Source organism: Xenopus laevis, chromosome 9_10L (genome assembly GCF_017654675.1).
Source record: "Xenopus laevis strain J_2021 chromosome 9_10L, Xenopus_laevis_v10.1, whole genome shotgun sequence".
Lineage (NCBI taxonomy): Eukaryota > Metazoa > Chordata > Amphibia > Anura > Pipidae > Xenopus > Xenopus laevis.
The window spans coordinates 40,361,062-40,433,150 of record NC_054387.1 but is presented as its reverse complement, the minus strand read 5'-3'; the positions used below and the strand labels follow the sequence as shown (position 1 = coordinate 40,433,150).

General features: G+C 41.1%; 1 long non-coding RNA gene across 1 annotated transcript; it reads right to left on the bottom strand.

Annotated features, from left to right (window-relative positions):
* Window positions 1-26,953: 26,953 nt before the first annotated feature.
* On the bottom strand, window positions 26,954-41,155 carry LOC121397924. Its single transcript, XR_005964045.1, has 4 exons — window positions 40,993-41,155; window positions 39,239-39,418; window positions 30,034-30,245; window positions 26,954-28,183 (listed from the first exon to the last, which is right to left on the bottom strand). It is a non-coding gene; the product is annotated as an uncharacterized LOC121397924 (long non-coding RNA).
* Window positions 41,156-72,089: the final 30,934 nt, after the last annotated feature.

Here is a 72,089-nt window from a genome sequence, read left to right as displayed (position 1 = left end):
TGTAACAGTGCCCGATGGATCTGAAGAAGTTGCAGCCTGGAGTAAGAGTGGCCAATGGAACAGGGGAAATTGCAGCCTGGAGTAAGGGTGACCGATGGATCAGTGGAAGTCGCCTCCTGGGAAAAGAGCACAGCGTAGATCAAAGGAGGAATAGGGAGGGACGATGGCACGATGGCCAAGGTGGAGGTGACCTGCCTGGGATGGAAAGAGGGGGTCTTGCTGAAAAAAATGGTGGTCGGCAGGTGCTCTTGCTGAATGAAACTGTATTTGGCTGGCTTTCTTCTAATAAAGGTTTCCTTTTTAACCCACTAAGGTATCTGCCTTGGGTGGGTTCCCCATCTGGCTTCCTATCCACTAAAAGGGGTTGTTCCCCTTTGAGTTAGATTTTAGTATGCTGTAGAGAGTGATATTTTGAGACAATTTGCAATTTGTTTTATTTATTTTTCAAATCTTTTTTATTCAGCAGCTCTCCAGTATGTGGTTTCCACAATCTGGTTGCTCTGGTCCATATTACCTTAGCCACCATGCATTGATTTGAATAAGAGACTGGAAAATGAATAGGAGAGGACCTGAATAGAAAGAGAAGTCATAAAAAGTAGCAGTAACAGTAAATGTATAGCCTTGCAGAGCACTTCTTTTTAGATGGGGTCAATGACCCCCATTTGAAAGCTGGAAAGAGTCAGAAGAAAAAGGCAAATAATTCAGAAACTATAAAAATAATGTAGACCAATTGAAAAGTTGCTTAGAATTGGCCATTCTATACCATACAAAAAAGTTAACGTAGAGGTGAACCACTCCTTTAAACTACCCATGCATCTGCTTCTGGTCATGGGTTCCCATTTAACACATTGCCCATACCTTGTGCTTACCTTGCCCATACCTTGACCTTTCTTTGACCTTACCTTGCCCATGCCTTGCCATCACATCGATTTGGGGGAATCCCCATATAGCAAACACCTCCCCTGCTGCCCTCTTTTGGGGTTTGCATAGCTTCAGCCCACGGCTATCCTTGAAAATTGCTTATTCATAGTAGTGTTCTGTACAGAACTTGAAAAAATATCGGGTTATCTGTGTTTAGTTATGCTGTGTTAAACACACAAACCAAAGTGACGTCGTCTGTATATACCCAGCCATATTGTTACACTGAACTGTTGCTTTAATGTAGCCAAATGGAAAAAAAACACATAACCCGGTGTGGAACAGACTAGCCCCAAGTGGGACTCAAATTTCAGCCTATGTGGGGTGAAAGACATCTAAAGACATGCAATTTGAAAAGGAAATCTAAAGCATGCCTCTAAGGTTTCCAAAGGTCACCAGCCGGGATTTGAACTCAGGACTGCTCGGCCATTTAACAGGCACCTTAGCCGGTGAGCCACAGCAGCCAAGTGTTTCAGGTATAGTTCCGGATGACCATTAGCATTAACCGGCAAATGCAGATTGAAGAAAAGGGAATCTTAAGCATGCCTCCAAGCTTTGCAAAGGATACCTGTCGGGATTCGAACTCGGGACTCCCGGCCATTAAGCACGCACCGTAACCGGTGCGCCACAGTGTCCAGGCCTTCCTGGAGTGGTAACAGATGACCATTAGCATTTACTGGCTAATGCAGCTTGAAGAAAAGGGAATCTTAAGCATGCCTCCAAAAGATACCACCTAGGAATCGAACTCGGGTCTCCCCGGCCATTCAAGAGGCGCCTTAGCCGGTGCGCCACAGTGGCCCAGTGTACCAGCAACGGTTTTGGATGACCATTAGCATTAACTGGCTAATACTGCTTGAAGAAAAGGGCATCTTAAGCATGCCTCCACGGTTTGCAAAAGGAACCTCCCGGGATTCGAACTGGGGACTCCCCGGTCATTTAACAGGCGCCTAAGCCAGGGCGCCACACTAGCCATGCCTTCCAGGAGGGGTTCCAGGTGTCCATTACAACCGAACGTCCCATGGTGTCTCTTCATATAACAGGTAGTGCCGGCAGGCTATTTTCTGCCTAATAGAGTCAATACGCTCCCTGGAGGCCCTTATAAGGGAGACCTTCTCGATAGCCAAGTGGTTAAGGCATCCGCCCCCGCTGCACAAGGTCGTGAGTTCGATTCCCGCCCCCGGCAGAAACTCGTCATCGTCTGAACAGGTCATTGGGTCGAAGAAGGGGATCAGATGGTGCGTTGATCAGTGGAAGTTACTGGCTGGTGTAACAGTGCCCGATGGATCTGAAGAAGTTGCAGCCTGGAGTAAGAGTGGCCAATGGAACAGGGGAAATTGCAGCCTGGAGTAAGGGTGACCGATGGATCAGTGGAAGTCGCCTCCTGGGGAAAGAGCACAGCGTAGATCAAAGGAGGAATAGGGAGGGACGATGGCACGATGGCCAAGGTGGAGGTGACCTGCCTGGGATGGAAAGAGGGGGTCTTGCTGAAAAAAATGGTGGTCGGCAGGTGCTCTTGCTGAATGAAACTGTATTTGGCTGGCTTTCTTCTAATAAAGGTTTCCTTTTTAACCCACTAAGGTATCTGCCTTGGGTGGGTTCCCCATCTGGCTTCCTATCCACTAAAAGGGGTTGTTCCCCTTTGAGTTAGCTTTTAGTATGCTGTAGAGAGTGATATTTTGAGACAATTTGCAATTTGTTTTATTTATTTTTCAAATCTTTTTTATTCAGCAGCTCTCCAGTATGTGGTTTCCACAATCTGGTTGCTCTGGTCCATATTACCTTAGCCACCATGCATTGATTTGAATAAGAGACTGGAAAATGAATAGGAGAGGACCTGAATAGAAAGAGAAGTCATAAAAAGTAGCAGTAACAGTAAATGTATAGCCTTGCAGAGCACTTCTTTTTAGATGGGGTCAGTGACCCCATTTGAAAGCTGGAAAGAGTCAGAAGAAAAAGGCAAATAATTCAGAAACTATAAAAAAAAATAATGTAGACCAATTGAAAAGTTGCTTAGAATTGGCCATTCTATACCATACAAAAAAGTTAACGTAGAGGTGAACCACTCCTTTAAACTACCCATGCATCTGCTTCTGGTCATGGGTTCCCATTTAACACATTGCCCATACCTTGTGCTTACCTTGCCCATACCTTGACCTTTCTTTGACCTTACATTGCCCATGCCTTGCCATCACATCGATTTGGGGGAATCCCCATATAGCAAACACCTCCCCTGCTGCCCTCTTTTGGGGTTTGCATAGCTTCAGCCCACGGCTAACCTTGAAAATTGCTTATTCAGAGTAGTGTTCTGTACAGAATTTGAAAAAATATCGGGTTATCTGGGTTTAGTTATGCTGTGTTAAACACACAAACCAAAGTGACGTCGGCTGTATATACCCAGCCATATTGTTACACTGAACTGTTGCTTTAATGTAGCCAAATGGAAAAAAAACACATACCCCGGTGTGGAACAGACTAGCCCCAAGTGGGACTCAAATTTCAGCCTCTGTGGGGTGAAAGACATGTAAAGACATGCAATTTGAAAAGGAAATCTAAAGCATGCCTCCAAGGTTTGCCAAAGATACCTCTCGGGTTTTAAACTCGGGACTCCCCGGCCATTTAACAGACAACATAGCTGGCGCGCCACAGTGGCCAGGCCTTCCCGGTGTGGTTCCGGATGAACATTAGCATTAACTGGCTAATGCAGCTTGAAGAAAAGGAAATCTTAAGCATGCCTCCAAGCTTTGCAAAGGATACCTGTCGGGATTTGAACTCAGGACTGCCGGCCATTAAGCAGGCACCGTAGCCGGTGCGCCACAGTGGTAACAGATGGACTGGTAACAGATGACCATTAGCATTTACTGGCTAATGCAGCTTGAAGAAAAGGGAATCTTAAGCATGCCTCCAAGGTTTCCAAAAGATACCACCTGGGAATCGAACTCGGGTCTCCCCGGCCATTCAAGAGGCGCCTTAGCCGGTGCGCCACAGTGGCCCAGTGTACCAGCAGTGGTTTTGGATTACCATTAGCATTAACTGGCAAATGCAGATTGAAGAAAAGGTAACCTTAAGCATGCCTCCAAGCTTTGCAAAGGATACCTGTCGGGATTCGAACTCGGGACTCCCGGCCATTAAGCAGGCACGATAGCCGGTGCGCCACAGTGTCCAGGCCTTCCTGGAGTGGTAACAGATGACCATTAGCATTTACTGGCTAATGCAGCTTGAAGAAAAGGGAATCTTAAGCATGCCTCCAAGGTTTCCAAAAGATACCACCTGGGAATCGAACTCGGGTCTCCCCGGCCATTCAAGAGGCGCCTTAGACGGTGCGCCACAGTGGCCCAGTGTACCAGCAACGGTTTTGGATGACCATTAGCATTAACTGGATAATGCTGCTTGAAGAAAAGGGCATCTTAAGCATGCCTCCACGGTTTGCAAAAGGAACCTCCCGGGATTCGAACTGGGGACTCCCCGGTCATTTAACAGGCGCCTAAGCCAGGGCGCCACACTAGCCATGCCTTCCAGGAGGGGTTCCAGGTGTCCATTACAACCGAACGTCCCATGGTGTCTCTTCATATAACAGGTAGTGCCGGCAGGCTATTTTCTGCCTAATAGAGTCAATACGCTCCCTGGAGGCCCTTATAAGGGAGACCTTCTCGATAGCCAAGTGGTTAAGGCATCCGCCCCCTGTGCACAAGGTCGTGAGTTCGATTCCCGCCCCCGGCAGAAACTCGTCATCGTCTGAACAGGTCATTGGGTCGAAGAAGGGGATCAGATGGTGCGTTGATCAGTGGAAGTTACTGGCTGGTGTAACAGTGCCCGATGGATCTGAAGAAGTTGCAGCCTGGAGTAAGAGTGGCCAATGGAACAGGGGAAATTGCAGCCTGGAGTAAGGGTGACCGATGGATCAGTGGAAGTCGCCTCCTGGGAAAAGAGCACAGCGTAGATCAAAGGAGGAATAGGGAGGGACGATGGCACGATGGCCAAGGTGGAGGTGACCTGCCTGGGATGGAAAGAGGGGGTCTTGCTGAAAAAAATGGTGGTCGGCAGGTGCTCTTGCTGAATGAAACTGTATTTGGCTGGCTTTCTTCTAATAAAGGTTTCCTTTTTAACCCACTAAGGTATCTGCCTTGGGTGGGTTCCCCATCTGGCTTCCTATCCACTAAAAGGGGTTGTTCCCCTTTGAGTTAGATTTTAGTATGCTGTAGAGAGTGATATTTTGAGACAATTTGCAATTTGTTTTATTTATTTTTCAAATCTTTTTTATTCAGCAGCTCTCCAGTATGTGGTTTCCACAATCTGGTTGCTCTGGTCCATATTACCTTAGCCACCATGCATTGATTTGAATAAGAGACTGGAAAATGAATAGGAGAGGACCTGAATAGAAAGAGAAGTCATAAAAAGTAGCAGTAACAGTAAATGTATAGCCTTGCAGAGCACTTCTTTTTAGATGGGGTCAGTGACCCCCATTTGAAAGCTGGAAAGAGTCAGAAGAAAAAGGCAAATAATTCAGAAACTATAAAAATAATGTAGACCAATTGAAAAGTTGCTTAGAATTGGCCATTCTATACCATACAAAAAAGTTAACGTAGAGGTGAACCACTCCTTTAAACTACCCATGCATCTGCTTCTGGTCATGGGTTCCCATTTAACACATTGCCCATACCTTGTGCTTACCTTGCCCATACCTTGACCTTTCTTTGACCTTACCTTGCCCATGCCTTGCCATCACATCGATTTGGGGGAATCCCCATATAGCAAACACCTCCCCTGCTGCCCTCTTTTGGGGTTTGCATAGCTTCAGCCCACGGCTATCCTTGAAAATTGCTTATTCATAGTAGTGTTCTGTACAGAACTTGAAAAAATATCGGGTTATCTGTGTTTAGTTATGCTGTGTTAAACACACAAACCAAAGTGACGTCGTCTGTATATACCCAGCCATATTGTTACACTGAACTGTTGCTTTAATGTAGCCAAATGGAAAAAAAACACATAACCCGGTGTGGAACAGACTAGCCCCAAGTGGGACTCAAATTTCAGCCTATGTGGGGTGAAAGACATCTAAAGACATGCAATTTGAAAAGGAAATCTAAAGCATGCCTCTAAGGTTTCCAAAGGTCACCAGCCGGGATTTGAACTCAGGACTGCTCGGCCATTTAACAGGCACCTTAGCCGGTGAGCCACAGCAGCCAAGTGTTTCAGGTATAGTTCCGGATGACCATTAGCATTAACCGGCAAATGCAGATTGAAGAAAAGGGAATCTTAAGCATGCCTCCAAGCTTTGCAAAGGATACCTGTCGGGATTCGAACTCGGGACTCCCGGCCATTAAGCACGCACCGTAACCGGTGCGCCACAGTGTCCAGGCCTTCCTGGAGTGGTAACAGATGACCATTAGCATTTACTGGCTAATGCAGCTTGAAGAAAAGGGAATCTTAAGCATGCCTCCAAAAGATACCACCTAGGAATCGAACTCGGGTCTCCCCGGCCATTCAAGAGGCGCCTTAGCCGGTGCGCCACAGTGGCCCAGTGTACCAGCAACGGTTTTGGATGACCATTAGCATTAACTGGCTAATACTGCTTGAAGAAAAGGGCATCTTAAGCATGCCTCCACGGTTTGCAAAAGGAACCTCCCGGGATTCGAACTGGGGACTCCCCGGTCATTTAACAGGCGCCTAAGCCAGGGCGCCACACTAGCCATGCCTTCCAGGAGGGGTTCCAGGTGTCCATTACAACCGAACGTCCCATGGTGTCTCTTCATATAACAGGTAGTGCCGGCAGGCTATTTTCTGCCTAATAGAGTCAATACGCTCCCTGGAGGCCCTTATAAGGGAGACCTTCTCGATAGCCAAGTGGTTAAGGCATCCGCCCCCGCTGCACAAGGTCGTGAGTTCGATTCCCGCCCCCGGCAGAAACTCGTCATCGTCTGAACAGGTCATTGGGTCGAAGAAGGGGATCAGATGGTGCGTTGATCAGTGGAAGTTACTGGCTGGTGTAACAGTGCCCGATGGATCTGAAGAAGTTGCAGCCTGGAGTAAGAGTGGCCAATGGAACAGGGGAAATTGCAGCCTGGAGTAAGGGTGACCGATGGATCAGTGGAAGTCGCCTCCTGGGGAAAGAGCACAGCATAGATCAAAGGAGGAATAGGGAGGGACGATGGCACGATGGCCAAGGTGGAGGTGACCTGCCTGGGATGGAAAGAGGGGGTCTTGCTGAAAAAAATGGTGGTCGGCAGGTGCTCTTGCTGAATGAAACTGTATTTGGCTGGCTTTCTTCTAATAAAGGTTTCCTTTTTAACCCACTAAGGTATCTGCCTTGGGTGGGTTCCCCATCTGGCTTCCTATCCACTAAAAGGGGTTGTTCCCCTTTGAGTTAGCTTTTAGTATGCTGTAGAGAGTGATATTTTGAGACAATTTGCAATTTGTTTTATTTATTTTTCAAATCTTTTTTATTCAGCAGCTCTCCAGTATGTGGTTTCCACAATCTGGTTGCTCTGGTCCATATTACCTTAGCCACCATGTATTGATTTGAATAAGAGACTGGAAAATGAATAGGAGAGGACCTGAATAGAAAGAGAAGTCATAAAAAGTAGCAGTAACAGTAAATGTATAGCCTTGCAGAGCACTTCTTTTTAGATGGGGTCAGTGACCCCCATTTGAAAGCTGGAAAGAGTCAGAAGAAAAAGGCAAATAATTCAGAAACTATAAAAAAAAAATAATGTAGACCAATTGAAAAGTTGCTTAGAATTGGCCATTCTATACCATACAAAAAAGTTAACATAGAGGTGAACCACTCCTTTAAACTACCCATGCATCTGCTTCTGGTCATGGGTTCCCATTTAACACATTGCCCATACCTTGTGCTTACCTTGCCCATACCTTGACCTTTCTTTGACCTTACATTGCCCATGCCTTGCCATCACATCGATTTGGGGGAATCCCCATATAGCAAACACCTCCCCTGCTGCCCTCTTTTGGGGTTTGCATAGCTTCAGCCCACGGCTAACCTTGAAAATTGCTTATTCAGAGTAGTGTTCTGTACAGAACTTGAAAAAATATCGGGTTATCTGGGTTTAGTTATGCTGTGTTAAACACACAAACCAAAGTGACGTCGGCTGTATATACCCAGCCATATTGTTGCACTGAACTGTTGCTTTAATGTAGCCAAATGGAAAAAAAACACATACCCCGGTGTGGAACAGACTAGCCCCAAGTGGGACTCAAATTTCAGCCTCTGTGGGGTGAAAGACATGTAAAGACATGCAATTTGAAAAGGAAATCTAAAGCATGCCTCCAAGGTTTGCCAAAGATACCTCTCAGGTTTTGAACTCGGGACTCCCCGGCCATTTAACAGACAACATAGCTGGCGCGCCACAGTGGCCAGGCCTTCATGGCTTGGTTCCGGATGACCATTAGCATTAACTGGCTAATGCAGCTTGAAGAAAAGGCAATCTTAAGCATGCCTCCAAGCTTTGCAAAGGATACCTGTCGGGATTCGAACTCGGGACTCCCGGCCATTAAGCAGGCACCGTAGCCGGTGCGCCACAGTGGTAACAGATGGACTGGTAACAGATGACCATTAGCATTTACTGGCTAATGCAGCTTGAAGAAAAGGGAATCTTAAGCATGCCTCCAAGGTTTCCAAAAGATACCACCTGGGAATCGAACTCGGGTCTCCCCGGCCATTCAAGAGGCGCCTTAGCCGGTGCGCCACAGTGGCCCAGTGTACCAGCAATGGTTTTGGATTACCATTAGCATTAACTGGCAAATGCAGATTGAAGAAAAGGTAACCTTAAGCATGCCTCGAAGCTTTGCAAAGGATACCTGTCGGGATTCGAACTCGGGACTCCCGGCCATTAAGCAGGCACGATAGCCGGTGCGCCACAGTGTCCAGGCCTTCCTGGAGTTGTAACAGATGACCATTAGCATTTACTGGCTAATGCAGCTTGAAGAAAAGGGAATCTTAAGCATGCCTCCAAGGTTTCCAAAAGATACCACCTGGGAATCGAACTCGGGTCGCCCCGGCCATTCAAGAGGCGCCTTAGACGGTGCGCCACAGTGGCCCAGTGTACCAGCAACGGTTTGGATGACCATTAGCATTAACTGGATAATGCTGCTTGAAGAAAAGGGCATCTTAAGCATGCCTCCACGGTTTGCAAAAGGAACCTCCCGGGATTCGAACTGGGGACTCCCCGGTCATTTAACAGGCGCCTAAGCCAGGGCGCCACACTAGCCATGCCTTCCAGGAGGGGTTCCAGGTGTCCATTACAACCGAACGTCCCATGGTGTCTCTTCATATAACAGGTAGTGCCGGCAGGCTATTTTCTGCCTAATAGAGTCAATACGCTCCCTGGAGGCCCTTATAAGGGAGACCTTCTCGATAGCCAAGTGGTTAAGGCATCCGCCCCCTGTGCACAAGGTCGTGAGTTCGATTCCCGCCCCCGGCAGAAACTCGTCATCGTCTGAACAGGTCATTGGGTCGAAGAAGGGGATCAGATGGTGCGTTGATCAGTGGAAGTTACTGGCTGGTGTAACAGTGCCCGATGGATCTGAAGAAGTTGCAGCCTGGAGTAAGAGTGGCCAATGGAACAGGGGAAATTGCAGCCTGGAGTAAGGGTGACCAATGGATCAGTGGAAGTCGCCTCCTGGGAAAAGAGCACAGCGTAGATCAAAGGAGGAATAGGGAGGGACGATGGCACGATGGCCAAGGTGGAGGTGACCTGCCTGGGATGGAAAGAGGGGGTCTTGCTGAAAAAAATGGTGGTCGGCAGGTGCTCTTGCTGAATGAAACTGTATTTGGCTGGCTTTCTTCTAATAAAGGTTTCCTTTTTAACCCACTAAGGTATCTGCCTTGGGTGGGTTCCCCATCTGGCTTCCTATCCACTAAAAGGGGTTGTTCCCCTTTGAGTTAGATTTTAGTATGCTGTAGAGAGTGATATTTTGAGACAATTTGCAATTTGTTTTATTTATTTTTCAAATCTTTTTTATTCAGCAGCTCTCCAGTATGTGGTTTCCACAATCTGGTTGCTCTGGTCCATATTACCTTAGCCACCATGCATTGATTTGAATAAGAGACTGGAAAATGAATAGGAGAGGACCTGAATAGAAAGAGAAGTCATAAAAAGTAGCAGTAACAGTAAATGTATAGCCTTGCAGAGCACTTCTTTTTAGATGGTGTCAATGACCCCCATTTGAAAGCTGGAAAGAGTCAGAAGAAAAAGGCAAATAATTCAGAAACTATAAAAATAATGTAGACCAATTGAAAAGTTGCTTAGAATTGGCCATTCTATACCATACAAAAAAGTTAACGTAGAGGTGAACCACTCCTTTAAACTACCCATGCATCTGCTTCTGGTCATGGGTTCCCATTTAACACATTGCCCATACCTTGTGCTTACCTTGCCCATACCTTGACCTTTCTTTGACCTTACCTTGCCCATGCCTTGCCATCACATCGATTTGGGGGAATCCCCATATAGCAAACACCTCCCCTGCTGCCCTCTTTTGGGGTTTGCATAGCTTCAGCCCACGGCTATCCTTGAAAATTGCTTATTCATAGTAGTGTTCTGTACAGAACTTGAAAAAATATCGGGTTATCTGTGTTTAGTTATGCTGTGTTAAACACACAAACCAAAGTGACGTCGTCTGTATATACCCAGCCATATTGTTACACTGAACTGTTGCTTAATGTAGCCAAATGGAAAAAAAACACATAACCCGGTGTGGAACAGACTAGCCCCAAGTGGGACTCAAATTTCAGCCTATGTGGGGTGAAAGACATCTAAAGACATGCAATTTGAAAAGGAAATCTAAAGCATGCCTCTAAGGTTTCCAAAGGTCACCAGCCGGGATTTGAACTCAGGACTGCTCGGCCATTTAACAGGCACCTTAGCCGGTGAGCCACAGCAGCCAAGTGTTTCAGGTATAGTTCCGGATGACCATTAGCATTAACCGGCAAATGCAGATTGAAGAAAAGGGAATCTTAAGCATGCCTCCAAGCTTTGCAAAGGATACCTGTCGGGATTCGAACTCGGGACTCCCGGCCATTAAGCACGCACCGTAACCAGTGCGCCACAGTGTCCAGGCCTTCCTGGAGTGGTAACAGATGACCATTAGCATTTACTGGCTAATGCAGCTTGAAGAAAAGGGAATCTTAAGCATGCCTCCAAAAGATACCACCTAGGAATCGAACTCGGGTCTCCCCGGCCATTCAAGAGGCGCCTTAGCCGGTGCGCCACAGTGGCCCAGTGTACCAGCAACGGTTTTGGATGACCATTAGCATTAACTGGCTAATACTGCTTGAAGAAAAGGGCATCTTAAGCATGCCTCCACGGTTTGCAAAAGGAACCTCCCGGGATTCGAACTGGGGACTCCCCGGTCATTTAACAGGCGCCTAAGCCAGGGCGCCACACTAGCCATGCCTTCCAGGAGGGGTTCCAGGTGTCCATTACAACCGAACGTCCCATGGTGTCTCTTCATATAACAGGTAGTGCCGGCAGGCTATTTTCTGCCTAATAGAGTCAATACGCTCCCTGGAGGCCCTTATAAGGTAGACCTTCTCGATAGCCAAGTGGTTAAGGCATCCGCCCCCGCTGCACAAGGTCGTGAGTTCGATTCCCGCCCCCGGCAGAAACTCGTCATCGTCTGAACAGGTCATTGGGTCGAAGAAGGGGATCAGATGGTGCGTTGATCAGTGGAAGTTACTGGCTGGTGTAACAGTGCCCATCAGACTTTATCTGATCCAACATTACATTACAGTTGTGGGGGATCGGCGTTCGTAGAAAAATCTTGTGCTGTTGGCAAGATCAGATCTGACCCAAAAATCTGAATCTCCCGTGGAGTTTAAACTAGAAGGTTTCTACCCTTAGCATAATGGCACACAGTATGTGTTGCCACCAGTGATTTATCTACAGCCGGCAACAAAACTTCCCTTGTTTTCTCTCCACTGACTAACATGCCAAATGCCAGTGGGGAAACTTAAGTGATTCTGTGTAAGAGCCCTTAACATGAAGTGCTGCAAGTTGCAATTTTTGTTGTTTTGCCGCCTTCTGTAATTTATAAAGATATTTGAAGTCACTGAGGGAGTTTTATGACCAAATAAAGGCACAAGGCTGCAGGTTGGGTTCAACAGGTATCTCCGAGTATCACTCATGTATTATAAGGGGTAATGTACCCCCTACTGTAACTATGAGGCTATTACAAGTAGCTGAAGAGTGTTGTGACTTCATAAAGGCATAATGTCTTTATACAGGGCTAAGGCTATTAGAAGTCACTGATGGGTTCTGTGACCATATAAAGGCACAAGGCCTACAGGTATCTCTGAGTATTAATTGTGTATTAAAAGGGATAATGTACCCCCCTACTATAAATTATAAAGTTATATATATTTGAAGTAACCAAGGAGTTCTGTGACCATAAAAAGGCACAAGGCTGCAGGCTGAATTAAAAAGGTAACTCTGAGTATAAATGTATTATAAGAGATAATATACCCCTACAGTAAATGATAAGGATATTAGAAGTAACTGATGAGTTATGTGACCATATAAAGGCTCAAGGCTGAGTTATACAGGTAACTCTGAGTATAAATTGTGTTTTAAAGGTATAATGTAACCCCTACTGTCAATTATAAGGTTATTCGGATTAACTGAGGAGTTATGTGACCATATAAACGCACACTGCTGCAGGCTAATTTATATTAACCATTTATTATAATGGTGGTGGCACAATTGGAGATTAGTCGGCTGCAGTAAATTTGAACATTTCTTTCCACCAGCATTAATGTAAATTGCCAATGAGAAAGTATATGCTCCGCACAGTAGCTTCTGCAACTTCAGGCTACTATGCAAAGCACAGGTAACTTGTATAACACTGGCGATTTACAGTAATGCCGATGGGAAAGCATTTTCAGGAGATTAGTTGCCCACTGTAGTAATCTTAAAATGTGCCATAGCCGTAATGAATGATATATAATGTGAAAAAAGCCTATGATTAAGTGTCCCCATCCTTTTAGATGTAATGTAAAATAAAGTATTATATATTTTTTTATACTCAATTTTTGACTCTTGGATTCTACTTTTGTTGGATGTTCCGGATTGGTGCCTGCCTAATGCTGTTTTGTTGTGAATAACTCCCCTATGCTGAAGGTCTGGGGCATGAGCACCCAGACCCAAGCGGTAAGCTTATCCTAATGATTCGATAGATTTATGCTTTTCGTGATAATTTGGTTTATTGCATATAAAGGCCAGCCATAGGTCAAGTGGCAGTTATAAAGAGTATACTTTTTACAGATAATTCATTGCTCTTGTTAACTCTTATTATAGTGATACTACACATAGAAAATAATATACATAAATATCAAAAATGATTCTGTCTATCTAAATGCAGATAACCTGTTGTGTTAAAGAGCGATTGGCATGTACGTTCAGTTTCACGCCTGTGGGACCATCTATGTATGTAAAGCTTAAGCTTTATCCTGCCATCCAGCTCGCGGATGTTATTTTTGTCCCTAAAGCTTTTGTTTGCAGACTGACATTTATACCCAAGAGACAGACAAAGGGGAGCACACTGACATCTTCCATTATGCCTGTTACTGTTTAGCTGCTCCTGAACTAATAGTATGGCACCAAGTTAGAATTTTTTTTACCATCTGAAGGCAATGAAGTCTAAGGGTGTGCTAATGAAGGAGAAAGGTGCATTCAACATAGAGCCACGATAGTCACAATAGTCAGACAGCTGTTTACAGTGTAGTGTATTATCACACTTATAAAAAGCAAAATACCCTTTAATATCTTCCTTTGAGTTTGAGATCTTGACAGATCAAAAACAGAGGCTCTCTGTTTTTATGGACTGGCACAGGGAAGAACCACAGCTACCTCCTGGTACCTGAAACTGCACAATCATGAATCTTTGGGGCAAATGGTTAAAGCCTTTTTGCAGTAATAAAAACAGTGATGAAAACACCTTCCCCTATAAATAAAAGGCTCAATGTTTGCCCAAGTGCAGTAACCCATAGCACAGTAAGATGCCTGTATTTACATAGGTGGTGACTGAATGCTACCTACTGACTACTGGTTGCTACAGGTGACTGGGTATGTAGTGAACTTTGCACATTTTATTACATGATCCCCACTTGTGGTATAGTAGCCATTGGCAGATGAAAAACCAATAGTAGTTTTCTACTATTTCAAGCTGATGCTCCAGGCTAGGGATGAATGATTGTTGATGAAAAACTGGCAAGTTTTCTCAGGGCTGAAAACATATTGGGTATTTGCATATACTGTAGTTAGATAAATTGCTGGTGTGGCTCAAGGATATGCCAGTAATTGTATATGGATGATAGTGTAATCGTACACAACAACCAGGACATAGCAAAACAGCCCCACCCAGCTAGTTTAGGGGCAGTGCCAGTGACTAACTGTGACTGGCATAGGGAATGAGTACAGCATGGCAGGACGCCATCACCATGAACTGAGATGAATCACGTTACACTGGGAAAGTAGCTCCAACTTTGACAGGAAGAGCGGAAGCCTGTGGGTTTACATACACGGTGCCAGTAAGGGTGTGAGAGTGTTGGCAGTGCATGGAGGGGTCACTGAGGGGTTTATGAATTGCAAGCTCTGGACCTTGAAATGCTGGTTTTGTACTACAGCTTTGCAATTACTTCTATAATTTACTGATGGTTGCTTACAAGTACACTGTAAGCCTGTTTACCTGTAATATGTGATTTTTGTGATTCTTTTTTCACTCTGTGCCAATTTTGAGTTCCTGAATGGGAAAGTCTAGGGCCCAACATAAGTAACTAACTCTCTCCATCACTGTACAAAGTGCAAACTCATTGTGATGTAGCCAGTTAATTCCTGATTAACTAAAATGCTGCAGGGGTGTGGGTGGAAACCCTATTCTTAGACATTGGTGCACTTTGTCTTGGGATCTTATTACCAGGCCCGAATTTCTACTTGAGCCACCACTAGACCAGAGGACCCCCCTCACAAGCGCCCGTAGCACTGGTGATTCGGTGCGTAGTAGTGCATCCCCCAGTGCTTCCGATAATATAGCCGGGCGGCATACAACCCCCAAAATCTTGCTGCCCTAGGGCCGGGCCTTGCCACAAAACCAGGCCTGCATATTACTAGGGTCAAGTAAGGCAAGGAGGCAGTCATCACTGTGATGTTACTGTCACCATGAATGAGTAAAAACCACTGCAGAATAATCAATGTTAAGCTAATACATCATGCAGATAGATAACGCATGATGTCTCAATGATAATACCCCACTATAATCCATCTAACACTGTCAGTAAAGGTGGCAACCCTATGCTGGGTAGGTCCATAACTGAACATGCACTATAGTTGCTTGTGTTTCACTTGGGAAGCCATTTTTTTCTACTCATAACACTTACATCCCATACATGTACGAGTAAAACAAACTATTATCAAACTTAATAACCCTATATTTACTTTACAAAGTAGTGTTCTTAATATGGTCCATCACCTTTCTAACCCAGTAGGATTGGACCCCCTGACACCGCTATGGTACAATGCCAGGCTAGCCCCTTTGGACAGAGTAAATCCCCCTCAGGCCGGGTTAGATGCAGGGGTCTATATATTGGATCAGGTCTGGGACAAACAAGGAATGGTTTCGTTTGCTAATCTTGTAGAAACATTTGCTATCCCCCCTACGCAAAGGCTGATATATCATAAGGTGAGAGGTTCAGTGAGGAAAGCGCTTAGGACCTGTGATTATACCCTGTCTAGTACACTTGTAGCAGAGGTGTTCAGACAAGATCAACCCAGCCATTAGATCTTCTCCTTTTACAAAGCTTTACAAAACACTAATATACTAAAAGTCCCACTGAAATCCAGGGAGCGTTGGGAATCTGATCTGAGGCTTTTCTCAGATGACAGTGGCATCAGGCACTTCACATACCCCTACTGATCTCTCCCATCTACAAATACAGAATATTACAACTTTACCTACTGCATAGGGCGTACTACTCACGTTCACTGCTGCATAAGCTAAATCCAGAAATACCATCCACTTGCTTGAGGTGTGACACGGAGGAGGGAACAATACTTCATACCTTATGGTCGTGCTCCAAATTAAATCCCTATTGGGTGAGCAGACAGGCTCGTATTACCAAGATGCTGGGGTTTGAGATACCATTGGATCCCCAATGGTTCTTACTAGGTATGGACCCCCCAACTCCACTTACCAAATCCGCCCGATTGATGCTTCAAAAATTACTATTCCTGGCCAGAAAGATTATTACGCAGAACTGGAAATTGTCTGAACCCCCACATACCAAGTATGGCTTAAGGCAGTCCAAGACTTGCAAAAAATGGAGGACCTCATAGCTAGGCGGAAGGGTTCCTCTAACCTTAATATGAAAATATGGCAGTTGTGGATTTTGGAAAATGAATAAGAGTTCAATGGCTGATCTCCCGAATCAATGCTGGGATGGGAACAGCTAGAAAGGGTAATCCCGATCACTGACCATAAGTTGATGCAGGTTATTACGAATAGGGTCACGTGTACACAAAGGTTAACTACACCCTTTTGAATAAAGTACAATAAAGCTGATGGGTAGATTGAAAAGACAGAAATATTGTAACATGCTTGTACAAGATTCAAATCATTTGTCGTTTTTTATGTAATCACTGGATGCACTTGAATAGTTGTATTTACTATGATACATTACTGCTCTGACGCTGTTGAATATATGTTGATGCCAATCTGCGCATTGGCGAACTGTCTGAGTATGCTGAAATGTTCACTGTCTTGTGTCTTGTTTCAATAAACCTCACTTGAACCAAAAAAAAATATTATCAAGTTTCTTTTAAAAAATGCTCTCCCTCTGCTGTGCTTCACCCATCGTGTTCTCTATTTAAGACAAATTGTAAAGCAATTAAAACAATTTAATTATGTTTAATTGTAGTGGTATGTGGAACTGTCATATATGTATGGGGAATAATGTACCTTTTTTGTGGATGAACTCTAGATGGGACTTTTTCCCTTAGGCAAAAGATGTGTATCTTTTTTCAAACTCATTTACATGTGACTATAAGTATTTTTAAATGTAATGATTATTGAAAGCAATGCTCTGTGATTGCCAGACCAGTAGAGTAGGAGAATCCTAGAACTGTGCAAGGTATTGTGGGACTGACTGGAGGAGATCTAGCTACTGCTAATTTATTTTAATGGTTCTTGCACTCAGAACCAGCAGTGTGGGCAATAGCAAAGGAACAGGCAAATACTGCTTTCAATAGCTTTAATAAAAAAACAGAAGTGTGAAGCACAAGATTTTATAAGTGTAAAGATAACACCAGGTGCATACACAGCAGGTAAAGCACTTAAGATTATAAACAATAAAGGTAGACTTGGGGTGCTCAGCCTTTCGTTTATGCTTGTCTGCTTGACTATAATATTGTGTCTCAGTATCAATATATATTTATTTAAACACTTTGTAAGGTTTGGGGTTAATTTGCAATTTACATCTCCTCCGTGGTGTCATCCTATACAGTGAAGTAAATGGTGGGGGAGGTTTGGGACTTTTTAATGCTTAGACTCTTATAGAATATTCATGGCGGATGTGGCCACTGGACGTACAGGCACCCCCACACACAAATATGCTCTTGTTTCATCCCTGAGGGAGGTGGAGTAGTATAAATGGGGGAGGTTTTGCAGAAAGTGCTTCATGTTTGTTCACAATAGACTTTAGAATGTCATCCATGGGTGACAATGTCACATGTAAACATTAATTTGTTTGCATCACAGACATCATAACTGAACCTCTTTGCCGTTATAGTGTTTAGTGTAGTGTGCTCTGATGAGCTCCAACCTGTATCTGCAAGTTGCATGTGAGTTGTGCGGTACATGGGTTGGCGCTGTAGCATTGCTCGAGTTCCTCAAACATAACAGCTGGATGCTGTGCCTCAGTCAGGATGTGAGGGCCAAGCATTGCCTGCAAACCTTTTCCCTCCACAGAATAAACCCACAATATTTTTGGTTAAAGAAATGCAAGACATTATTTCCATGATAAAGTGTTCATTTTGCATGAGTCACGGACAGCATTATGTTTCTTTGCACTTAGCACTTTTAGTTTTGAAGAGGCTCAACTTTATGAGTCATTTGTTTCCAATCCCTTTAGATTGTAAAATATCTGTTGCACTTCTTTGTTAATTTCCCGTTTATCAAAACATTATTGTAGTGGGCTTTTGTAACTTGCTGGTGCAATATCAATTAGCAATGCTGATGATATAAAGGAAACCTGTATAGCATGGCTTCCTTATCTTTTTGAGGCAATCTAGATACCCTTGAACCCAACAAAACACCCCCACAAGCTGTGATTAGACCAGACCCGATGCATACACTCGACAGACTTTTGCTAAAACTAACACACACTTGAAAACGCAACTAAAACATTTGGATTAGGTGGATTTGTACAGAGACAGCAGCCCTTTGACAATATTAGTCATGTTTTCCTGTTTTGTTCACACACTGTAGATCGTGGGTGCCCAAAATGTTTCCCTGTGAGCAGTGTCGGACTGGCCCGGCGGGACACCGGGAAAATCCCCGGTGGGCCCCGACCCTCGTGGGCCCCCGCCGGGCCAGACCCCCTCTCCGATATTTAAATTTTTGGGGGAAAAACGTTTTCGGCGCTGCAGAGCACAGTCTGCACATGCGCGCCGAGCGACGCTGCTCGCGCATGCGCATGGCGCCATTCATGTATGGGCACAGAGCGGTGCCTTCACACAGTCGGCACATCACAGTAGGGGGCCGGGGGGCTGGAGGGGGGCCCTGAACCAGCAGTTCCGGTGGGCCCCGGGCCCCCCAGTCCGACCCTGCCTGTGAGACACATTCAATTTTAAAAAGACTTGGGGAGCAACACAAGCATGAGAAAAGTTCCAGGGGGCAAATAAGGGCTGAAATTGGCAATTTGGCAGCCCCTATGTGGACTAGCAGTCTCAAGGGGGCTCTGGCAGTAAACCTGGTTTTTATGCAGCCAAAACTTGCCTTCAAGTCTGGAATTAAAAAATAAGCATCTGCTTTAAGGCTACATCCAAGGGGTTGGAGAGCAACATGTTGCTCACAAGGCACTGGTTGGGGATCACTGCTGTAGATGCTAAGTGATTGGAATGTTGCTGTTAGATAATCTTGGTGACATATTTGATTCCATTTTCATGTACTACACACAGATTTCTCAGATGAGAATGTAAAATTATAAAAATAAAGACTGTTCTGCAGTTTAGTGTGGCAAAGAGATCAGATGATTTTATAATGGTTGGAAAATATTTACATAGACATAAATCATAAAATAAATAAAAGGTCTAAAACAACAAAATCACAATAAGAATATAAACAAGTAAAACCAATACACCAAATGTATGCTAGAAAGACACACTCTAACTTAGATAGACACACTAATAATGTGTATAGTAGGAATAAACAGCATCAAGGCAGTGTTTTCAAAACTGCAAGTGTTTCATTTATTAGCAGTGTCAACACACACTACATGTTTTGGGTGTAACCCTTATTCAAGTGTATTGGAGTGCAAGGTATCATGGGATTTAAATACCCTCCTCCACCATAGAAACCTCCGCCCAATCCTATCATTAAGTACATTCCAATAGATCAAGCAAAGCAGTGTACGACATTAACCATTTACAGTCCATAGTCCTTTAGAAGATCAAATCCGGTGTGCTGAAGTGTTCATTCCCCTGTGCAAGTGATGTGCGAATATCCAAAAAAAGGGGTCTTTCACAGAAAGGTCCATAACAGGGAAATTGCAATCTCAGCCTATCCCTGGTAGTGATACAAAATCATAAGTACTGCATGAAAATGCCTACTAAAGGGTCACTAGAAGCATATATGAATCAATTTATGTATCAATTACATTAGTTAAATATGCCAGCACCAGCATAGTAAGAAACATAGCTCCTGTATCGGTATAATGTATATGTATCCAATTGTTACAATATTCACAAAATTGTTATTACTTACACGGCAGGAGTTCCGTGACAATTCTACGGCTAGCTGGTTCTTAATACCTGGGAGAGAAAAAAAAAACATAGTCAGATAAACAATTTTGCTGACGGATGATAAATTAAAATTATTTTAGGAAGCATTTGAGGCTATTGTGGTCATTCATGCCCTTTGGTTTTATACTCTCTAATTTCATTATCCATCAAGCTTCACATTGGAGCAAGAGTCTATCCCAGTCTCCTCCTCTTGCGGGTCTCTTAACCACTTCAAGTACCTTCCATTTCAGCTGGCTAACATTGTGTTTAGCCTCAAAAAAGTGCCTGGATACCAAAGTGTCAGTATACTGTATGTATCTGGTTCAAAATTACGGATAGAATTTTTATTTTCCTTAATTCGGGTATTTACAGTTCTAATGGTTTTGCCCTCATACAGCATACCACATGGGCATTTAAGCACATAAACCACATGAGTGCTGGTACAGGTAGCAAATGTTCTCAGAATAATTTCAGTGCCTCTCGTAGGGTGGTGGATGTTAGGGCCTTTGATTATAGCTGTACAACAATTACAGTTGTGGCAGGGAAAGGTTCCTGTCTTGCAGTTAGTCTTTTGGCATTCTTGTCTCGGCTCGGTGGGACTTAATAAATCCTTCAGTGTGGAGCCTCTCTTATATGAAAATTGTGGGGAATCTTAAAAGAGATGACCACTCCAATCTCATTGGGCGGCCTTTAATTTTGTAAGAATCATTGATTTCGTAGATCCGCTAAGGCACAGGCTGTATACATATCAGGAACTTGCTCGTAGATGTAAGTGGAGTTCGGGGAAGGAGATGGAATTCCTCCAGATTAAGCATTTCATTACCACTCTCTTTGGACAACAAGCTATTATTAGGCTATCCCCCGTTGAGCAAATTTTAGGTAGCCTGTTCCCGTTTAAGGGTCTAATCTCGCGTTTATACAGCTCTTTGAACGCCCTCCCAGAAGACCCCTTCCCTAAACACTCCTACATGCTGTACTGGGAATCTGTGTGGGAACCAGGCATAACCCTCGCCCAATGGGGCAAAATATGGGAAAATGCCCGCAAAATGACGACTTGTGTTCAACAAAAAGAGAGTATCTATAAAACACTGATGAAATGGTACCTCACCCCAGATAGGCTTTCCAAGATGTTTCCACAGAGTAGCCCTCTGTGTTGGAGGGGGTGTCACCAGAAGGGCACGCTTCATCATATTTTATGGGCCTGTCCTAAACTGACTGAGTTCTGGCAGGAGATTGTTAATTTAATAACAGTAGTCCTCAGAACTCCTTTGAATATCGTCATGCCCCACTTACTTTTAGCCCTCCCGATTTCGGGTTTGAAGGGTGCGTCTCAAAAGTGGGTCAACCAGGTGACTACTGTGGCCAGATTGGCAATAACTTCCAAATGGAAATCCCCCGCCATCCCTTCCGCACAGGAAATAATCCTTAGGCTTGAAAATAACAAACGATTTGAGGAAATGACTGCCCGTATTAACAATTCCTTGCAATTGCATAATAATATTTGGGGCAACTGGGATTATTATCTAATTTCTAGGGATGACCGATCCTGATTTCCCTCTTGCTTTCAACACAGCTCGGAATATGTAATGTCTCTACTGGCTGCTTCTTCCCCTTCCTACGATATCTCTTGTGTTGGTTGCTTTCTTCTCTCCCTCTTCTTACTTTCCAAACTTTTTTATTATTTTGACTGTTGCTTTTTCATTACGGTTGTGCTGTTTTGATACTTTTCTGTAATTCAAACTTCAGTCTGTACTGTAATTTAGATACCTTTGCATGGAACAGAACTGATTGTTATAGATGATGACATGAGTCTTTTGTTGTGGACTATGTAAGTTTATTGTGAAACTCAATAAAATCTTAGTTACAAAAAAAAAGAGATGACCACATTCCTTGTCCATCTGTAGTAATGGCCAAAATTGTTTTACAATAGTTTCAATTTCTTGACTCTGATTTCTATATTTGCTAACAAATGTTAGTCTCTGTGAGTCAAGATGTCTGTTTCTGGGTTAGTAAATCTTCCCGTGGGATAGCCCTAAGTCCTCCAGTATCTTGTTAAGTTTTTTGTTAGAATAACCTCTTTTGCTAAAGCGTTTTGTAAGATCGCTTGCAGCTTGTTCAAATAGTAAATCGTTAGAGGCTATTTTTCTGGCTCTTAAGTACTGGCCTTTGGATATGGCTTTGATGATTCTGGGGTTATGGAAACTCCCAGTATGTAACAGGTTGTTGCGAGCCATGGGTTTACGGTATAGGTTTGTGATGAGACTGCCTTCACTAATCTTCACATTCACATCCAAAAAATTAAGTTCACTTTTTGAATGTTCTGTTGTGAACTTTATTGTCTTGTGGGATGTGTTTGCTACTGTTACCATTGATTCGAATAATTCAATAGGCCCGTCCCAAATTATAAAGATATCATCCACAAAACGATTGTTTAATGTGTTGTGTATATGGTTGTTTCAAGAACAGGTTAATCTCAATTTGATGCATAAAAATATTAGCAAAAGAAGGGGCTACTGCAGACCACATGGATGTCCCTGGGGTCTGCCAATAAAATTTGTAATTAAGTAGTTTTTCTTTAGTATAATTTCCAGGCAGTCAATCAAAAAGTAAACCAGGCTGTTAGGCAAGGTGGTATTTAACAAAGCTTCTTCAACATACATTACACCCTCATCTTGTGGTATGGATGTGTATAAACATTGGACATCAATGCTACACAAGGAAACATTGTCATTGAGTGTATCAATGTCATTAAGACGATTAAGGAAATCTGTGGTGTCTTTCAAGCATGTGGGTATATCAATAACTAATTTTTGCAAATGCTGATCAACAAATTTAGCCAGTGGTTCTACTGGCCCACCCCTGAAACAATCGGTCTACCCGGGGGGTCGATTAATGTTTTATGTATCTTGGGTAGAATATATAATACTGGTGTCCTGGGAAATTCATTAATCAGGAAATCATGAGTATATTTGTCGATTGTGCCATTATGTTAAGCATCCGTTACCATGGTGTGAATAAGTCGCTTGATGTCCCAGACTGGGTCATGTGTAATTAAAGTGTAATGTCCCAGGGTATCAATTTGATGTTTTATTTCGGCCTCATATTTAATTCTGTCCATTACCACTAGGGTGCCACCCTTATCAGCTGCTTTAATTACAATGTTATAATTGGTCTTAAGGGCGTCTAATGCTTCCCTTTCTTTCTTGGTTAGGTTGGGTTTACCATGGCCTTTCCCACTAGCCCAGACTTTATTCACTTCAGAGCTTACCACTCTGGAAAACGTATTTAGACTGTCATTATTCACATCTGGTATATATTCAGATTTTTTGGCCAACCTTTTAGGTAGTGTAACCGTGTCTTTAAAGTACATTTTTAATTTCAACATCCTAATGAATTTGAAAAAATCAACCTCCCACCCAGGTATTAAGAACCAGCTAGCCGTAGAATTGTCATGGAACTCCTTCCGTGTAAGTAATAACAATTTTGTGAATACTTGAAGTGGTTAAGAGACCCCCAAGAGGAGGAGACTGGGATAGACTCTTGCTCCAAAGTGAAGCTTGATGGATAATGAAATTAGAGAGTATCAAACCAAAGGGCATGAATGACCACAATAGCCTCAAATGCTTCCTAAAATAATTTTAATTTATCATCCGTCAGCAAAATTGTTTATCTGACTATGTTTTTCTTTTTCTCTCCCAGGTATTAAGAACCAGCTAGCCGTAGAATTGTCACGGAACGCCTGCCGTGTAAGTAATAACAATTTTGTGAATATTGTAACAATTGGATACATATACATTATACCGATACAGGAGCTATGTTTCTTACTATGCTGGTGCTGGCATATTTAACTAATGTAATTGATACATAAATTGATTCATATGTGCTTCTAGTGACCCTTTAGTAGGCATTTTCAAGCAGTACTTATGATTTTGTATCACTACCAGGGATAGGCTGAGATTGCAATTTCCCTGTTATGGACCTTTCTGTGAAAGACCCCTTTTTTTTGGATATTCGCACATCACTTGCACAGGGGAATGAACACTTCAGCACACCGGATTTGATCTTCTAAAGGACTATGGACTGTAAATGGTTAATGTCGTACACTGCTTTGCCTGATCCATCGGAATGTACTTAATGATAGGATTGGGCGGAGGTTTCTATGGTGGAGGAGGGTATTTAAATCCCACGATACCTTGCACTCCAATACACTTGAAAAAGGGTTACACCCGAAACATGTAGTGTGTGTTGGCACTGCTAATAAATGAAACACTTGCAGTTTTGAAAACACTGCCTTGATGCTGTTTATTCCTACTATACACATTATTCGGATTACTTTGGGGAGTGAGACACAGGCTCCTTGGAATCTACAGCAGGATATCTTTTGAAACTTGCACGCTGAAACCAGCAATTTATCTTACCTTTAGATAGACACACTAAAATAACACACAATATAGCCCAACCAGCTAATTCTTACCCCACACTTATGGACACTCAATGAAACCTTTAACCCTAGAGCAGGCATGTCCAAAGTCAGGCCCGGGGGCCAATTGGGGCCAGTTTTCAAATTTACACTGGCCCTCAGCCTCCATCATGAAATTAAAAATAATGTGTCCCCCCAGCACAGTGCGATCAGGAAATATTTGGGCACATTAGTGAAATGATCTGCCACTTGGTCTATACTGCTGCCCGTGTGCTGAAGGTGTTAGTAATAGATACATACTGGAACAGAGTAAGGTGCCGCTCTTGCATACTTTTTTAGGGCTGAAGGTGCAATAGACATACTGACGTGCCAGTACAGTAAACTAAAGACATGTGCGAGAATGGTGCGTCACTATGTGCCAGTACGTGTCTATTGCTAACACCTTCAGCACACAGGCAGCAGTATAGACGATCATTTCACTAATCATGTGCCCAAATATTACTGTTCTGAGAATAAGTCCAAACAGACTCCACTTTCTAAACGCCGTGTACATGTCCATCTCCAGGAGTGAATGACCCTGATCACAAGCTAGCTATCTCGGAATGTATGTCAGGCTGAATGGTCGGCCCCCACACATTTTCACCTCACAAAATCTGGCTCTTGTTGCTAAAAGGTTGGACATCCCTGCCCTAGAGGAATCATACAGCTCACGCGTACCCTTAGTTCTGTGTCTGGTCCAAGATGCAAGGTTCACTCTGGGCTGACAAGGTGGTCACTCCTCTCCTGGGCCCTGTGTGTTCACATTGCCCTACTGTAGACACATCTATACACAGGAGAGACCTGGCTTTTAGAAGTTTCTAGAAGTCTCTCCTGATTTGTCCATTTGAATGATATTAACATATACCATTTAGTTATAGAAAAAAACCTCCATTTGGGGTATTCAAGCCTCCACATGTCCATGGTTTTGTCCTGACTGTCTTTACTGACTAACTAAATATACACATCTACAGGAGCCCATTCAATTCTGGCTCCAATGAACTCTACACTCCTAGAGGGTGAATGGATCTCTCTCCATAAAATCTTTTTCATATTCTGTTGGTCAAGAATTGAAAGTGCTGTGGAATACTGGGACACAAGTGATGTGAGGACCACTTGTGACTGCTTTCAATAGCAGCAGTAAATTTTGAGTATTGGACAGCACCCAGTTATATTTATGTTCCTTTCAACCACTTTTTATCCAGATGATCACTCATAATCCAGGTTTGTCAAGCAGACACTTCTGAATCTTGTGTCTCCTTCCAATGCATTAATATGTAGTTGTGGCAAAGTCTCTGTATCAACAAACTCTTAAGGCAAGCAATGCTGATTCATACAGTCTCAAGGTATCTTTCACCTCTTACACACCTTACTGTCAGCTCTACAACAAGTTAGATACTGCAGGTACTTGTAGAACAGCTACTGTGGGGATGAAGGATTCCAGCACCTTTTACTTTGACCATACAGTGCGGTCTGTGGAGATCTTTTGTAATTCAGGTACAGTCTTTCAGAGCGGTACCTTATCCTTTTTATTATGCAGACTTCAGTTCTTCAGGGTGACTGAGAAAGAATACAGTGGCTGTAGGAAATTATATGTATAGTCTACTCAAAAGGGCAAATTTACTAAAGGGCGAAATGACTAACGCTGGCAAAAATTCGCCAGTGTGACGTAATTTTGGAACTTCGCCGATTTACTAACGGGTGCAGGCATAACTTCGCTAGCGAAAGAGACTGACGCTGGCGCTCATTCGCACTCAATCGCCAGACGAAGTTGCGCTCTGTTGAAGGTATGTAACTGCGCAAATTCACTAAGATGCGTATTTTATTGAACTTTACCTCTTGTGCACAACTTTGCCACCTCAGACCAGGCGAAAAGGCTTCTTTTCCTGTTTTCAGGATGATAGGCTGCAAAAGAGCATAACATTTTTTTGGGGTAACAGGCTTCCCCCCTACATTTCCTAACATATGGCACATAAACTATACACTGGACTCATGTGTCGGGCATTATAACAACTCTATTTTCTTTTCTTATACTTCCCTGGGCTTGTGTAATGTATTTGCTGCAACATATATGACCCATTCAACTTATGCAAATTAGCCAACGCTAGTGCAACTTGGCTCTGCTTGCCGAATTACCACAAGCGCAACTTCACCAGTGTTCGGCGCCCTGGACGCAACTTCGCATGTTAGTGAATAAGCGTTACAAAACGAATGCAGTGTAGTGTCTGAAAGCACTATGGAATAAATTTGGGATCACCCCTATTGCAGCATCCAAAGGTATTGGCATTCTTTTGGTATTGCATTAATTACTGGCGTGTGGCTTGGCCAGGGCCATTATCGAACACCCCACAAACACTGAACTAAGTGAATTAGCATTGTCTGAGTGAATTTTCACCTGTGAAAGTGTTGCGCTGCCTGCGAAGCCGTCGCTAGCGAATTTTCGCCACTTAGTAAATTTGCCCCAAAGGGTACTATGCACTGTAGGTCAATTAGAGTGGTAAATCATTCATCTCTATCTCAGCACTTCCATTTTACTTGTAATTCTTACCATCTAACCAAAAATAAAAGGGACATGTTTAAAACACAAATACAAATGTAATGTTATAAAATGGAGTCTATGGCATACAGCTTTTCTGTAATTCAGAGCTTAGTGGATAATGGATCTCATACCTGTATTATCATAATTTATGGTTCCGCATAAGATTTTCCAGAGGTTGAGCTTCTTGAAAGCAACTGTCTTTTGCTACTTATGAAATCTGTAATTTCTGCTCTAAGCTAAGTACCAACCAGTGCATATATGAAAGGGTTTATACAGGAGTTAGTATAAGCTATGCTGGTCATTAGAGGTATAAACCTGTGCATCTGAGACATGAGTATAAGGTTGCGATTGTGCAGAGAGACCAGCAAAATAATCTGTGCTATAACCACTGGTGTCCATGTTATAAAAAAAAACAGAATCACTGTTATTATAATTCTGTACAGTCTGGAAGTATTCACTGACTCGGATTTTCTCACTTGCTGAGCAATAATTACATTGGAAAATGGTATGACAAACAATGGGATAAAGTAACCAACCACTAGAAAAGGAATTATAACGCAGTTTTTTGAAAAGTACAGTATGTTTCTATCCACTTCGCATGCGGATTGGGGTGCAAGATAAGTATCTAGAGGTTCTCCAAGAAAGGGTGGTGTAGTTACGTCTCTGTTGCTAAGTCTGTGTGTAGTTATTCTCTGTTTAACATGAACCAGTTTGCACTGCACATTTTCCTGATAAATAACTTCATCGCTTAAAAAGAATATGGGAAGGCTGGACAGAGCTGTTATTACCCAAATCACTGTACAGGTTGCAAAACAAATACAGCGAGAGCTAAAGTTATGGTGCCATATTGGTTTAGCCGTCGCCAAAACCCTGTCGATGGTTAGGGTAGTTATGATAAAAATACTTGCATACATATTACACGTAGATACATAATTATAAATTTTACATAGGTATTGCCCGAATAGCCACTAGTCTGTAAATAAGGCAACACAATAAAGAGGCAAACAGAAGACAAAAGACAATATCTGCCACAGCCAAGTTTAGGAACCAAATCTTGCCAACGTGTTTCTTCATGTGGAATCCGGTAACCCAGATAACAAGAGCATTGCCCACTAAGCCCAGGGCACAGGTGAGTACAGATAACACAAAACTGGTGTAACGGATCAGATCTGAGATTTCAGTAAAGTCTGCAGGAAAATTCGGGCTGTCAATGCAAGGATTCTGTGGCATCAAGCCTTCCCCTTCAGGAAATGTTGACCCTTCTGTCTGAAAATGTAGAAATTGACAGTTACAGGTGAAGCCCAAAATACTGGGTAGAAATAATACAATTTTATTAAAATATACATGAATGATTTATAGGGATGCACTGAATCCCTAATTTGCATATGCAAAATAGGATTTGGATCCAGTTCGGCCAGACAGACGGATTCAGCCGAATCCAAATCCTGCTGAAAAGTGCTGAATCCCAAACCGAATCCTGGATTCAGTGTGTCCCTAATGATTTCCAACCTGCAGGACTCCAATTTTTGTTAAGAGCTAGCCATCCTTAAAGGACCAGTAACATCAAAAATTTTTACAAAAAAATTTGTTACAATACAACGAAAAAAAACATCAAGACCAATTAAAATTTAAAATAGCAAATCCTTTATTAAGATATAACTTACAGAAACTCCACTTCCTGTCTTCTACAGAAACGGCGAAAGGGCGACCATCCATGCTGCTGTGCTTGATTGCTCTGGCTCTTCACTGACAGCGTGTCGATCTCCTCCAGCTCTTCAGAAGGCCGCAGCGGTGTTATTATGCCTGTCCCCACTGTAACATAGCAGACCGCCAGTATACCAGAGTAACCCAGAACCCCCTGCCCCTGCATTATTTCAACCCTCCTGGCACCGCGAGGATTCCTTCTGCCTGCTGCTGTGGGCTGCTGGGGAGACGCGCAAGAGCTGCATCTCTGCAGAGCCTGCCTTCGGAAAGTGAACCAGCTGGCCGGCGCGTTTGTGAACGCATCCCGAAGGCGAACTGCTGCCTTCACGATGGCTCCAATCACCTAGCAGCGCCAAGACTCCCGCCACTCGTTTCCTGATTCCTCCAGAGTGGAGGTTATACGATCCTCAACCTTTTGGCCCTCTCGGGCTTCCTTATTGTGTGCAACGCTCTCCTTTTGGTGCCGGAATCACTCCGGTTTTGTTACTGATGTAACCGCTCGGGAGGAACCCGGAAACGAGAGGCGGGAGCTGCAGAGGGAACTAGGCTGCTAGGTGATTGCCATCGCAAAGGCAGCAGTTCGACTTGGGGATGTGCGGAGAGAGCCGGATAGCATTGGACAGGGGTCTGCCATTCAAACATGCCGGGCAGGTGGTTCACCTTCCGACTCTGAAGAAACGCTGCTCCCTTTACTGGTCCATACATTGATTGCGCGTCTCCCCAACAGCCCACAGCAGCAGGCAGAAGGAATATTCTCGGTGCCAGGAGGGTTAAAATAATGCAGGGGCAAGGGGTTCTGGGTTACCCTGGTATGCTGGCGGTCTGCTATGTTACAGTGGGGACAGGCATAATAACACCGCTGCGGCCTTCTGAAGAGCTGGAGGAGATCGACACGCTGTCAGTGAAGAGCCAGAGCAATCAAGCACAGCAGCATGGATGGTCGCCCTTTCGCCGTTTCTGTAGAAGACAGGAAGTGGAGTTTCTGTAAGTTATATCTTAATAAAGGATTTGCTATTTTAAATTTTAATTGGTCTTGATGTTTTTTTTCGTTGTATTGTAACAAATTTTTTTGTAAAAATTTTTGATGTTACTGGTCCTTGTAATGTATCCAATTTCAGTCCGCCCCGAAACATTGCTCCGCACTCCGCAATAAACAATTGAGTGGGTTTTTCTATTAGACTACTACTAGGAGGTGGCCAACCTCCACCTGTGTGTACCAGGCTTCTCTGTACCGCCTATTGGATTGGAGGTGTGAGGTCCTACACCATTTGTATTCAGTATATAAAATATGCAATTTTTAGCCATATTAATTTTTAGGGTTTAGTTCTCCTTTAACAGAGTGGGCTACCTTTTAATTCTATATATTAATACATATTTTTTACATTCTGGTATGTGTCAATACATGCACTTACCAGTTTGTTCATTATTCAGTTGGTGAATGAGTCCTATTACTCCTCCAGTCCAAGGCTGTGGATGCCCAGTAGTGACTAGTGTGACTCCTTTGCCTCCTCTGACAAGCTTTTCTTTATAGGCACTCAAGAGAGTTTACGTGTAATAAGGAAGATCAACTTGAAGATCCGAGCACTGTTTTCATCCAAGGGAAGAAGGAACTGAGAATGGATGCCTAGAGGTATGATAAATAGTATATCAATAATATTATTGTATGAAAACCCCAAACATAATTATAATTCTGTTATGTGAACTGTGTTCTGTTGCTTTGGTGTTTGTTCAAAAGCCCTAGGCAACTAGTGTTTACTTTGTTTAAAAATTACTAAATTTCGAACTAGGCAACTACATGGTTACATAGTTGGAAAAAACAGGGTTCCCCAGGGGTACTATAAAGAACCAACAGTGGGGCAATGGCCAACACTTACAGCATCTTGTTTTTGTCATACACCCTCTTACAAGAATACAGTATACTGTGTTTACATTAGCTCAATCAATTAGAGCAAAAGGTTCATTTCCCCAGATGCCCAAAGCATTAAGGCACTACTTTTTATAGAAACCTATATTTTTTCTATCATTAAAAAAGACAATTTACATCAGGAAAGAGGCTAGCAAATAGCAAATCATTTTCATGCGTTCACCAGGATACTTAAAGCTTCCACTCCTACCAAAATTATTATCTCCAACAACAATTTAGGGGGATGTCTGTACCTGAAGAATACAGAATGACTGATGGAGATTCCCCTTTCTGCACTGGAAAATGTATGCTGCTGGGCATTCTTGTAATCGCTGCTGCTGCCTTCTCTTCTGCTGCTGTTATTGTGGTTGGAAGAGCTGAAGCATCCAATGTGGTCACTCCACTTACTCCAACTGGAATAACAGAATGGCAGTTGAGGACGTGGCAGAGAGGAGCTCCACAGGGATGCCAGGCAGGGGAAGTGCATAACAGAGCACTGATGACCAAATAACTGTAAATGAATTGGTCACTTCTATCAAAAATATTGCAGTTAAGGCTAGTTAAATGGCTTGGGAGGGGGAGGGTGTTTTTGGAATCCCGATGGAGTTTGCCAAAGTTCTTACACTGATTCCTTCCAAAGAGACAGATCATATATTTAAATGAAGTAGTTTATCTTAAATACATGAAGAATAATTAAGGCCTTGAGTAAATCACAGATGAAGTCAATTTTCAGAATGACCTCTGCACAAATCCGCTGTATCTGACTGCACACAAGAGTATCTTATTAAAATCAATAGACATGGGGAGTGGATCTGCTTCTCTCTGCCTGCTTCTCTCAGCCTGCAAAAAATATGCAGGCTGTGAGCAGCAAAGCCTACACTCTATTTGCCATTGCTCTAATAACATCCCACACCTGAGTCAGCATCTTGTTAACGCAAAAGTGTCAAAGTTGGCAGGTAATATTAAGTCATGTTTGGCCACCTAAGTTCTTCAGGGATGAAGTTTATTATCACAACTCTGAGGAAGTGCCGAGATCACAGGCACGAAACGCGTTTGTTTGTAACCCAACTGCTGTAACATCAATATGTGTGCTTGAATAAAGCTTACTTTGATATTAGAACGCCTCCTCTATCTGGAGGAGTACACTAGAGAACCGGCGCATTGGAGGAAGAAGACCAGCGCGGCAGGCTTCCCCGCCGGCCCACTAGGACACCAGGGTGAGTAGCCCTCACAGAAGCTTATCATACCCAGTAATACTAAGATGCCTCAAGGACTTTATTCAGATACGATGTGGAAGGACATAGATAACAAAAGACACTAAGGGGGTTATTTACTAAAATGCAAATTTATCTCATTGTTCCAATTAAAAAAATGTGACACACTTAGCACACTTTCTCTGTGATGGGAAGAACAAAAAGGGTTAAGAAAAGTCCCCAACCTCACGATAAACCACAAAAATCGCACCTAACTAGGTTTTTTCAGAGGCGCTCCACCTCATGTTCCAACGTACGGCTCGACACACAGGCAGAGACGCCATCTTGCAAATGGCAGATCAAGACACACAAGCGGCTGACTCGTCCGGTGAGGAGGATAACTGTGAGATGGAGACACGAGAGAAAGCTCCCACATCCACAAAGGCCAGCCTACTGCCCTCCACAATCACGGCACTGGAACCAACAACGTCCCCATGCTGGGAGAGCGGAGACGACTGGCAGCTATCACCACTACACCAAACTAATGCGGCGAACCCCCCAGACGAAGGGGGCGCCAGTGCTCAAGTGAAAGATGACCAACCATACACCCATGATGTACCGTATACAACGGAGGGTGAGTTACACCTTTCTTTTCAAAGGGAGCACAGATTTACAAACGCAACCACCCCTCATGCTTCCTTACAAGCAGCCCCTGATAAAGGCCCAATATCTGCCTTAGACCAGGACTTGAGAGCACAAATTCTGTCACTTCCTTCACTCGCAGACATTGAGCTGATGATGTGGAACACTGAGGGGATACTTAAGGCAGAAATCAATGCAGTACAGGCCCAAATCTCCGCCATAGGGGAGAAATATGAACAACTGGAGAAATCAGTTGATAATAATACAGGGAAAATATCTGACTTGGAAAAAAGTTTGTTTTATGCGAATCCCAACTGGGCCAATTACAAAATCAATTGGATTATCAGGAAAACCATTCCAGAAGGAACAATATCAGAATCAAGGGCTTACCTGAGTCCATAGGCCAACAGGAACTATTTGCAACTCTACGTAAATTATTTAACTAAATGTTGGGAAAACAACCTGATAGCCACATTGCCATTGATAGAGCACATTGTGAGATCAGACCAAGGGATCCCAATTCAGATATCCCTCGTGATATAATCTGCTATATCCACTTTTACAATGTGAAACAGGCCCTGATGTTGAAAGCCAGAGACTCAGGAGTCATTCAGTTTGAATCTATGCAACTAAAGTTTTTCCAAGTTCTATCAATGAACACATTAAGACAACGACGCGCACTAAAACCAATTCTGGATTTGCTGAAGGAACACTCCATCAAATACAGACGGGGATTCCCCTTTGCATTGATTGTGATAAGGCAGGGAAAATCTATTCTCATAAGGACCCACAAGGATATACCACATTTTCTGACGGCCCTAAATCTCCCTCCGGTTGCAAAAGAAAACTGGGAAATGATGACTTGGGAACTACCACAGCCTAAACCAGGCAGAAACGCCACATTAACAAGCACTCGACACTCAAACGATGCTAAACTAACTAGCGGTCATAACTCTCCTCCTAAAAGATGCAACGGAAGTCTAATGAAGGTTAATATGTTGGCTATAATAGAAAAGAGCTAGTTTAAACCCAGTTCTGTTTCAACCTATGCCCCCACATAGGTATTTGCTCAGTGGGCAGGACGGCCCAGCAGAAAGTTATGTTTGTTTATTTTGTAGAAATGTCTTACTTAAACAGAAGTTCTTACCCAAAGGGTTACAGTTCTTAAAGATATTGTTTGCATTGTTTTTATATGTACTTTACACATTTCGTTCACTAGGCCACTCACTACAAAAGATCAAGCACATATGCATTGATCATGACTAATTGTACTATATGCTCCTATAATGTCCAGGGATTTAACACACCAAACAAAAGATCTCAGATATTAAATGGGTTACACAAGCAAAAAGTAATGATAGCATTTTTTCAAGAGACAGTTGGGAATAGGCCACAAATGTCAAATAAATATTATAAAAATTGGTTGTTTAGTGATAATCTGGAAAGTAAAAGCAAAGTTGTGGCAATCGCATTCCATCATCAACTCCCGTATAGATTACTGGACTCCATGATAGACCCACTTGGCAGATTTGTCTTTGCCAAAATAGAAATTCACAGCCATAAGATAACATTGACAAATTGTTATGCCCCAAACACAAAACAATCTCTGTTCCTAGATAAAGTACTGACAAAGCCGGAAGAATTTTCTGAAGGCCCACTCACTCTTGGCGGTGATCTTAATGTAGCGATTGAGCCACATTAAGTCTACCATATAAAACCATACAAAATATAAAATCTCTGTTGCACTCTAATCAATTGATGGATTCTTGGCAGATTAACCATCCAAGAGATAAAGATTTTACTTATATCTCACAGGTACATCAACAATAAAGCAGGATAGACTATCTGTTTATTTTGCATTTTATAATAAATTGGGTGCGGCGATGTGATATTGGAATGCAGTTCCTATCAGACCATGCTCCAGTACGCTTACAGCTCTCTGGAATTGAATGTTTCATTACTTCAAGATGCTGACCGTCTGCAGAATGTTAAAAATGTTACACAAACATTCACTGAAACACATAGAGATGATACAACACATCCTTCCATAAAATGGGAGACTCTGAAGGCAGTATTGATAAAACATGGCACTAGGATCAAAAAGACGTGGGCGGAATATCTGGTGGGCTTAATTCGCAAAGCAACGGAACTAGAACAAGCTCACACAAATTCTCTAACAGATACCATCATGCAAGAACTTACTGCTACTAGGGAACTAATTAAAGCAGAACTGAATAAAAGATCGATGTATGCACTATAAAAAAAGTAAAAGCATGTTCTATGAGCACAGTAATAAGCCCCGCAGATTTCTTGCAAGAGCCATAAAACAAAAACAAACAAATTCCTTCATACAGGCAATGAAAACTAAGCAAGATAGGAAAGTGTATACGACAGATTGCAGTTGCCTTACAGAAATACTACACTGAGTTATACAATTTTAAAACCCCCCACAATAGAAAAAGAGATAAACATGTACATAAAATTAAGCAGTATATATTGTGCACAGCGCTGCCTACATTAAATCCTGAAGTAATCGAAAGTCTAGAAAACCTATAACAGCAAAAGAACTAATACTTGCTATCAAAAACACACCAAGCGGAAAAGCACAAGGGCCAGACGGCTTCTCAGCACCATTTTATAAATCTCTAAAAAATGAATGGATCATATGCTAAAAAGCCTTTAATGACCTAGCCCTGATTCCTAAACAGGTACCCTCCACATTGGAAGTGCATATAACACTAATTCCAAAACCTGGAAAGGACCCCCTGGCGTGCTCCAGCTATAGACCCATATCCCTGTTAAATGTGGATATTAAAATCTCGCTGACAGACTAAAGGTCTATTTGCCTGACCTTATTGATCAAGATCAGGTGGGCTTTATCCCACATAGGGAAGCCAAAGACAACACCCTGAAGACCCTGACATTAATAAATTACGCCCAAAAGAATGGGATCCCCATGCTGGCCCTGTCGACAGATGCTGAAAAGGCATTCGACAGGGTCAGCTGGGATTTTTACATGAAACCCTTAAGCAAATTGGCTTAGGCATAAAGATGACAGGCAAAACTATGGCCCTATACCAACAACCCCATGCCAGAATCAAATGCAATGGGCAACTTTCGGATGCAGTTAAGATAAATAATGGGACATGCCAATACCCTTTCACCGATATTGTACGCAGTAGCGATGGAAAACCTGGCTAATGCAATCAGGCTTAATAGGGATATCAAGGGCTCAACACAAGATAGCATTATATGCTGAAGATTTCTTGGTGTTTGTGACCCAACCACATATTTCTCTCCCATCATTATTACAGGAATTTAATGAATATGGTTTATATAGCAACTTTAAAATAAACTTTGATAAGTCGGAGGCGCTCAATATCTCCCTAACCCCAGCTATTTAAAAACAATTACAAACAAATTTTCCTTTCAAATGGAAAACAGAAGCTATTACTTATCTGGGGATCCATATACCAGCAAATCTTGCCCAAATCAAAACACTGAACTATACAAAATTACTGAAACAAATAACCCATGATTTTATAAATTGGAAACTCCCCAACATCTCGTGGTTTGGCAGAATTAATGTTATAAAAATGACCCTAGGGTCTTGTATTTACTACACACAATTCCTCTGGAACCGTCCCAGAAATTTTTCAACTCACTTAACGCAGTAATCACATCCTTATATGGGCCAAAGGTTAACCGAGACTAAACAAAAAATCTTAACCCGTAGCAAATCTCAGGGAGGCCTCGGCTTACTGGATTTTAAACAATACTTAAGAGCAACTACCTTGGGAAGGATTGTAGAGTGGTTCCACTGCCAAAATACAAAAAATGGACCCAAATAGAACAATCCCTGACTGGAAGACCACTCCAAGCATTATGGTGGCTACCCACCTCACAAAGGCCAAAACCTAATCTCCTGCCTCTGATATGTAGGGAAACCCTAACTATAGCTGACATTGAAAAGGTCACCACATCTAATCTCACACAAGGGCCCATGCACACCAATAATAGGAAACCCCACTTTTACGCCTGGCATGATGCATAGTCTAATCCTGGATAAAAAAAACAACGTTAACCTTATGGGCTTTCATGTAATAAAGGACAAAGCATTAAAGGAAAACTATACCCCCCAAACAATGTAGGTCTCTATAAAAAGATATTGTATAAAACAGCTCATATGTAAAACCCTGCTTCATGTAAATAAACCATTTTCATAATAATATACTTTTCTAGTAGTATGTGCCATTGGGTAATCATAAATAGAAAATTGCCATTTTAAAAAATAAGGGCCGCCCCCTGGGATCGTAGGATTCACTGTACTCACAAACATACCAACAAACCATACATGTTAGGTCACATGAGCCAATTAACAGACAGAGTTCTGTCTTTTGCTTCCCCACTTCTTCCTGTTACAGTTAGTGTTGAAGTATTTCTGGTCAGGTGATCTCTTCCTGTTACAGTTAGAGTTGAAGTATTCCTGGTCAGGTGATCTCTGAGGCAACACACAGACCATCACGAAATGGTGGCTCAAGGCAAGAGATGTAAAAGGACAATATTTACTTAGATATATATTCCAGTTTGGTGAGATTCTTGAATATGCCACTTAATATGATATGAACTATCTGCTGCTTAAGTGTTCATTTTGGGGGTATAGTTTTCCTTTAAACTCCCTAGCCAACCTTTGTCCAGGCAAAGAAGAATTTTTTACCTGTAGAGAAAACACCAACTATTGACTTACTGTCAATGATCCCAGGCGCTAGGGCTAAGTATAAAAATTGACTATTGGGGTACTGTCTAGAGGCAGCTAGAACAGTGATACCAAGACACTGGAAATCCACACCACCTCCCACATTCAGCGAGTGGATTTCCGAAATGGGCCAGATAATGCGTATGGAGGCGCTATCGTCATAAATGCACGATAGACAAACAAGAAATGTCAGGACGTGGGCAGCATGGGTTATGTTTCTGGAATCAGACGCTATAAAACATGTTTAACCCGACAGGAGCAATCTTTTAATTGAGTACAAACAATTGTATAACAGAATGAGCAACATGTAGTGTTTGGCCTAGCACAAGTTTCTTTCCTCTTTTTTCTTTCTTTCTGATATTTTCTTAGTTGCTTGCCCAGGCTATTCCCACTAGACCCTTCCTAAACCAGTTCACCCCTTGCCGATTCGTTTCAGGGGATCTATTATTATGATGTAACTTAAGGGAGAGGGACGTAGGGACATTACACTCTCTACCATAGGACATGAGTAGAGAATTAATATTAAGCAATATAAGTATGGGTTTAACACTCAAATATGTCTCCAAGGTGTCAACGGAAAAAGGACAATTGGGATAGAGAGTTTAGAACTAAAGAAAAGAAGTGAACACCCTGGTGATTTGTATTTATATTTGTACTTATCTTTACTTCCCCCATGTCTCGCGGTCTTTCTAGTATTTAAATGAACACACTGTATGGTAAAGATGTTTTATTATTGTAAAAAGTGGATTTTTGTGGATGCTATATAAACCAAAAATAAAGATTATATAAAAAAAACGAATTGTACATTTTTTCAGGTTTTCGTCTGAAAACCAAGAAAAAGTCGGATTTTCGGGCTAACCCCAGCGCAGAACACGATAACTTCAAATTGGGATAGGTGCCTCTCCCATTGACATATACAGGAACTCCACAGGTCTAAGATCGCAAATTTTCTGATTCTGACTTTTTGCAGCATCAGGATATAAAAAATCTGGAAAAATTTGAGGTTTAGTAAATTACCCCCCTAAAAGTGGAAAATTTTATTTTGTATTGTTTTAGGAGGAATTAAATCCAAGCAACAATGCCCACCCTTTCTGGACATTCAGGTTTTTCTAGTAATTATCTCTGTAAGGTGAAATATTTCTGTTTTGGAGAAGTATCCTGATTTTCACACAAAGCAGGGGTTGAATAAGAAAACATCATATAATTAACATAACATAAGTAAGATAGATTGATATGTCAAAGGGATTCTGTCATGATTTTTATGGTGTAGTTTGTATTTCTAAATTACACAGTATACACTGCAAATAATTCACTCATGCATGTCAAATTTAATTCCTGAACCAACAAGTTTATATTTTTTTAGTTGTAATAATGGTGTATAGGCGCCATCTCAGGTCATTTTGCCTGGTCATGTGCTTTCAGAAAGATCCAGCACTTTAGGAGGTAACTGCTTTCTGGCAGGCTGTTGTTTCTCCCACTCAATGTAACTGAAGGAATTGCAGTGGGACATGATTTTTACTATTGAGTGCTGTTCTTATATCTACCAGTGAGGTAGTATTGTGCCAGGGAGGTTTTCTGGTTACCTTCCCATTGTTCTGCTGATGGCTGCTGGGAGGGGTAGGAGGGGGGTGATATCACTCAACTTGCAGTGGAGCAGTAAAGAGTGGCTGAAGTTTATCAGAGCACTGGGAGTACCTGGGAATCTAACAATATGTCTAGCCCTATGTCAGATTTCAAAATTAAATATAAAAAAATCTGTTTGCTTTTTTGAAAACAAAAATTAGAAAAAAAAATGTTTTCCCATGAAAGTATACCTTTAATAGGGAGGGAAATATATATATATATATATATATATATATATATATATATATATATATATATATATATATATATATATATAATATAATAATTGTGAAGTATGACAAGTAGCCCCTTGCCCTGGGGCCTTATACAAATACTCTATAGCGTTTCTTTAATATAATGAAAATGTTACATGACAACCAAATGTCAGAAATATAAGCTTAAATGTCTCCAGAATGAACCATGATAAAATTGAACTTAGCTAACTGAGTATCATGCACCTTGCTGAAACATTTGCTAAGCAAATAAGTGCAAAACTCTACCTGTTTCTGTAGCACAGCTTCCCAGGATCTTGTCTTTGCTCAGTCTTAAGCTCCCCATAGACGCGACGATTCTTCTTGCAGAACGACCGATTTTAGGGAAGCTCGACCAATCCTTCGAAATTATCGTGCGGTTAGTGGGATTCGAACGATCGTAGCATCTTACGATTTTTCGGCCGAAATCTGTCAGGAAATTGATCGGCCAGGTAAAAAAATCTTTGTCGGTCCCAGTACAATCTATCTATGTTTGCAGGGCCAAGCAGGCAGCTCCCCTTTGTTGTCCTGGCAAATTGGTCTTTTTAGTTGATGGTAAATTCGTATGATCGTACGATCGTTCTGAGAAGATCGTGGTCTCACGATCAGGATCTGATCTTTTAAAAATCTCAACATCTATGGCCAGCTTTAGAGCCAAATGCCAAAATCACTTCAAGTCATGCAATTAAGAACTTAATTCCTTGTTTATGTAGTTGCTTACCCATCAAACGGAAATGGCAATGGCCACAGAAGCTATTAGCGGAGGGAAAATGATAATGGAATAAACCCACAATATTTTTGGTTAAAGAAATGCAAGACATTATTTCCATGATAAAGTGTTCATTTTGCATGAGTCACGGACAGCATTATGTTTATTATCTTTGCAGTTTTGAAGAGGCTCAACTTTATGAGTCATTTGTTTCCAATCCCTTTAGATTGTAAAATCTCTGTTGTACTTCTATGTTAATTTCCAGTTTATCAAAACATTATTGTAGTGGGCTTTTTGTAACTTGCTGGTGCAATATCAATTAGCAATGCTGATGATATAAAGGCAACCTGTATACCATGGCTTCCTTATCTTTTTGAGGCAATCTAGATACTCTTGAACCCAAACAAAAGAGCTCCACAAGCTGTGATTAGACCAGACACGATGCATACACTGGACAGACTATTGCTAAAACTAACACACACTTGGAAACCCAACTAAAACCTCTAGATTAGGTGGATTTGTACAGACAGCAGACCTTTGACAATATTAGACATGTTTTCCTGTTTTGTTCACACACTGCAGATCGTGGGTGGCCACATTTTTTTTACCTGTGAGACACATTAAATTTAAAAAGAGTTGGGGAGCAACACAAGCATGAAAAAGGTTCCAGGGGGCAAATAAGGGCTGATATTGGCAATTTGGCATCCCATATGTGGACTAGCAGTCTCAAGGGGGCTCTGGCAGTAAACCTGGTTTTTAGGCAGCCAAAACTTGCCTTCAAGTCTGGAATTAAAAAATAAGCATCTGCTTTAAGGCTACATCCAAGGGGTTGGAGAGCAACATGTTGCTCACAAGGCACTGGTTGGGGATCACTGCTATAGAAGTTATTGGAATGTTGCTGTTAGTTTTGGTGACATATTTGCTTCCATTTTCAGCTATTACACACAGATTTCTCAGATGAGACTGTAAGATGATGAAAATAAAGACTGTTCTGCAGTTTAGTGTGGCAAAGAGATCAGATAATTTTATAATGATTGGAAAATATTTACATAGACCTAAATCATAAAAGAATTAAAAGGTCTAAAAACAACAAAATTACAATAAGAATATAAACACGTAAAACAAATACACCAAATACATGCTAGAGAGACACATTCTAACTTAGACAGACACGCTAAAATAACACACTAAAATGAGACACAATATAGCCCCAACCACCTAATTCTTACCCCACACTTATTGACACTCAATGAAACCTTTAACCCTAGAGGAATCACACTCAGCTCAAGCATACCTCTACTTAGTTCTGTGTCTGGTCCAAGATGCAAGGTTCACTCTGGGCTGACAAGGTGGTCACTCCTCTCCTGGGCCCTGTGTGTTCACATTGCCCTACTGTAGACACATCTATACACAGGAGAGACCTGGCTTTTAGAAGTTTCTAGACGTCTCTCCTGATTGGTCCATTTGAATGATATTAACATATACCAGTCACTTATAGAAAGAAACCTCCATTTGGGGTATTCAAGTCTCCACATGTCCATGGTTTTGTCCTGACTGTCTTTACTGACTAACTAAATATACACATCTACAGGGGCCCACTCAATTCTGGCTCCAATGAACGTTACACTGTGTTAATGTTAATTAGAGAGGATTCCTATTGTTTAGACCAGACAACCAGGTGACAACTAATAAGGCTGCTTCCTGTCCCAGAGTCGATTGTTCGCATAATTAATTAACAAAACATATAGAACATGTCCATCCAAATTTGACAATAATCGTACAGTCCCCACCTAGAGGGTGAATGGATCTCTCTCCATAGAATCTTTCTCATATTCAAGAATTGTGCTGTGGAATACTGGGACACAAGTGATGTGAGGACCACTTGTGACTGCGTTCAATAGCAGCAGTAAATTTTGAGTATTGGACAGCACCCAGTTATATTTATGTTCCTTTCAACCACTTTTTATCCAGATGATCACCCCATAATCCAGGTTTGTCTAGCAGACGTTTCTGAATCTTGTGTCTCCTTCCAATGCATTAATATGTAATTGTGGCAAAGTCTCTGTATCAACAAACTCTTAAGGCAAGCAATGCTGATTCATACAGTCTCAAGGTATCTTTCACCTCTTACACACCTTACTGTCAGCTCTACAACCAGTTAAATACTGCAGGTACTTGTAGAACAGTTAGGGGCAGATTTATCAAGGGTCGAATTTCAAAGTAGAAAAAAACTTCGACATTCGACCATCGAATTGGATTACTTCGACTGTCGAATATTGAAGTCGAAGTTTTTTTTTAATTGAATTTGCCCGTTTTCGGTCGAACGAAACGATTTTCATTGATCGATTGACACGATTTCCTTTGGTTTCTAAAGACTTAGCCAAATGGTTGGCTATGGGTTCTAGGAGCTTCCCATAGGCCTAACATAGCAACTTTCAGCAGGTTTAAGATGGCGAAGTGTCAAAGTTGAAACTTATTTAAAGAGACAGTACTTCAATTTTCAAAGTCAATCTTTTTGTTACTTTGAATCGAAGTCAAATTTAGGCCTATTCGATGGTCGAAGTACGCCAAAAAATAGTTCAAAATTCGACCCCTTAGTAAATCTGCCCCTTACTGTGGGGATGAAGGATTCCGGCACCTTTTCCTTTGGCCATACAGTGCGGTCTGTGGAGATCTTTTGTAATTCAGCGTACACACACTTTAGTCTTTCAGAGCGGTACCTTATCCTTTTTATTATGCAGACTTCAGTTCTTCAGGGTGACTGAGAAAGACTGAGAAAGAATTATCAGTGGCTGTAGGAAATTATATGTATAGTCTACTCAAAGGGGCAAATTTACAAAAGGGAGAAGTGACTTACGCTGGTGAAAATTCGCTAGCGTTGGCGTAATTTTGGAACTAAATTTACTAATGGGCACAGGCATAACTTCGCTAGTGAAAGAGGACTGCCGCTGGAGCTCATTCGCACTCAATCTCCAATTATAAAAAAAATAAGCATTCATTCGTATCGTACAAGTTTATCGAGTTTTTTCTGCAAAAGCTCGACTTTTTTGAATTTTATTGGATTATCCCGGCGCAGATCAAGGGTATCAAGAAACAACTTCAGACATCTGCCATTGAATTTAAAAAATTGAGGTTTAATAAATGGGCCCCCTTATTTTCTGTATTGTGGAACGGTTTGTACATTGTTAAGTATTTTAGTTACAGGAATACCATAAAGCATACACAAACACTAACTACCCCATAGCTAGATATTTTTCTAGTAATTATCTCTGTAAGGTGAAATATTTCTGTTTTGGAGAAGTATCCTGATTTTCACACAAAGCAGGGGTTGAATAAGAAAAACATCATATAATTAACATAACATAAGTAAGATAGATTGATATGTCAAAGGGATTCTGTCATGATTTTATGATGTAGTTTGTATTTCTAATTACACAGTATACACTGCAAATAATTCACTCATGCATGTCAAATTTAATTCCTGAACCAACAAGTTTATATTTTTTTAGTTGTAATAATGGTGTATAGGCGCCATCTCAGGTCATTTTGCCTGGTCATGTGCTTTCAGAAAGATCCAGCACTTTAGGAGGTAACTGCTTTCTGGCAGGCTGTTGTTTCTCCCACTCAATGTAACTGAAGGAATTGCAGTGGGACATGATTTTTTACTATTGAGTGCTGTTCTTATATCTACCAGTGAGGTAGTATTGTGCCAGGGAGGTTTTCTGGTTACCTTCCCATTGTTCTGCTGATGGGCTGCTGGGAGGGGTAGGAGGGGGGTGATATCACTCAAACTTGCAGTGGAGCAGTAAAGAGTGGCTGAAGTTTATCAGAGCACTGGGAGTACCTGGGAATCTAACAATATGTCTAGCCCTATGTCAGATTTCAAAATTAAATATAAAAAAAATCTGTTTGCTTTTTTGAAAAAAAAAATTAGAAAAAAAAATGTTTTCCCATGAAAGTATACCTTTAATAGGGAGGGAAATAATATATATATATATATATATATATATATATAATATATATATATATAGTATATATATATATATATATATAATATAATAATTGTGAAGTATGACAAGTAGCCCCTTGCCCTGGGGCCTTATACAAATACTCTATAGCGTTTCTTTAATATAATGAAAATGTTACATGACAACCAAATGTCAGAAATATAAGCTTAAATGTCTCCAGAATGAACCATGATAAAATTGAACTTAGCTAACTGAGTATCATGCACCTTGCTGAAACATTTGCTAAGCAAATAAGTGCAAAACTCTACCTGTTTCTGTAGCACAGCTTCCCAGGATCTTGTCTTTGCTCAGTCTTAAGCTCCCCATAGACGCGACGATTCTTCTTGCAGAACGACCGATTTTAGGGAAGCTCGACCAATCCTTCGAAATTATCGTGCGGTTAGTGGGATTCGAACGATCGTAGCATCTTACGATTTTTCGGCCGAAATCTGTCAGGAAATTGATCGGCCAGGTAAAAAAATCTTTGTCGGTCCCAGTACAATCTATCTATGTTTGCAGGGCCAAGCAGGCAGCTCCCCTTTGTTGTCCTGGCAAATTGGTCTTTTTAGTTGATGGTAAATTCGTATGATCGTACGATCGTTCTGAGAAGATCGTGGTCTCACGATCAGGATCTGATCTTTTAAAATCTCAACATCTATGGCCAGCTTTAGAGCCAAATGCCAAAATCACTTCAAGTCATGCAATTAAGAACTTAATTCCTTGTTTATGTAGTTGCTTACCCATCAAACGGAAATGGCAATGGCCACAGAAGCTATTAGCGGAGGGAAAATGATAATGGAATAAACCCACAATATTTTTGGTTAAAGAAATGCAAGACATTATTTCCATGATAAAGTGTTCATTTTGCATGAGTCACGGACAGCATTATGTTTATTATCTTTGCAGTTTTGAAGAGGCTCAACTTTATGAGTCATTTGTTTCCAATCCCTTTAGATTGTAAAATCTCTGTTGTACTTCTATGTTAATTTCCAGTTTATCAAAACATTATTGTAGTGGGCTTTTGTAACTTGCTGGTGCAATATCAATTAGCAATGCTGATGATATAAAGGCAACCTGTATACCATGGCTTCCTTATCTTTTTGAGGCAATCTAGATACTCTTGAACCCAACAAAAGAGCTCCACAAGCTGTGATTAGACCAGACACGATGCATACACTGGACAGACTATTGCTAAAACTAACACACACTTGGAAACCCAACTAAAACCTCTAGATTAGGTGGATTTGTACAGACAGCAGACCTTTGACAATATTAGACATGTTTTCCTGTTTTGTTCACACACTGCAGATCGTGGGTGGCCACATTTTTTTTACCTGTGAGACACATTAAATTTAAAAAGAGTTGGGGAGCAACACAAGCATGAAAAAGGTTCCAGGGGGCAAATAAGGGCTGATATTGGCAATTTGGCATCCCATATGTGGACTAGCAGTCTCAAGGGGGCTCTGGCAGTAAACCTGGTTTTTAGGCAGCCAAAACTTGCCTTCAAGTCTGGAATTAAAAAATAAGCATCTGCTTTAAGGCTACATCCAAGGGGTTGGAGAGCAACATGTTGCTCACAAGGCACTGGTTGGGGATCACTGCTATAGAAGTTATTGGAATGTTGCTGTTAGTTTTTGGTGACATATTTGCTTCCATTTTCAGCTATTACACACAGATTTCTCAGATGAGACTGTAAGATGATGAAAATAAAGACTGTTCTGCAGTTTAGTGTGGCAAAGAGATCAGATAATTTTATAATGATTGGAAAATATTTACATAGACCTAAATCATAAAAGAATTAAAAGGTCTAAAACAACAAAATTACAATAAGAATATAAACACGTAAAACAAATACACCAAATACATGCTAGAGAGACACATTCTAACTTAGACAGACACGCTAAAATAACACACTAAAATGAGACACAATATAGCCCAACCACCTAATTCTTACCCCACACTTATTGACACTCAATGAAACCTTTAACCCTAGAGGAATCACACTCAGCTCAAGCATACCTCTACTTAGTTCTGTGTCTGGTCCAAGATGCAAGGTTCACTCTGGGCTGACAAGGTGGTCACTCCTCTCCTGGGCCCTGTGTGTTCACATTGCCCTACTGTAGACACATCTATACACAGGAGAGACCTGGCTTTTAGAAGTTTCTAGACGTCTCTCCTGATTGGTCCATTTGAATGATATTAACATATACCAGTCACTTATAGAAAGAAACCTCCATTTGGGGTATTCAAGTCTCCACATGTCCATGGTTTTGTCCTGACTGTCTTTACTGACTAACTAAATATACACATCTACAGGGGCCCACTCAATTCTGGCTCCAATGAACGTTACACTGTGTTAATGTTAATTAGAGAGGATTCCTATTGTTTAGACCAGACAACCAGGTGACAACTAATAAGGCTGCTTCCTGTCCCAGAGTCGATTGTTCCATAATTAATTAACAAAACATATAGAACATGTCCATCCAAATTTGACAATAATCGTACAGTCCCCACCTAGAGGGTGAATGGATCTCTCTCCATAGAATCTTTCTCATATTCAAGAATTGTGCTGTGGAATACTGGGACACAAGTGATGTGAGGACCACTTGTGACTGCGTTCAATAGCAGCAGTAAATTTTGAGTATTGGACAGCACCCAGTTATATTTATGTTCCTTTCAACCACTTTTTATCCAGATGATCACCCATAATCCAGGTTTGTCTAGCAGACGTTTCTGAATCTTGTGTCTCCTTCCAATGCATTAATATGTAGTTGTGGCAAAGTCTCTGTATCAACAAACTCTTAAGGCAAGCAATGCTGATTCATACAGTCTCAAGGTATCTTTCACCTCTTACACACCTTACTGTCAGCTCTACAACCAGTTAAATACTGCAGGTACTTGTAGAACAGTTAGGGGCAGATTTATCAAGGGTCGAATTTCAAAGTAGAAAAACTTCGACATTCGACCATCGAATTGGATTACTTCGACTTCGAATATTGAAGTCGAAGTTTTTTTTATTGAATTTGCCCGTTTTCGGTCGAACGAAACGATTTCATTGATCGATTGAACGATTTCCTTTGGTTTCTAAAGACTTAGCCAAATGTTGGCTATGGGTTCTAGGAGGTTCCCATAGGCTAACATAGCAATTCAGCAGGTTTAAGATGGCGAAGTGTCAAAGTTGAACTTATTTAAAGAGACAGTACTTCAATTTTCAAAGTCAATCTTTTTTTACTTTGAATCGAAGTCAAATTTAGGCCTATTCGATGGTCGAAGTACCCAAAAAATAGTTCAAAATTCGACCCTTAGTAAATCTGCCCCTTACTGTGGGGATGAAGGATTCCGGCACCTTTTCCTTTGGCCATACAGTGCGGTCTGTGGAGATCTTTTGTAATTCAGGTACACACACTTTAGTCTTTCAGAGCGGTACCTTATCCTTTTTATTATGCAGACTTCAGTTCTTCAGGGTGACTGAGAAAGACTGAGAAAGAATTATCAGTGGCTGTAGGAAATTATATGTATAGTCTACTCAAAGGGGCAAATTTACAAAAGGGAGAAGTGACTTACGCTGGTGAAAATTCGCTAGCGTGGCGTAATTTTGGAACTAAATTTACTAATGGGCACAGGCATAACTTCGCTAGTGAAAGAGACTGCCGCTGGAGCTCATTCGCACTCAATCTCCAATTATAAAAAAAATAAGCATTCATTCGTATCGTACAAGTTTATCGAGTTTTTTCTGCAAAAGCTCGACTTTTTTGAATTTTATTGGATTATCCGGCGCAGATCAAGGTATCAAGAAACAACTTCAGGGACATCTGCCATTGAATTAAAAAATTGAGGTTTAATAAATGGGCCCCTTATTTTCTGTATTGTGGAACGTTTGTACATTGTTAAGTATTTTAGTTACAGGAATACCATAAAGCATACACAAACACTAACTACCCCATAGCTAGATAACTGAACCTCACAGGCAATCTTTATTACAAATTCATTAGCCATACAAATAACAAAATTTTAAAAAGTAGTAAAAACAATTAACGATAAACTTCATATCCTTGTCACCAATACAGAGAAAGTATGATTGTGTTTACTATAAGAAGTATAATAAGAAGTGTATAACTGAACAACTAGTTTGTTCGAACTAAAGTAGTAATTTAGCAGAGCCCTTCAGTATAGACAGCACTGCAAATTTACTATATAGAAGTTGTTACAAAAACTAACTATATACCATAAGTAAACAGACAATTAAAGATATTAGCCCTTGTCCTCTACTACTTTGTTAGTATTAAATTGTTACGGGTGTGGTACATTCTGGGTGAATGCTCTAAATTTGTGTTTTGTTTAATGGATCATTTGCATTACAATGTTTTGTGTTTTTTTTCTTTTTATCTTTCTTGATCACCATCTACCTCATTATGTGTAGGAGTATGCAAGGTTGCCTCTGGAAAGGATATGCAATATGCTTTTAATCTTTCTAGACTTCAATGTCTTTCTGCATATCCTGGAGTAGTGTGGTTATTTCTGAAACGGGTGGCGAGGATTTCATATTTCCATTTGAACCCATTGTTGCTGTACAGTTTCTAACTATGTATCCACGATTACCACAGGCATAGCAGTTCCTTCTAGAGAGACTGGTTGAAACTCTGGGCCTTCCTGTGTTAAATCTCCTTAAAGGGATGGGTCATGATTTTCTGATGTCGTTTTTATTTTTAAATTACACTGTTTACATCTAGCAAATAATTCACTCTACAATATAGAATTTTATTCCTGAACCAGCAAGTGTATTTTTTTTTAGTTGTAGTATTGGTGTGTAGGCGCCATCTGAGGTCATTTTACCTGGTCATGTGCTTCAGAAAGAGCCAGCACTTTAAGATGGATCTGCTTTCTGGCAGGCTGTTGTTTCTTCTACTCAATGTAACTGAATGTGTCTCAGTGGGACCTGAATTTTACTATTAAGTGCTGTTCTTAGTTCTACCAGGCAGCTGTTATCTTGTGTTAGGGAGCTGCTACAGTATCTGCTTACCTTCCAATTGTTCTGTTGTTAGGCTGCTGGGGGGGAGGGGTGATATCACTCCAACTTACAGTGCAGAAGTAAAGAGTGACTGAAGTTTATCAGAGCTCAAGTCACATGACTGGGGCAGCAGGGAAACTGACAATATGTCTAGCCCTGTCAGGCTTACCGGTGTGATCCAGGCGGAGAAGGAGCTGGAGCTGAAGATTTCGAACTCACAAGCGCCTCACACAACCACTACCCACCTGGAATGGAACAGGGAGCAGGGTTGTGGAGAGTAGCCAATGAGACTATCAAACGCGGTACAGAGGATAAGGCAAGGTCGTAGTCAGGAAGTCCGAGGTCAAGGCAGGCAGCGAGGTTCGTAACGATAAGACAGGCAGAAGAGTCGAGGCAGGCAGCAGAAATCGTAGTCCAGGTTCAGGCAGGGTCACAACAGGAAATTCAAGTAATAAGAGATGCTAGGGTTTCAGTAATTAACCTAATAACCAGGCAATGCATGTAAGTCTGGATCTGGTTTAAATGCATATCTTTTGGCGCCAAACTAGCGTCCTCACGCTGACGTCGCGGAACTGACGCCAGCACGTCCGTCACAGGCGTTTCCGCCTACGTCCCTGCGCCCGCGACCGTCGCCACCGCGTCAGCGACCGTCGCCGGCGTCCGCGTCACGCGCCGGCGCGCATTACCGCGCCTGCGCCGAACAGGACGCATGCGTACGTTCTTACAAGCCCCATGTCAGATTTTAAAATAAAATATAAAAAATTTGTGTGCTCTTTTGAGAAATTGATTTCAGTGCAGAATTCTGCTGGAGCAGCACTATTAACTGATGCGTTTAAAAAAAAAAAAAAATTCCCATGACAGTATACCTTTAAGGGCAAGTTAATTGGCAAGTTACTTCTAAAACCTCTATGACAATCTCTCACCAAAGATTCTGCTCTTTTAAAACAATTTATTACTTCTCTCTACATGTTGACTGGGCCTACAGTTAACCCAAAATAGCTGATCAATTTCAGGAAGGGACTATTTAAGGAGTGCAGATATGAACATGTTGTCTTCAAGGTCTGTCCTTGCTGGTCTTTGCACAGTGCAGCTGAATAATCCATAGAGGTGTTCTGAAAAGGCCTTCAGTGGCTCCTCTCTCCTTTGCTTGCAGGTAACAAAATCTGAGTGGGCAAAGTTTATATCCCAACCTAAAATTTCTAAAATAGCATCTAATAGACTTTGCAATGATGATATGTCCTATAACAGAACAGAACTAGGGATACTGGCTTATATGTCATGAATTAAACTGCTAACACTGAAAGGTCAAGTTTTGTTTTCTCTAAGCATTTGAGGGTTTTCTTCACGCAAAAAACGAACATTTTTAGAGATGTATTATGCCCCAAAGCAGCAAAAAATCCAAATCAGTCATCTAAAAGTCAGTGCCAGAGGTCCCATTAACCATTTGATATTTTTTGCCTGTTTTGGTTTTGTGTTTGATGCTGGTTTTTGCTTGAAAACTAGATACATTTTAGTTTTTTTAAGCCTTTAAACTTGAAAAATTTGAGGTATTCATAAAAACCTAAGGTTTTTTTTTTCAATCTGATTCGAGTTTAGTTATTAGTAAATTAGCCAAATTCATGAATGGGAGTTAGGTCAAGTTTGTTTCTGGTAAAATATGAGAGAAAGAAAAGCAAGTGTTAGTAAATAACCCTTTAAATATATCACTGTCCTCAAGATCATTATGAACCTTCTGGAAATTCTTAATGCAAAGCATAAGCTCTACAGAGTCATTGTCTATCCTTACAAGTCCAAGCTCCTGCTCAGAATAGTTGGATCCCTATTGAACAGTGATGTCTCTACTCTTGTCCTGCTTATTTCTTAACATTTGCCCATTGCCTCAAGGTAGAACTACACACGAACAGTATATACACGGTATATATCAGTCTTTATATGCACTGCTATTGGAGCCATAGGTGCAGCACTTTTTGCATTATCATTCATGTCACATAAACTGTGTTCTAAAGATTCCAAGTTACCTGTGATAGGATTTTCTGGCATATTAAAAGCTGCACCAACTGCATCATCCTTTCTCCTCAAATGTGCTTTTTAGCTCTGGATCTCAGTTTCACACTTGGAATGATCAACTCTTGGTTGGTTAAGTGATGCAACAAGACAACAAATAACTCCCTCTACATCTTTTAATCACCCAAAAAATTCACAATTTTCACTCTTTAAGGTAGTTACACACATGGCTAAGGCAGTACTTGCCGTACTTTAAGTGCTTTGTAATGATCTTTCAGATCTTCTAATATTTCCTCCAATGCCTTATTCTGATCTTTGAGAATTTTATAGTTCTCTGCAATCCAACATGCAGAAAATAACAAAGCTCTCCTACCCTTCTTGTTTGATAAGACCTTTTCTTTAATTACGGTGGTTACAAAACCTTTGACCTGGTACCACTGATCATCTATACCTTGCCTACACTTAAACAGATCCCCAGTGTTTTCACCATTGCAATCTTTTTTGTTAATCCCTTCCATGTCTACTACTAATCAATGTATGTTCTATGTAAATATTTGTATTGTTAGTAATCTCAATGCCACCAAATATCTGTCTCCTGCCTGGCTAAGCCAGTAATGTAACATTATGAAAATAAAGACTGTTCTGCAGTTTATTGTGGCGAAGGCAGCTGTCCTGCTTCTGATCTCATCTGCTGACTGCTGCAATAACAGGCAGATTTTTCAGATACATTTTTGCCCTTGATCCCCCTCTGGCATGCCACTGTCCAGGTCGTTGCACCCTTTAAACAACTTTAAAATCATTTTTCTGGCCAGAAATGTCTTTTCTAGATGTTAAAGTTCGCCTTCCCATTGAAGTCTATGGGGTTCGCGAACCGTTCGCGAACCGCTCGCATTTTTGCGCAAGTTCGCGAATATGTTCGCGAACTTTTTTTCCGACGTTCGCTACATCCCTAGAAGAGATCACCAAAAAAATTTAAAAATGATTTTATAATGATTGGAAAATATTTACATACACAAAATAAAAGATCTAACACAACAAACTACCAATAAGCATATAAACACCAATACACCAAATACACACTAGAAATACAAACTAAAATAACACACAATATAGCCCAACCACCTAATTCTTACCCCATAATTATGGACACTCAATTAAATCTCCTAGATGAATCACACACCCCAAGTATATGTTTCCTTAGTTTAGTTAGGTGTCTGGTCCAAGATGCAAGGTTTACCTTTGGTCTGGCAAGGTGGTCACTCCTCTCTTGGGCCCTGTGTGTTCACTCCACCCTACTGTATACCCATTTATATACAGGAGAGACCTTGCTTCTAAAAGTCTCTTCTAATTGATCCATTTGAATGATAGATAGCATATTCCAGTTAGTTATAAGAATTTATCCATTCACCTGTAACAGGACTAATCAGTGCCTGTCACTAGATGTTTATATATAAGGCCTTTGCTGCCAGAAGAATCCACTTCCACAATAAATGTGATGAACTCAAACACTTTTATTGCTGTAGCAGCCTCTTGCAGGTCTTACAGCTTACAGTTCAGACCCGGGCTCTGGTTGCTGACAAGTATATTAATCACACAATGCTTACTACTCATACTCCACAGTGTTCTTGTCCTGTAGGATGCACTGGCAGGAGTGTGTTAGCTGTACAGGGGCCTCCTTTTGCTGAAGAACTCTTACCCCCGATTCTCAGCAGTGCTCTCACATTCAGTGCCCAAGCTTCTTCCGTAGGCTCTCTGTTAAATTGAACACTCAATTCCCTGATACACAATAACCCTAAGGCTCCAGTCCAAACTGTTACTCCTTGTTGGGACAACAGGCTGTCTGTGCTCGCTAGCCCTCTCTAACTTTCACTCTTGAAGTGAACTCACTTGACACTACTATCCACTTACTAGCCCAAATGGTACCAACCTTTCCAAGGGTCTGGCCACTTTGTTCTGCTTCTGCTCCTAGATGTTACAGCACAAAAGAGGAAGTGCTCCAACAAGGCACAGTCTTATATAGGCTCTCAGGTGAACCTGGCTCCATGTGTCGGCTGCACTACAGCATAGCTTAACTATTTAAATTATAAAAATTAATTACATGCCATTATGGGTATTCAACTGTCCATGGTTCCATTTTGACTGTCCTTCCTGACTAATTAAATATACACATCTACAGGGGTCCATTCAATGCTGGCACCAATTAACTTGACCCTTTGTTAGGGCTCTTACTCACGAGCGTTTTTACCTGCGCTCCCCTGCGTTCCGTTTTTCGGCGTTCAGCCGCAGGGGAGCGCAGGAATAGATGCATTTCATTTTTTCAAATGGGGCTGTACTCACACAGGCGCATGTAGGCGCCGAACGCAGGAAAAATGCAGCATGTTGCGTCTCAACCTGCGTTCGGCGCCTACATGCACCTGTGTGAGTACAGCCCCATTTGAAAAAATTAAATGCGTCTATTCCTGCGCTCCCCTGCGGCTGAACGCCGAAAAACGGAACGCAGGGGAGCGCAGGTAAAAACGCTCGTGAGTAAGAGCCCTTAATGATAGTTAGAGATGACTCCTATTGTTTGGACCAGACAACCAGGTGACAACTAATAAGTAATCACTCTCTAAGAAGAGTGAATCTAGGGGGGATGATATCACAAACATTTAGCACATGAGTGTGATGACCAATTGCAGAAATGTAACCTTTCTTCTTAGGTCCTTACCAACATACAGATGAACATCCTGGAGAAGGGTTTGTCATTTGTTTCAACACAACCTATAATTCATCTATTTGCTAGAAAACAACTGCAGCATCTAAAAGTATCACAGCACCCCCTGATAATGGAAGAGTTAGACAGGAAGGATTTTAGGACATAAAACATTCTTAGATAACTTTGGGATGATCCCCATGGAAGCAGTAAAGGAAACAGAAGAACTATTTATGGAAGCCTCTTGTGGCACATTTTTGCCACAATGTCAGGAAAAAATTGCAGATGGTAAAATCTGTGAATCCATGGCTGGTGAAAAAATGTGCTCATCACTAGTGAAAATCATTGTATTGAAGCGAGGTAGTGGCTGATATAGAAAGACTTATTGGATTACTTAATAATAATTTCTGAATTTCCCTGTATTGTTTTTATGGCCTTAGCTTCCCTCTCCAAAAGATGACTTTTCTTAAGCCTTCAGATAATAAAACTATTAAATGATCAGATAATAATATAATAAATATCAGATAGTATAAACCCCGCCTAATACCTCCATTAGAGAAATATAAAAAATATTTATTCACAATAATTGACAGAGGCTTAATTGATCAAATACATGTTTCTATGTACATATGAAGCTTCATAAATCAGTTAGGGACCTCTCAGTAGGGATGTCGCGGACTGTTCGCCCGCGAACTAATTCGTGCGAACATCGACCGTTCGCGTCCGCCGAATGTTCGCGAACGTCGCGCGACGTTCGCCAATTTGGGTTCGCCTTAGCTGGCGCTTATTTTTGCCCTCTCACCCCAGAGCAGCAGATACATGGCAGCCAATCAGGAAGCTCTCCCTCCTGGACCACCCCCTGGACCACTCCCCTTCCATATATAAACTGAAGCCCTGCAGCGTTTTTTCATTCTGCCTGTGTGTGCTTGGAAGAGCTAGTGTAGGGAGAGAGCTGTTTAGTGATTTGAGGGACAGTTGATTTATTTTCTTTTTTGTTTTTTTTACTTTGCTACTGTAAGAGCCCAGTGCTATTAGTCTAGCTGTGTTGGGGAGTGGGACTGGTGTGCTGCTCCTCCTAGTAGTTCACCACTACCAGCACCAACCAGAGTCAAAATTGTTACAAAGTATCTTATTTGCACCTGTTAGCTGTTCTGAGCTCTCTGCCAAAAGCTAATTAAGTTAGAAACTGTTTTTTTTCTGACTGTTCAGTTCAGAGAAAAGAGGGACTTTACAGTACAAAAGAGGGACAGGGGGTTGAGTGGTCAAAAGAGGGACAGTTGGGAGGTATGCAAGTGCCACCTAGCTGTGTGAGCTTTTTCACATTCTGTCTAAATAACAATAATAATTCCGTGTCCGTAAACATCACCTGAGTGATGTTTTTACAGCAGCAATAATATATTCCGTACCCACTACTGTATACGTTGCCCTTGCAGGCATTGTTTGCCCAGTCTTTAACCAAGTGCCACCTAGCTGTGTGAGCTTTTTCACATTCCGTGTCCAGAAACATCACCTGAGTGACGTAGTGTGATTTCTGCCCTTTACAACACAAAACGCAGTGCTGTGTCAACAATGTATTTTTCAGATACATTTTTGCCCTTGATCCCCCTCTGGCATGCCACTGTCCAGGTCGTTGCACCCTTTAAACAACTTTAAAATCATTTTTCTGGCCAGAACTGTCTTTTCTAGCTTTTAAAATTCGCCTTCCCATTGAAGTCTATGGGGTTCACGACGTTCGCGAACCGTTCGCATTTTTGACGCAAGTTCGCGAATATGTTCGCGAACATTTTTTCCGCCGTTCGCTACATCCCTACCTCTCAGGTCGACCAATAGTCTGCAGGAAAGGGTCCCTAACTGCACCAATATGTATGCTAATTGATGCTGTCTTACAACCAATGATAAAGAGACAGGATTCATGTATTGTGGATATCATTTACTTGCTAAAAGAGTTATATGGGGTGTTCATAGCTTACAATTGTTTTGGTTGGTCTGGATGTGGAGGTTATTAGTATGAGCATTCCACACAAGCTAAGTTTAGAAGGTGTGAGAGAGGTGTTAATGCAGGACCAACAATACACACCTCTGGTGCGGTGATCCATTTTATGGGAAAAAGATTCCCCATTATGTCTATAATACACAATATCCTGTATATTATATCTTTAAACGGTGCTTAGTGATGTCATAGATTTTTATTGAAGCATAGTGATGTCATTTCTGTCACATGACTCACTGAAACTTGTGTATTATAATTAATAATATATCCCCTGTTGCAAAATATAAGGCTATTAAAAATCACCTTGTGTAATCATGTCCCCTTGCAAGCTTCTTTTTTTCCAGAAAAGACAACCCCAACCTTGATAGTCTACCTCCATTATTTAAATCTTCCATCTCATTAAACAGTTTAGTTGGACATCTCTGCACGTGTAGTGCGTCTTTTTACCTGTGAGTACATCTTGCAATATGTAGGTAAGATCAAATAATTGATGGACATGCAGCAGATTTAAGAAATGTTAACCTGTTAATCAGCATTGCAAACATATATATAGAGTACATGCTGGCAACTATAACCACATCCCATTCAAAGGTATTACAGCTGTCTACACTCATTTGTCTTTTTAATAACTGAGCAAGCCGAGAAAGCTCCCTGTTTTCACAAGATCTTATATCATTTTCTGCATTTCCTGCTGTTCAGGTCTCTTTTTATAATATAGTGAGAATGAATGAAATATTTTTGTCAACCCCCCATGCATTGCCACCTCCCAGGAGAAATTAGCATAAAGTCTTCGACAAGATTATCACGGTGTTCTTTAATCCGCATTTTTACCTGTCTTCCAGTCTGTCCCACATATGCCATCCCACATGGGCATTGTAGTAGATATACCACGTTGTTAGTATCACAAGTTGCATAATTCTTTAGTTGTATTGGGGTACTGTGTAAAGGGTGATGAATCTTATCCCTTTTAATAATTGAGGTGCAACATGCTGTAAGGAATAAAGTTTACCCTGGTGGTCCAGTGGCTCTCCCTGGTGGTATTGTGGGTGGTGGGGTCCCCCACATGCGTCCTTTCCTCTTCTGTGCCGGTTCTCCTATGGCGCGAGCAGCTGCACGCTTCCGGGTTTATGCGCCGGCGTGATGACATCATTGCGCAATTCAAACTATTTAAAGGGGCTTTGTAAAATAACACATTGCCCGTTGTTAGGTTCAATTAGTTTGTTCCTGGTGCTATTCCTAAGCGATTCCTATTGATCCTCTGGTTATTGACCCTATTCTACACTCTCCAATCCTGATTCCAGCCTGTCTGACTATTTTATGCTCTCCAATCCTAATTCCGACCTGTCTGACTATTCCACTCTGCTTGTGCTGGCCCGACCTGCCTTCCTAGTGGTGTTCTTCCATCCAGTATCCTTGGTGAGACGATTGTACCCCTTTGCCCTCGCTTGGCTCCTTTCTTAATAAGATCTGGCGGCATCCAATTAGCCGAGGGCTCCTCCCGAGGTGAAAGGCGGCTGTTAAAGGCAGAAGTAAGAGCCGAGACCAGGGAGCCTAGAACTGGTTCTGGATTTAGGAACGTGACACATACATAATTAAGGCAGGCAAAGGTACCCTTCTTCGGTTTACCCGTGAATCTTTGTGTGCTATTTCTTATAGGGGGATACATTTCCGATGGGCAGATATCTCTGAGGGGTCCGTTTAGTAAAGCGCGATAAAAATATGCGCACAAAATATAGACAAATATGTGTGCCAAATATGTTTTCGCCAGTTTACTAACCTGCGCTAAATATAAATTTGCAAATTTTCTTGCGAAAAAATATGTTTTCGACAGTTATCGCATTCACTGAAAATAACACTACGAACACATTAACGCCTGGTTTACTAAACAGCGAAATGTGCAAAAGACTAAATTTACGCAAGAATATTCGCAACATTTTACCGCCACCTATGTAGTGGTGTGAAAGTATTTTTTCACCAGAAAATTCTCAAGGGGCAGGAAATATCCCATAATGCTTTTTTTTTTTTACCCATCATTCTTTGCTGACAGGAGAGAGATCTGTTGCTATTGCTGACAGGATGTTTTGGCTTCTGCTTCTATCTGTTGCAGTTTCAGCTCAGAGTTGTATTTTTGGCAGCGGGCATCACAGTCCAAGGATTCGTCAGCCTCTACGCTTTTTTGGTTTCATTGTGATTGGCTTCATTAAACTGTGCATTTCTATGAAGCAAAGAGAATGACTGTATGATTTCTTGTTCATATGATTCTGTTGGCAGAAGGGTTTATATGATGCAGACATGTCTGATTGGTGTTACTCTGGTAATATTGTTGGATGGTATAATCATCATTCAATAAAGTTTATGAGTTTTGAAGATTTATTTCTGGCCATAAATGTCACAGTAAAAATTGCCAAAATAACTGCCATAAAACAAGACTTTTTTATAGCATAAATATTTGCAAAAACGTAATTTTTCGCCCGAAAATTCGCAACATGCTAAAATTACCGCTAACGTAAGCTGGTTGGTTAACGTAGTTACCGCAAGTGATCGCAATGACTTTTGAGCACATCGCTGTTTAGTAAACTTAGTCGCTGCGAATATTCTGGAGGAAAAATATTCTCAGCGATAACATGCGGAAACTTAAAGTCAGATTTACCGCACTTTAGTAAACGGACTTTAATAATATTAGGGACAAGGAAGCTGGTAGCATGTAGCACATCATTCCTGTCTGTTTCTTTATGAAACAGACTAGTGTGGATCTTCCCATCTACTATCATTAGGTGTACATCAAGGAAGTTAAATGAATTACCCCTACCTCTGATGTAAATGTGATTGTGTTATGTGCCCCATTCACTAGAGTAAGCATATTCCAATGGGCCCTTCCACAAAATCAGAATGTCATCCACATAGCGATAATACTGGAGAATATGTTTTTTAAACACACTTTCAAAGAATAGCTTCTTTTCAAGGTAGTATACAAACATGTTGGCAAGTGCAGGTGGGACTGCAGCACCCATGGATGTACCTTGAAGCTGCCAGTAATACTTCCCCGTAAATCTAAAGTAGTTCTTCTGCAATACTATTGATAAACAACCAATGATGAAATATATCAGATGGGGTGATAAATTAGTTTCTAGCAGTGCCTCTTCTACCACCTTTAAACCTTCTTCTTGTGGGATTGAGGTGTATAAGCTTTGTATATCTATGCTTACCAACTGTACATCAGGGTGTAGGTTACCCAAGGCATTAATCTTACACAGTCAGTGGCGGATTAAGGACATGTGAGGCCCCTAGGCTACACTTTCCAAAGGGCCCCCCTCTAGGATAGGGCTTTCTTTGGGGGGGTACGCGACATGTTTTTTTTTTTAAAAAATAATTGACTGTGTCTGCGTCTACGGAAGAAAGCACAATGCAGGGTAGCGCAGGCAAAAACGCCCATGTGTAAGAGCCCTTAAATAGTCCAAATATTCACAAGCATTCTTTTGTCCAGCAGTATTATAACCAGGGTTGTCAGGCCTAATTTTCAAAACCAGGCAAGGTCAGCTACAAAACCAGCCCAAAGCTAGCCAAGAAGCATTTCAAAAGTAGCCCAAAATAACACAACACGTGCAGTGAAAAAAAAGTAAAAAAAAAATAAATGAATATATTCAAAAATACATCTTTTACAATTTTCACTGATTTGCACATTTTTCTGTGAAGCACAATGTGAAAGATTCTTCCCCTTCACCAGGGGCATAACTACAGAGGGGGGCTCAGGAGGTATAGGGTCCCCATGAGTAGTGATGGGCAAATATCTGCCGCTCCCGAAAAATTTGCGAATTCCCCTCGAAATTTGCGAAACGGCAAAAAAATTGCGAAACTCGAATTTTGATGCCCACGTCAATTTTAAAGTCAATGGCGGTCCAAATAGTGTTGACGCACGGCGGTTTTGACATGAGCAACTTTTCCAACGCGTGTCAAAATTTTTTTTGACGCCTGCGAATTTTCGCTTAATTGATTTGCCGCCAGCTAAGCGTGGAAATTCACCGTAAATTCACGCCTAGCAAATTTATTCGCCTATCACTACCCATGAGGCCTGAACACATAAACAATTTCAATAAATATTGGTAAAACAATTCAACCTCTAGACATTTTGGTGGCCAGCAGATTTTTACCCCAGAGCCCAAAATCTGGTAACTCCCAACTTCTACACAACTCAATCCCATTGCATGCTGGATATTGTGTCTTACATTAAACGTGGCAGTCGGCAAATTGTTAAACAAAAACTACATTACCCAACATGCATTGGGAGATACAGGCTTGGCACATTAGGGCAATAAAAAACTTTGGCTGGTTTCCAAAGCAAAAACCAGCCAAAGGCTCAAAAAGTAGCCCAAATCCGTACCTTGGCTAGTTTGTACTTTCAAAACCTGCCTGGACTGTAAGGGCTCTTACTCACGAGCGTTTTTACCTGTGCTCCACTGCGTTCTGTTTTTCTGCGTTCAGCCGCAGGGGAGCGCAGGAATAGACGCATTACATTTTTTCCAATGGGGCTGTACTCACACAGACGCGTGTAGGCGCCGAACGCAGGAAAAATGCAGCATGTTGCGTCTCAACCTGCGTTTGGCGCCTCCACGCGCCTGTGTGAGTACAGCCCCATTGGGAAAAATGTAATGCGTCTATTCCTGCGCTCCCCTGCGGCTAAACGCAGAAAAACGGAATGCAGGGGAGCACAGGTAAAAATGCTCGTGAGTAAGAGCCCTTAATTAGTAGCCCAATTCGGCTGGAAACGAGCCAACCTGGCAACCCTGTCTGCAGATTCTTTGAGCAGCAGCTGTAGGTAATTAGGTAATTAGTCTGGAGCTCAGTGTTCAGGTGCAGTTAATGAGCAGGTAGATTCCCCTCCCACTCCCTCCCTTAGCAGCTCATAATGATTCTCAGAAGCATCAGGTATGATTTCTGTGTTACAACTCTGTTCTGTTATTGTAAAAGTTTGTTAGCTAAATTAACATACATTTCTTTTACTCTGCTTTCTGAGTCTAGCTCAGCTTAGAAGCCAGGGCAATGCTGCTCAGCCAGTGCATGAGTGTGTGTGGATACTGACTAGTGGGGAATTTGCCAAAGAGTCAAGAGGCCAATCAATCTGGCTGCAGATGCTCTCAGTCTGCATAATGTAGTTACCAACCTGAATGTACATGTGGAAACATTTCAGGGGTTTTGGAGCTGGCTTAATAACCAAATATGTATGTACATGTTAAACATTCCTTGGTCCTGGCACTGCTTAATATTACAACCAAACTGAATGTAAATGCTGAAACAGTGGCTTTGGGGGCTGACAGATAATAAAATATAAATGTACATCTTATTAGTGATGGGCGAATTTATTCGCCAGGCATGAATTTCCGGCGAATTCCTGTGATTTGCTGCCGGCGAATAATTTCACGAAACTGCAGTGAAAATTCGCCGGTGTCAAAAAAAAAAAAAAAAAAAAAAAAAATGGATGCAGGAGTCCAAAAAAAAACACAAGCGAATTTGTGCTGACGTACGCAATTTTGCGGGAAATTCGCAATTTTTTTGGTGAGACGCCCCAAATTCACCCATCCCTGTTATAAATTTCTCTGGTTTGGACATCAATTAATATAACATCGGTATGTGTTAAACAGCTCATTGATTTGGTTTTGGAAGGATTTTTTCTAGATGGTGCCTATACAACCTCAGGTTTGCATGTACATGGTAACATAAGTCACATGTTTGTTTTATATACTGTAACATTTGAGTGAAGTTATGAGCATGGATTACTCTTGCAACAATTTGGATATCATACACTTACTTAATGTGGAGCCAAGTCAGCTATAGGTATTATAAACTTATTTAAATGTAGCAGCTATGCTGGGGATAAATATTATACTCTTTTATATAGCAGTCAATAACGGCTTAAGGGACTGTGCCCTGGTAAGTATGATCCACCCATTATATGAAATTATAGATGCATTAAATGTGGTAACTGATGTAGACATATATATTGTCTAAATGGCTTGGCTGAGGACAATTCTGACTTATACAAAGGCTATGGTATGTAGTATATAGGATTATACACTTGTGTAACACAAAGGTCAATATAGGCATGTGTATACACTGGTTTGAGAGTAGTGGTCAATTCTGGTTTAACCTTTTAAATGCCACAAATCGTAGAATCTACGTTCTGTGGCAAAGGTACTTAAAATGCCACAGAACGTAGATTCTACGTTCTGCAGCACTTCCGGGTTCTCGAGCGGAGGAACGGCTGTTAGAGCCACTCGCTCCGTTCCTCCTCGATCCCCTGCCCCTAGGCAACGAGCAGAGCAGGGGATCGAGTGGCCCCTGGGGCGCGATCGCCCAGGGGCCCCAAAACAGTAGCAGGCACGTGTCACTTACGTGTCCTGCTGCTGCAGCCTACACTGCCGCGATCAGCTCCACCCCCACAGCACAGGGACAGGAATCACGTCACAGATGTCTTCCTGGGGCCCTTCCAGATCGTCTGCAACAGTCTCCAGCAACTTTTTCAGGTTAGTGCAACAATTACACACACAAACACACCAACACACACTTATTACAGTAATACACACTTAGATTCACACTTACACACACTTACACATACATTTTTGGGGATTGGGGGGGTCACTTACACTCACTGCAATCACACACAAGCACACACACGCACATAACATGTAATTTACCAATTGTACACACGCACACGCACATACATGGCATTGTGGCTTTTTTTTTTTTTTTCTTATCGCATCGTCTCTTTTTTTGGCTGAAAAAAATGTTTTATTGCCATTACGAATAGCGTATTCGCTAACCGTACTGTGCAATACCTTTTGTATGTTATTTCGGTGATTATATTGCAATTTTGGGTATTTTGGTGCATTTTTAGCCATTTTATTGCATTTTTAGCCAATTTATTGCATTTTCAGCTCTGCATATGTTGTGTTCACTTGTTTCTAGCCGTATAACCTGTTTGGCCCAGCTAAAATATTCAAATTGTGATTCTGACGGCCGATAACACTAGTCTGGAAAAAAAACATTGATTTTTGTGGTTTTATTGGATTTTTTTGCATTTCACTCTTTACTGCCTTATTTTGTTTTGCCTTGTAAATTTTATCTATTATATATCCATTTGGGGGCCTCTGTGCGCCACATAGTTTGGTATATCTATGCATAATGGGCATCAAAGTGTTCAGTAGACTCCTGGCGTTTATATTTAGGATGTTTTATGCTGATACGTTACGAAATGTGGGGCATATAATGGGGTAAAATTCAAGCTTTCTGACGATTTTCAGAAATTTGATAAAAACCATTATGTTCAGCATTGCTTTGCAGTTTGGCAGTTTGCAGTAGAAACACATATTTACCCATATTGGATTCGTCAGAATGTGTACTTTCTGAAAATATATGGTTTTCTGGGGTCTCTGTACTGTTAGGGGGGTCTAATGTCGAATAATACACACACCAGGTGCTTATATTGCAGCAGCCAGCGCGTCAGCCGTGAAAATGTATATACACTATTGTCATCTGGGGGTCTCTGTGCGCCACATAGTTTGGTATATCTATGCATATTGGGCATCAAAGTGTTCAGTAGACCCCTGGCGTTCATATTTAGGATGTTTTATGCTGATAAGTTACGAAATGTGGGGCATATAATGGGGTAAAATTCAAGCTTTGTGACGATTTTCAGAAATTTGATAAAAACCGTTATGTTCAGCATTGCTTTGCAGTTTGGCAGTTTGCATTAGAAACACTTATTTACCCACATTGGATTCGTCAAAATGTGTGCTTTCTGAAAATATATGGTTTTCTGGGGTCTCTGTACTGTTAGGTGGTCTAATGTCGCATAATACACACACCGGGTGGTTATATTGCAGCAGCCTGCGCGTCAGCCGTGAAAATGTCTATACATATTGTCATTTGGGGGTCTCTGTGCGCCACATAGTTTGGTATATCTATGCACATTGGGCATCAAACTGTTTAGTAGACCCCTATGTTTATATTTAGGATGCTTTATGCTGGTAATGATACATGGACAATACGATGCTGGAAAGTTGAAGCTTTGAGGCAATTTTCAGATATTTCACCAAAACTGCCAAATTTGGCAAAGCCTTGCGACTCAGTAGTTTGGAGCAGAAAGGCATGGGTACCCATTTTAGATTCCGTAGAATGTGTACTTTCCAAAAATATATGGGTTTTGGGGGTAAACATATATTTCTGTGTTCTTACCCCACAAAAATGCAGTCAATGTGTTGATTTTTCATTAGCTGAAGTTACCCACAGGACAATTTGTATGCGCTAACTTCATTTTGGGGCCTCTAAATGCCATATACTTTGGTAAACCTATGCACAGTGGGCAACAAACTGTTTGGAGGACCCCTGGCAATCACAATTTCGGTGCTTTTTTGTGATACGTAATGATCCATTGGCGATATGATGCTGGAAAGTTGAAGCATTGAGGCAATTTTCAGATATTTGTCAAAAACCGTCAATTTTGGGAAAGCCTTGCGACTCAGTAGTTTGGAGCAATAAGGCATGGGTACCCATTTTAGATTCTGTAGAATGTGTACTTTCCAAAAATGTATGGGTTTGGGGGTAAACATATATTTCTGTTTTTTTACCCCACAAAAATGCAGTCAATGTGTTGATTTTTCATTAGCTGAAGTTACCCACAGGACTATTTGTATGCGCTAACTTCATTTTGGGGCCTCTAAATGCCAGATACTTTGGTAAACCTATGCACAGTGGGCACCAAACTGTTTGGAGGACCCCTGGCAATCATATTTAGGGTGCTTTTTTTGTGATACGTAATGATACATGGGTGATATGGTGCTGGGAAGTTGAAGGTTTGAGGCAATTTTCAGATATTTCACCAAAACCGACAATTTTGGGAAAGCCTTGCGACTCAGTAGTTTGGAGCAGAAAGGCATGGGTACCCATTTTAGATTCAGTAGAATGTGTACTTTCCAAAAGTATATGGGTTTGGGGGATAAACATATATTTCTGTGTTTTTACCCCACAAAAAATGCAGTCAATGTATTGATTTCTCAGTAGCTGAAGTAAAGTCCTGAACAATTTGGATGTGCTAACTTCATATTGGTGTCTCTAAATGCCAGATACTTTGGTAAACCTATACACAATGGGTATCAAACTGTTCAGTGGACCCCTGGCAATCATATTTCAGGTGCTTTTTCTTGGTACCTAATATAGTTTGGGATATGCGGAGCAGCAAAATAAAACCTGTGAAATGATTTTTCAGAATTTTGAATTTTTTTTTGAAAAACCGCTATGTTCAGACAAGCTTTTATGTTTGGTAGTTGGGAGTAGAGAGACATAGTTACCCATTTTGTAATCGGCAGAATGTGTACTTTTCAAAAATGTATGGTTTTCTGGGGTAAACCTACGGTTTCAGGATTTTTTGCCTTGGAATCTAAAGCATGCCGTTTTCTGTGCTTTCAAAATTCGGTAATATACTGCCGGGAGTTTTTGCTGTACAGAAATCCTAAATCTCTCTAAAACTATACATATCTGGTATTGGCACGTTCGAGAGACATAAGGCTTTCCAAATCAGTTGGATTTTCATCCATAAAATGAAATATTTTTCTGGTATAAATTCATATACGATGAAAAATGGTAATTTTTCTTTTTTTTTTGGTATTTAGCACTATAAATTTTTTTTCACAGGTGGAAATACATGAAAACTCAGGCAGATTTAGAAAGCTCAGTTTCTAACGAAAAAAACAATGTATAGTTTTCCTAGGTAAACTATAGGTTTCCCCTCAGAAAATGCCCCTAAAGTGAGAGAACACAAAATGCTTAAAAACGGCTGGCATTTCGCGTAACCAAAATGTGAAATTCTGCTGGCACTTAAAGGGTTAAATGCATATGTCTATCATACATATATTTTATATATATATATATATATATATATATATATATATATATATATATATATATATATATAATATATATTGAAATTGTATGTGTAATAGGGCCTCATGGACTGATTCATGTGATGTTAGGATTCTTGGAGGGCATGTAGTATAAGAAGTGCAAATCTGTATGTACTTACACCCTGGCCACATCTATTAGCAAAAGCGGCAGCCCACTTAAACACAGGGCAGAGTGGCCCCTCGGCATTTGCCCGAACGGACAGATTACCAGTCCGGGCCTGTATGTGGGCCACAACCATTGGGGTAATAATCAGCCATAGGGAAGTCATTAGAATAAGGGTTCTATGACTGGACTTTATGCCTGCTTATTTTGAAAATGTTATATTGTGTATCCTGCCTTTTGTGATAGGATAGGTCTTGGGCTGAAAATATACATACATACATACATACATACATACATACATACATACATACATACATACATACATACATCTACAGCAAGGATTCTAATTATCCACTGCCTGAGCGTCGGGCTGATAACTTATAACTCCTTGGGAGCAGTAAAGGTTCCGTATGTTCTGATAAACAAAGGTCTATTCACATAACTGACATGATATTCGTCAGGATCTCTTACTTTGCCTATGAAGGTTCAACTCGTTATCTGGCCTCAGTCTAGAAGACCGTGAGCATGTCAGTCACTTTTGTATGTACTGGGTTAGCCATCTCTTTGAGCACAGGCCGACGTCTTCCCACATTAAGCCATTAAATGTTGGTTAGAGGTATATCCATAGCATCGTTCCACAATGTTTTTTCCATCACTGGTCATGATTTATGCTTGCAATATATTACTTAAATAGGATCCAAATTAAAGCACGGGTGCCAGGCATTGATTATAGCTTGTACTTAGGGGGTTATTAAAGTCCAAATGGCAAAAAAAAAAAAATTTTAACTACAAAGATCTGAATTTTTAGTGGGCAAATAAACCTTGAATTTTTGGAGATTTATTATACCCAGGGGATGGAAAAAGTCCAAATCCGAAGGCCTTAAATAGATCTGTAAGTATATGCATTTATGATTATGCAAACATTATTCTCACTTTCAGTGGGACTGGCAATTTTGTCATGTGACTGTGTGAAATTTGAATTCAATTTTACTGGCACCAGTTCTTATGGGTAAAATATTCCTAAAAAGTATGTGTAAAAAAAAAAATAATTGTGGGTGCCAGTATACAATATGATATTTATGTCTGAGCTAGATATTTTTTTGTCTTCAGCCATTGTTATTAATATGGATAAGGACCACTATTCATGTTATTCAATAACGGGGCCTTATCTTGTTAGTCTCAGTTTTTCAATACTCCCCGTCTCTTTGCTAGTGATGGGCGAATTTATTCGCCAGGCGTGAATTCGCGGCGAATTTGCGCGTTTCTCCGCCAGTGAATAAAAATTTGCGGCAAAAATTCGCCGGCGTCAAAATTTTTTTTTTTTTGAAAAAACGGGCGCCGGCGCCAAAAACGGGCGCCGGCGTCAAAAACGAGACGCCGGCGCCGAATTTATTCGCTGGCGGCGAAACGCGCAAATTTTTCGGCGAAGCGAAACGGCGCAAATTCTCCCATCACTACTCTTTGCTTTAGATGCAACAATAAATGATGAAAAACTGCCAGCAATACATAGTTGTCAACCTGAAGACACCTTTATTGTGTTTTTTCCCCAGTGTTCCTCTGGTCCAGTCTGATGCTGGCTAGATTACACCTGCACAGCTTCATACTAGCACTGTACCGTGTTGTATTATAGGGCTGTTGTTGCTCATCAAGCCCTTTGTATTGTGTATAGGGAGCTCAGTATTACCTCAGGTACTTACTAGTGTGGCTGCAGACGAGGAATATAGGGTCATGTAAAGCATGCAGAGATTTTTTTAGTCATGGGAAAATAGCTGTTCTGGTCCTAGTTACAGTTTTTCAAACCTGCCTCTAAACTTTTTACGTGTCTTCTGTGCTCTTCTAAGCAATGCTTTACAGTATTACATGTTTGTTTTTCAGCATTTTATAAGCAGATCTTTGCTTTGTTTTCCTAAAGTGGGTCAAGCTCTCCTGTACCAATCACCCCAGATTCATTAGGGATGTAGTTACAATCCCCCTGTCCTCTTGGTGAATATTTCACTGCTCATTATGGCCATGACACTGAAATGAATTCAGTTTCCAGATACTATGTGAAGCTCCCTGGTGTTTTTATATTATCCGGAATTTTCTGCTCTTATGTTGGAATCTTTGCCCTTTCATGATCAACTTGCTTGATCTGATCATTGATTAGTTATTTAGGCTTTGGTTTTTACATACTGTTTATGTTTACAAGGCTGCTGTCAGTAATAATGGGGCCCCATACTAAGTTAGTATGGTTCTCTCCCCTAGGGAGCCCCATTTAATGACCTTCTTGTCATCTAGGTCCCCTATGAGGTTGGTCCTGCCAATAAATAAATTGGTGCCTCGGTAAACAATGTCCATTACTTGCACAGTCACTTCCCTGATATGCCATGACCCCCACCCCAATTATGCCAAGAATCGTCCTGATTCATCCAAACCCACTCCATCACCCACTCTACACAAACCGCAACCCATGTATCATGCCTTTTCATCTTGAGCCCCACTTCTGTCATGGGGTCCTCCACTACAGTACCCTGTATACCCCACTGATGGTGGCCATGTATGTTTAGAGCTAGCATGGGAGAGGAATAGGTGCCAGGGGTGAAATACGAGCATTTGTATATTGGTGCCTTGGTGATTCCCACAATTACTGATGGGTGCTAGGAGTTTGTATGGGCACAAGTACCTATATTATTGACCCTCAGTTTTGTATGCATTTTAGTGATTTACACTTTCTTTTTATAACTGATTAGTGCTTTTCACAAATGACCGGTCACTAAGTGGAGGACATTGTTTTAGTGCAGTTTGTAGATTTGATTCTATATATACTTGCCAGAGTAATCAATATGGCAGCTTTAATATATGAGAACAAACACAGATCTGCAGAAATCGGTGAGAAGGAGCAGATACAATACAGTATAAATATTCTTTGCTGAAGTGCATGCAGGATTAAATATACTGTATACTGTAGATTGTCTTTATCTCTGGAGGGGAATCCGATTTATTTGGCTCATGCATGCTGCTATCTCAGCCTCTGTCTTAGTTAGATTAAAGGGCAGATACTGAACTTTGCAGAAATATAATGTAACATGCTCACAGGAAGGACAGATGTCAGGCCTGGTGGTAGAAAGTCAACTGAAAAATATAAAACACATGATGAACACCAAATGAAGAGAGAGAGATTATTTTTGTGATCTTCCTTTTTTATCTATCGTTTGTCACATTTCTTACTTGCCTATTTGCACAACTACTATTTGCTATGGTATAAATATCACAAGGTTCAATGATTTGTGTTAAAAGAGAAACTGCTCTTGTCTGAAGAGGAGATCCACATGTCAATGCCAAACATTGTCATGAAACTGTAGACTCTGAGGCTTACTTACCTTTTCTGATCCCCGACCCTTAATAACCTCAATTTCCACCAGCTTCCCCGAATTCAGGAATCTTTTTAATGCCATTAAAAATAATGTTACCATCATCCCATGCTCAACCCCATACTAAATACTCAAAAATGAGGACAAGGCAAAACAATTAAATGAGCACCTGCCTTTCTTATGTACAACATGCAGATACAAAGAAAATCTTCAATATACCAAAGAGCATCTATAAATAGTACATTTATTAAGGCACTCTTCCTTAGCAGTATGTTGTGCCATGTTGGGCAGTGAACTGTGTTAAATGAAAACCAAAATTCCTCCATCAGCTCTTAGCCTGGTAGATACAACTGAGCACAAATAATGGTGAACCACTGGTCAGTGGTCAATGGTCAACCACACACAAAACAATGCAATAAAGGCAGAATGGTGGCATTAAGAATGCCTTCAAAGCTGAAAGCGGGCTTTAATATATAATAAAATAAATAAATATGCAAAATAAAATATTCTGTTGACAAAGCTTCCCCTGCTTATGTGTAGTTATAGATTATGAGTGGGGATGAGGTGTCATATTATGGCACCACATAGAATTGAGTATGGACAGTTCACCAGGAGCTGATATTTGTGTAAGGGGATTTCGATAACCTATTTATATTGTCATTGGCATGTCAAAAATGTAAATATGTTAATTGCAATATTTGCAATAATTTGGCTGTAGTCTTCATACAATATTTTCACTAAATTTAAAATGTCTTCTGTTGTAATATTCTTAAGAGGTAATGAGTAGTCCAGCCTGGAAGCATTTTTGCCCTTAACACCAGTCATGTACAACATGCAGATACAAAGAAAATCTTCAATGTACAAAAGAAGCCTGACCTCTGTACTTTAATATCAAACTGTATAGGGAAAAGATAACCTACATGTAAAACTATTGTCTTATGCTACTTATGGATTCTGTTATTCCTTCTCTAGCTTGTGTACCAACAAGTGCATAAATGAAAGGGTTTATAAATGTATATGTATGGTCATCAGAGGCTTAATCCTGTATACCTGAGACATGAGTATACGGGTTTGATTATGAAGAGACAATCAAAATAATAATAATAATAATAAGCTACCGGCTCTGTCTGTCGGCCCCTGTATGGCCAGCTTTACTTTGTGACTTGTACCCATCCTGACTCTTCTCTGATGGAGGGATTGGCATTAATACATCACCAAAAGGTACGAATTAATGTTTTACCTTCCTGAACCTACAACTGGTTACTCATTTTCTTCACCTGAACCTGCGCAACCTGCACTCATCACTATGCCTGATGTACCATATTTGTACAACATTTCAAAAGAAAAATGCTGTTTGTATATCTTGCACTGAAAAGGGAATGAAAAGGAAAGTAAGGCATATTTAATAAAACAACAGAATGTGGAGATACTTTAATACACTGATTTTTCTGCTATCAACCACTAGATCAGGGATGCCCAAAAGGTAGCTGGTAAAAGGTAGATCTCAAGACACCGTCAACAGCTTGTCGAAATCACTGTCCTATTTCATGCTTTTCGTTCAGATATTTATTATGTTAAGGTTACATAACAAATGGTTGTTAAATATAGCAATATAAATTCTCTGATAAATCAATATAATCAAGTACAGTAATATTTTCCATGGAACAGAGTGCTTTTATGCATGTAGATCATAATGGGACAACATCACTAAAAGTAGACCTTGTATTAGTAAAGTATTAGTAAAGTATGGGCACTCCTGCACTAGATAACAAAGCAAATAGCCAGATAACCTATCCATGCAGATAAACCATAGAGGGTACTAGCAGAAAGACTCTTTGTTGATTATAGAAATTGTTCACAGATTTCTCAAATTTGTGTGTTGTACTTAGTACAGGTAAATGATCATTCGCCATTAAACAAGGCATCAAGCATGTTTTTTTTTTAATTGACCTTAAGCAGCCCATAATAAAACTCATTTTACATACCCTGATTTTATATTTCCCTACATTTTACATTTTATAATATATTTCAGTGGGTGCTTTCCCTGATTTTACATAATGTTTGCCTGGATTTTACATAAAAATGTTGTCCTAACGTTGCCAAAAATTGCTGTTTGTTCTCTTTGATGTTATTAGTGAAAGAGGTTTAAAATACTAACCAAATACACATTTTGACATGTTTGTCTGTAAATAGGCAATTCCAATTAACCTGCACCTCAGTCACACAATTATGCACCAACCACTTATTTCTCAAGGAACAGCCACATGAAAGTAAAAATGACTGGGTTGTAGAGAACTGTGGCTGACAAAATGTCTGTCATTACCCTGAATTCTGTGGAACAAAGTGTCCACCTAACACACACACAGAGCAGTGATAAGTGGACCTTTATAACTTTCAGATTATAGGTGGAGAGGGACATTTTGTCCACCACTGACAAAAAGCCCTGAGTGCTATAAGCCTTTGAGTTAATTCAGGGAAAAGAATGTTTAGCCGTGTATAGTTGTCAACCAAAGGGAGAAGCAAAAGTAAATCACATCTTCCTTTGACCAGATTGTGCATCTTAAGCATTATTGCTTATAATTTGATGGGATCTTAAATCTCATCTGATTTACAAAAAATAATCTATGAAGGCAAACCACATCAATGTTAGGGGAAAAAATGAAAAATATAAACTTCATACTGAAGTAAGAAACTTTCTAAATATAATCCATTAAAGATTCTGCATTGCTTCTGAAATATTCAAGTTTAGATTCACTATTCCTCTTTCAGCGTCTATTTCTCTTACTGTCTTCATGCAGCAGTTGGGTGTCAGAGCTTACTTCCTGAAGAAGGGGGTAGGTTGGGTTTTTTAAGAAAAAAAGGTTTGGTTCTCCTTTAATGATCCAATATATCTTATAAGGAGGGGGGGCTCCCTTTTCCTAACAGATGTATTAGAGCTCACTCAAGTAATGATTTCCAGAACAAAATCTAACAAAATAACTGCTTTTTGCACATATTCTGCATGTAGAGAGACTGGATTTCTGGTGATTTTAATAGAGTGAGCTCTAATACATCTTTTAGGCAAAAGGAGCCCCTATAAGATATATTGGATCATTCATCTGACACCCAACTCCTGAATGAGGAGAAACATGGCTGAGCGAGGAATATTGAAGATAAAACTTTGCATTTTCGTACTCTTTGGTCAACCAGCACATAAATTAGAGCAGTGATCCCCAACCAGTAGCTCGTGAGCAACATGTTGCTCTCCAACCCCTTCAATGTTGCTCCCAGTGGCCTCAAAGCAG